The sequence below is a fragment of the Desmodus rotundus genome, chromosome 4, assembly GCF_022682495.2.
Source record: "Desmodus rotundus isolate HL8 chromosome 4, HLdesRot8A.1, whole genome shotgun sequence".
In the NCBI taxonomy this organism is placed as follows: domain Eukaryota; kingdom Metazoa; phylum Chordata; class Mammalia; order Chiroptera; family Phyllostomidae; genus Desmodus; species Desmodus rotundus.
The window spans coordinates 108,858,116-108,923,332 of NC_071390.1; the positions used below are offsets into that span (position 1 = coordinate 108,858,116).

The following is a 65,217-nucleotide window of genomic DNA, read 5'->3' on the forward strand; positions in this document are numbered from 1 at the left end:
GGAAACAAGGAACATGGTGGCATTATAACAGAGCTATTGGGTTGAGTACATTCTCATGTTAGACCTTGTTAGAAAGAGGGAGCTTTCAGAGCTCAGCTGGTGTCAGCCACTCCTGTTTAGCCAACTCAAGTCTGCTAAGCAGCCACTTCCTGTGCTCCTGAGGGCAGGGCTCTCCAGGCACACACAATTACATCACACAATTACATACGGTGTTGCCATTGTGGGAAATGCAGTGTGTGCGTAGGAACGTAAAAGCGGAAGAGCACACATCAAATCCCAGCTGGGCTCCCCTCTGGGTTGAACTGAAGAAGCACAGAGAAGGGCTCCCCTTCTGTGTAAGGGATTTCTATGTTGCTTAAATTTGCTACTCTGAGCACTTATTGTAACAATGACAACAACGAAAGGATTGGGTAAAGGTGAATAAAAGTGTAGAGAATATTTTAAGTGGTGAAATGCAGGTTTCAGTTATTTTGTGCACGGTTTTTGAAGCCTGAGGAAACTTTTCATTACTCTCACTTCCCTTGGAAGTATTCTTTTTTGTTAATTTTTAAATTATTAAAAAATTTTGCATCACAATTTATTCCCCCATACCTTCTTCCACCTGCACCCACCTCCCTCCCCCCAACAATCATCACATTGTTGTTTGTATCCGTGAATTCTTTCTCTTTCTTGTTTTCTTTAATTCTAACCTGAGGATGAGTTCATGGAGAGAGAGAGAAAGAGAGACATCGATTTCAAAGAGAAACATTGTTCGGTTGTCTCCTGTACACGCCCCAACCAGGCATTGAACCTGCAACCTAGGCATGTGCCCTGACTGGGGATGGAACCTGCGACCCTTTGGTGTATGGGACGATACTCCAACCAACTGAGCCACCCAGCCAGAACTTGATCCAATTTATACACACACAGATGCCTAAAATATGTGTTAGCAACATAATTTTAGAGCAAATACCTCATTGATCCCCAAAAGAATATAATTGAAATATTCAGGGGTCTTGGCTCCTGCTCTTGTCACTTAGGGCACATTTAACACAAGTGTGTCATATCACTGGGAAATTGGTCATTGCTTTGACTTGTGACAAGACTTGACTTGTGCCCAAGCCTGAGTCTCCAGATTATGAATCCCAGTCTGCTGGGAGAAGAACGGCCCCTCTGTCCTACCTACCCTGGGAACAATGGTGGGGTTAACCCCACACCCTTCCTACCTTCCCAGGGCCAGTTCAGCTCCTGCTTGGAGTTTGTGTTAGAAAATACAGTGCTGACTATAGATGAGGTGATTTGGAAAATGCTTAATCCCTTCATCACTAGAATGTTTTTAAACTTTCTATCAGTCTTTAAAAAATTACTTTAAAAAAAACCTTGTGTTTATTGCAAAGTATCCTGATCTAACAAATAGCACACCTCTGGTGCAGTATTCACCACGGTTAAGCAGCTTTGCCTCTAAGGGAAGCAGCCTATAATGCCCTGGAAACCAACTTTGAAAGCAGGCTAGACTAGCAGGCCAGGGACCCAGGTCATGGAGGAAGCAGAGGGTCCAGGGACGGGACAGGGAGGTGGCCCAGACTGAATGCTAATTTTTCATCTAGAGTCCTCTATCCCCCAGAGTGCTGTGACCCCACAGAGGTGCCTGTGTAGGCTGTTCTTAGTCTTCTGCATTCGTAGTGTGGAATTCCTGAAGGCTATTGATAGCAAGGATGGAAGGAGGAGAGATAGCGAGTCTGGGGTAGGAAGGCAGAGTGGTAGGGAGAGAAGAAAGGGGCACCGCTAGCATTGAATTGTGTCCCCTCAAAGGAGAGGCTGAAGTCCTAACCTCTGGTACCTGTGAATGTGACCTTGTTTGGAAATAGGGGCCTTGAAGATATAATCTGGTGAAGATGAAGTTAGTGGGGTGAACTCTTAATTCAATATGACTGGTGTCCATATAAGCAGAAGAGAAGAAACACAGAAAGACAGAGAGACAATGATGTAAAGACATGGACAGAGAAGGCCACGTGACAATGGAGTGATGCTGCCACAAGCCAAGGAAGCCCAGGCCACCAGAAGCTGGAAGAGGCCAGGAAGGATCCTCTCCTAGAATGGAGTGTGGCTCTGACAACACGTTAATTTCAGACTTGTAGCCTCCAGAACTGTGAGAGAATGAATTTTTATTGTTTTAAGCCACCAGTTACAAAATAATACAGGCACTATGAACAAAAAGGAGATGATATCAAAACTCAATTTTATCTGTTTTTTACTTTGGATTACAACTGGCCTTGCTGTAACCCTGCCTCCTGATTGATGCAATTAAAAAACCTCAGTTGAAAATGAAAATGATCTCACAACAACCCAAAACTTATGTGACACAGTGAAGGCAGCCCTGATAGGGAAGTTCATAGCAATACAGGCCTACCTAAAAAAGGTAGAAACATTTCAAATAAACAACCTAACCCTACACCTGCAAGAGCTCGAAGAACAACAAAGACAGCCCAGAGCAAGTAAAAGGAAGGAAATAACCAAAATAAGAATAGAATTAAATGATATAGAGACTAAAAGCACAATTCTAAGGATTAATGAATCCAGGAGCTGGTTCTTTGAAAATATAAACACAATTGACAAGCCTTTAAACAAACTCATCAAGAAAAAAAGAGGACCCAAATAAGCACAATCAGAAATGAAAGAGGAGCGATTACAACTAATACCACAGAAATACAAAGGATTGTAAGAAATTCCTATGAAGAAGTATATGCCAAGAAATTTGAAAACCTGTGTGAAAGGGACAAATTTCTAGAAAAATCTAACCTTCCAAAACTGAATGAAGAAGAAGCAGAAAACCTGAACAGACCAATAACAGCTGACGAAATTGAAGCAGTAATCAAAAAACTCCCAACACACAAAAGCCCTGGACCAGACAATTTCACAGGAGAATTCTACAAAGCATTTAAGGAAGAGCTAACCCCATCCTTCACAAAATATTCCAAACAATCCAAGAAGAGGGAAGACTCCCAAACTCTTTTTATGAGGCCATCATCATCCTAATCCCAAAACCAGATAAAGACGCAAGAAAGAAAGAAAACTTCAGGCCAATATTGCTGATGAACATAGACACTAAAATCCTCAAAATATTGGCAAACCACATCCAGCAATACATTAAAAAGATCATACACCACGATCAAGAGGGATTCACCCCAGGGATGCAAGGATGGTACAATATTCGCAAATCAATGAAAGTAATACATCACATAAATGAAAGCAAAGATAAAAATCACATGATCATATCAATAGATGCGGAAAAAACATTTGATAAGGTACAGCACCCATTTATGATAAAAACATTCAGCAAAGTGGGAATAGAGGGAACATTCCTCAACATAATAAAGGCATATATGAGAGACCTACAGCCAACATCATACTCAATGGGCAAAAACTAAAAACTTTCCCATTAAGATCAGGAACAAGACAAGGATGTCTGCTTTCACCTCTTCTATTTGGCATAGTATTGGAAGTCCTAGCCACAGCAATCAGACAAGGAAATAAAAGGCATCCAAATTGGAAAAGAGGAAACAAAACTGTCATTGTTTGCAGACGACATGATAATGTACATAGAAAATCCTATAGACTCCACCAAAAAACTGCTTGACCTAATAAATGAATTTGGCAAAATAGTGGGATACAAAGTCAATATTCAGAAATTGAAGGCATTTTTGTATACCAACAATGAAATATCAGAAATGGAAATCAGGAAAAAGTCCCATTTAACATAGCAACAAGAAAAATAAAATACCTAGGAGTAAACCTAACCAAAGATGTAAAAGACCTGTACTCGGAAAACTACACAACACTGAAGAAAGAAATTAAGGAAGGCACAAACAAATGCAAACATATACCATGTTCATGGACTGGAAAAGTTAACATCATCAAAATGTCCATACTACCCAAAGCGATTTATAGATTCAATGCAATACCTATTAAAGTACCAATAGCATATTTCACAGATATAGAACAAACACTTCAAAAATTTATATGGAACCATAAATGACCCCAAATAGCTTCAGCAATTTTGAGAAAGAAGAGCAAAGTAGGAGGGATCACAATACCTGATATCAAACTGTACTGCAAAGTCACTGTAATCAAAACAGCCTGGCACTGACATAAGAACATGGACCAATGAAACAGAACAAAGAATCCAGAAATAAACCCAAGTCTCTCTGATCAATTAATATTCAACAAAGGGGGAAGCAGCATAAAATGGAGCAAAAATAGCCTCTTCAACAAATGGTATTGGGAGAGCTGGACAGCTACATGCAAAAAAATGAAGCTTGATCACCAACTTACACCATAAACAAAAATACATTCAAGGTGTATAAAAGAGTTAAATATAAGTCGTGACACCATAAAAGTCCTAGAGGAGGACATAGGCAGGAAAATCTCAGATATTCCACGTAGCAATATTTTCACTGATATGTCCCCTAGAGCAAGGGGCATAAAGAAAAGAATAAGCAAATGGGACCTCATCAAAATAAAAAGCTTCTGCATGGCTAAAGAAAACAGCATTAAAATGAAAAGAGAACCACCCATACGAGAAAATGTATTTGGCAATGATACCTTGGACAAGGGTTTGATCTCCAAAATACATAAAGAACTCACATTACTCCACTCTAAGAAGACAAGCAACCCAATTTAAAAATGGGCAAAGGACTTGAACAGACACTTCTCCAAGGAGGACATACAGAGGGCCCAGAGACATATGAAAAGATGCTCAGTATCACTAGCCATCAGAGAGATGCTAATTAAAACCACAATGAGATACCACCTCACACTGGTCAGAATGGCCATCATAAACAAAGCAACAAGCAACAAGTGTTGGAGAGGATGTGGAAAAAAGGGAACCCTAGTGTACTGTTGGTGGGAATGCAGAGTGGTGCAGTCACTGTGGAGAACAATATGGAATTTCCTCAAAAACTAAAAACAGAACTGCCTTTTGAACCAGCAATTCCACTGCTGGGATTATATCCTAAGAATCCTGAAACACCAATCCAAAAGAACCTATGCACCCCAATGTTCATAGCAGCACAATTTGCAATAGCCAAGCACTGGAAGCAACCCTAGTGTCCATCAGTAAATGAATGGATCAAAAAACTATGGGTACATTTACCCAATGGAATACTATGCAGCAGAAAGAAAGAAGGAGCTCCTACATTTTGTGACAGCATGGATGGAACTGGAGAGCATTATGCTAAGTGAAATAAGCCGGGCAGTGAGGGACAAATACCACATGATCTCACCTTTAACTGGAACATAATCAACAAAATGAACAAACAAGCAAAATATAACCAGAGACATTGAAATTGAGAACAGGCTGACAGTGACCAGAGGGGAGAGGGGAGGGGATAATGGGGGGAAAGGGTGAAGGGTTTACAGGAACAATTATAAAGGACACATGGACAATAACAAGTGGGGGTGGAAACAGGGGAGGGAGGTGGGGACGGCTGGGGTGGTGGGAAGGGGTGGGGGGAAAAGGCAGAAAATTATACTTGAACAACAATAAAAAAATAAGAATCTTTTAAAAAATAACATCTGCAACAAATAAAAAAGTGACTTCACATAAAAAAAATACAACAAAACACAGTTGAACCTTAACACTCTTCAGAGAAACACCTGGGCTCTGTAACCACCTCAGAGAATGCTTTTGCCAAAACAATTGTTTTAGCGTTGTTCTTTCATGTGACCACTAGGACATACCGAGGAAATAGTGAACAGTACTCCTGAGTTCAAGGTTTCAAATGACAAAGTCAGTGTGGGGGACATTGTACCTCAGGGGAGGTAGGTTGGCACCCTTTAGTTTGGGATTCAAGAAGATAATGCATTGTTGACTCAGCATTTTTATTTGTAAGCTATAAGCAAACATGGAATCTTTCCTCTTTACTGTGATTCTTTTCATTGTTCTATCAAATAGGACTCTTACTTTGGAAACAATGATTAAGCAAGGAGAAACCACTGTAGGTTTGCTGCTAGGTGGCCCCAGGGCATTTGGTCACCTCAGAATTCATCTGCAAAGAAGCGAGGGCAAGGGCTTTTAATCCATCAGAAAGACCTTACGTGTTTACCACTGCACACCCCAAGTTGAGACCCTTTGAAGGGACTTGTTTGTGTGGAAGAGAGTTGCTCAAACACCTGGGACGGAACACCTGGGGTGAGTACATGCATTTCAAGCTCTGTCTTCTGGGTTTGCGATGATGAGGTCAGATGTGGTGGCGGTTATAGAGGTATGGCGGGTACAGGCCATCATAATGCCACTGGCGCCATTGCTCAATAGCCTCGCGGCTTCTCTCTTCCTGTTCTGGGGAAGAGAGAGAAAATTGTGTTAGTATGAAAAGGACTCTAACCTGAAGAGAGTCGCCAAGCTGTCTTGACAGCTGTCAACCCAGCCGTGGTGCTATGAACCAACTGCTGGTGTGTCAGTGACGGACATCAAATGTTGGAGCTGGCAGGACCTGCGAGAACCCAGAATCCAAAGGTCATACTGTAAAAATCAGGCCCAGACAGGGGACAGTCATAGTGCCGGCTGCCAAGTTCGCGGAGAGCAGGCTCTGGCATCCCAGGTCAGGGCTCTTTCCTTATACAACCAGCACAGGGGGAAGAGCCTCGTACAGAAACTGGCCCAGAGTTATAATACCTAAGACATAAAATACCCAGGTAACAAAATAGTAATAAAAGTAGAAGGGAAGCCATACCATTGAGAAAAAGTCATGAAAGGAAACAATTGTCAAGTTCGAATGATGGGATTACGAGTAATTATTTTCTCTACTTTGTTCTGTTTTCTAAGTTTTAAAAATGTTTTTAAAACTGCTCGAATAAAGGCATGGATGAAGAAAGTGTGGGGAAATCTTGACAATTTTTGATTCTGGGTGCTTTTCGATGGAGGTTTATTACGCTGTTTATACTTTTACACATATTTGACATTTTTCATTGAAAAAGGTTAAAAAGATCATAAGGGAGTTTTTAATGAGTAAGAAAGTCCTGATTTTATTGTATTTGATAAGGCCTATTTCTGAAGAACACTTATATTCAATGGTAGAAATAGGATCCTGAAGCCAATTCAAGCCTGTCTGCTCTTGTTAGGTACAATTAAAGCTCAATAACACGAGGCCTCCCATGTTTAACAATCATCTGTGCAGCTCCTCAAAAAGTTGAACAGAATTACCGTGTGAGCCAACAGTTCCACTCCTAAGAATATACCTAAAAGAACTAGGCATATACCTAGGAATATACCCAAAAGAAAACAGAACCCAATGAGTGGATAAACAAAACATAAGATATGCCCTGGCTGGTGTGGCTCAGTGGACTGAGTGCCATCTTGAGAACCAAAGGGTCGCTGGTTTGATTCCCAGTCAGGGCACATGCCTGGGTTGTGGGCCAGATCCCCAGTAGGGGGTGCAGGAGAGACAACCACACACTAATGTTTCCCTCTCTTTCTCCCTCCCATCCCCTCTCTAAAAAATAAATATTTTTTTAAAGTGAGATATAGGTATACATATGTGTATGCAAGTATTATTCAGCAATAAAAAGGGATTACCTTCTGATACATGCTACAACAGGAATGAACCTTGAAACATGCTAAGTGAAATATGCCAGACACTAAAAGACATATTGTGTGAGTTCCCTTCTATAAAATATCTAGATTAGACAGATTCATAGAGACAGAAAATATATTAGAGGTTACCTGGGACTGTGTAGAATGGAGAGTTATTGCATAATTGGGTACATTGGGTACAGAGTTTCTGTCTGAGGTGATGAAAGGGTTTTGGAAACAGTGATAGTTGTACAACATTGTGAATGGACTAAATGCCATTGAATTATACATGTAAAATTAGTTAAGGTGGCAAATGTTATGTTATATGTATTTTGTCACAATTTTTTCAAGTATCTTTGAAAAATATTGTTGGGAGGATGGGAAATTCTAACCAAAGAAGGTAAGATCAAGGGTCAAAAAGGCTGTGAGGCTGACTTCAGAGCCAGTGAAATGCGTCCTCTGTGCACTGAGCTAACAGCACAGCCTGGTGGCTTCAGTGTGCGGAGAAAATTTACCTGAGCGCCTGTGAGAGCCAGAGGACCCCCACAGAAAGGGCCCCTTGCTACCACTGGGCGTTCAGGCAATGTGGGAATCTTTCTTTCCTATGGGAGCTTTGCACTGGTGCTACTCCTGGTGCTGAAAATCCTCTTAGGGACTTTGTACCCCAGAGATCAAGCTCACAGAGTCGGGCCCAGACTGGAGCTTTGGGTGTTAGCTGTTGGCCATGCCAACCTTTCTCAGGCTAGGTAGACCAGCTGCTCTTTGCCAATCTTGAGAGCGTGATTCTCCTCCCAGGCCATGCCAGACTCTTCTTAGACCATGTTAACTTAGACAAAGGGAAGGCCCTCCTGGTAAAGACCAGAGGCCTGGACCGTGTGGCTTTCCTGTAGGGGACCACTTGTGGCCAGGCATCCTTTGTTCTGCAGCCAACCTCGGATGACCTGACTTAAGCTTTTGGCTTTGCAGGTGGAAGCAGACATATGCTACCACTTAGGCCTCAGAAGTGAGACCTCAGCACACTGTGCATACCCAAACTTTCGAAGGCAGACTCAGTTATTTTTGCCCTGTGAAGCTGGTGGTTTTGAATAGAGTTGCAATAAGCAGCCATGGCAGAGCCAAGCGAGGCTCTAACCTTTCCCATCCATCTTCCCCAAACCAGAACCAATGTGCCGGGTAGGTTGCTAGAGAGGCCTTTGGGGGGATTTTCAGGTGCTCAGGAAGGCCGCTCTTGTCCAGAAATCTCCCTCCAGACCACCTGCCTACAATTCCTCCCTTGGAAAGCTAAGTCCTTCTGGTGACCAGTGCTAATCCCTCAGCATTTGTTTTTTTGAAGCAAGAATCTCTAGGACAGGACAAATATCCAACGGCTCCCAATTCTGAGAATTGGTTACATTGTCAGATGAAGATAGCTAACTGAAACCAGAGCCCGATGGTGGGTGTGGGCAGCTGGGGCGTGGGGGCCCCAGGAAAGAGCACTGTGTACTGCCCCCGGGCGGACGCAGGTGTCTGCAAACTGGCAGAGGCCGGGAAAGAGGAGAAAAATCAGATATAGGTTCCCGTTTGTCAACATTTACCCTCAGGTTGCTGCCTGCTCTACCTCTCTGCCTCCTTCATGAAGGTGTGGGAAGACTCCCCTCTGGGGACCTCAGCTTTACCCATCTTACTTTATCCTCACGGGCCAGTTTCTGCATCAAAGGTCCTCAGGACCTCTATGCATTTGATCATTCTTCATTTACAAGAACATGAGCCTTGCTGGCTTAGTTCAGATCCCTTACTAGCCATGTCACCTTGGGTACTCACGTTCCCTGTCTAAGGATGGGTTTTGAAACTGTCAAGTGGAAATTGTAAGATCTCAGGGGCTGGTTGTAAGGATTGGGTGGTTCATTCCGCTGCCTGACAAGCAAGTGCTCACTGATGACAACTGCTGCCATCACTACAGTCCCCGAAGGCCTGTGCCCTGCCCTGCCCTGCCCTGCAGTGTCTTCATCTTTGTGGGCAAGGCCTGAGGTCCCTGATCTTAGTCTCGTCTGGCTTTGTTGCAGGGCCTGTCATCCCTGAGGTGCCTAACCTCTCATCCTAATTTCATCATGAAACGAAAAACAATAACTGTTTTCCACCCAGATGCTAGGGGTTTGGATTTGAAATACTTAAAAAGGCACAAAATAAAATGCTGTTATTAATATTATGAGTTAAAAATAAGATACTGAAGGAATTTTGGAGGTTGCATTCTCATTTTTAAAATACCTCTCCCCAAGCTGTCCACCAAGGTAAACAAATCTCCAACAGAAGGGTTTGCCTCTGAGCTACAACAGCCTGAGTTGTTCCCAGAAGAGTTTGCTTCGCCAGGATCCAAGCCCAACACCTGTTGCAGGGCTCAGCCAGGTGCCACTGCAGGACAATGGGATGGCCCACAGCCCTCAGGTATCTGATGATCACGTCCTTTCATTACAAGAGGCCCTGAGAGGGTGTTACCTCCCAAATCCATCATAGCAAACAAGCCAAGAAGTGACAACTTCAGCACTGAAATTGCTGACCTTCTCTAACAAAAGTTAGCTAAACTAGGGCCTGTGTCTAAGCTCATGTGCGTCCAGGAGCTTGCCCAGGAGCACTGCAGTCTTGAAAGACCAAGAAAAGGCCCAGGCTGGTGTGGCTCAGTGGACTGGGCACTGGCCTATAAACCTAAAGGTTGAGAGTTTGATTACCAGTCAGAACACATGCCCGGGTTGTGGGCCAGTCTGATTACCAGTCAGAACACTGGGGACCTGGGTTGTGGGCCGGGTCCCCAGTGTGGGGGGGCTGGAGGGGCGGTGCAAGAAGCAACTGATCAATGTTTCTCTCACACGTCAATGTTCCTTTCCATCTCTTTCTCCCTCCCTTCACCTCTCTAAAAATAAGTAAGTAAACTCTGTTTTTAAAAAAGAAAAGGACCAAGAGAAGGAAAACACATGTGCACACATGCACGCATACACACAGGCTTTCTGGCCTGACCCCTATTAAATGTTCCCATGGATTTTTGCTGTGGGTGACACTTGAGGGTACCTAGTAGATCTAAAGTCAAATTCAATCTGATGGAAGGCTATGTGGTTCAAAGATGGAGCCTTCCTTTCCACCCACCCACACCCACACCCCACTGCCTCCACTGAGGCCTTCATGAAATCAGCACTCCTGGGAGAGGCAGGAGCCCTGTTTGCCCTAGGGTTGAGGGCAGGAATGAGATGTGCCGATTGCCTGGTGAGACACACTGAGGCAAAGGAGACACTTAGCAGGGAAGACACTAACAGCAGGGGGTAAGGGCACAAGCAAGCCAGGTAGAAACATGTAGATGCCCGATGCTGCAGGTGCGTTGGAGCCCTTGTATCACCTCTAGACCTTGGTGTTGGAGGTGGGGAGGGTACCAGTGACCGGTGCTTTCTGAGTTTTCCTGGTGTGCTTCTACCAGCCAGATAAGATGCTGATTATAGTGAATAGGTAAACAAAGGCCTTGGTTTTCCAGGATGAGTAGTTCCTAGTGCCATTACACTGATATGAATCCAAGACACTTGAAACTGAGTTTGAAATCCTCCCAACCCCACTCTACCAGTGCTAAGCCAGAGAACATGGGCCAGCACAGTGATACCCCAGTAGGGGGAAATGCAGTCAGCCCCCAATTCCCCCAGCCCCACAGTCCCTGAGTTCATGGTAACCAAGGGGTTACCATTCTCTTCCATCCCTTTTCCAGTTCTATGGCCATTTTATGACTTTCTCCCTTATTTTCAAGATTCCTATAGACATGAAAGTAGAGATTCTCTTTCTAGTCTAATTAAAATGTTGGCAGAAGAAGCAGAGGCACCTCATGATTTTCCCACAAAGCCCCACTCCCCAGAGATGCTGGCTGAAGAGCTCTTACCATCATTTTGCTCCTCCACGAAGTTTTCAAACTCGTTTCGTTGTTCCTCGTGATATTCTCTTCGTAGCTCATCAGCCCGCAGCTTCTGCCTGTCCTCCGCTGTGAAAGGGCAAGAAGTGAGAATTGCCCCCAAGAACAGGGGCATCTGCAGATATTTAGGGGAACACCAGTCATTTTGCCTAAGAAACTTAATCTGGTTGGGAAGGGGTTGTTTGAGAGGGCTAAGGAGAGGGGCTTCACTGAAATGGTTTATTCCTTACATAGACTTTCAAACTTGAAGGACCGAGGAGGTCTTCTCAGCCAACACCACTTTGTGCAAATGCAAGGACTGAGACCCCAGAAGGTGAAGCAATTTAGCTTCACTCATAAGATTAGTGGTGCGTCCAGGTATACCAGGCCACTTAGAAACTAGAAGTCCAATGATCAGGAATGAATTATAAGAGGGAGTCATCCAACTTAAAGTTCATTTCACATTAATTAATACCTTCAAGACCATTCAACATCCTTGAGCACCCATCATGGCCAGAATGTATGGCACGCACTGGGATTAAAGAAGCAAGGAAGAGAGATTCTGTCTCACTGCTAAGAGGCATTATGGTGGTTGTGACAGGAATCCATACAGCGGTGGCCTGTGGTATGGGATCTAAGATGACCCCTGATACTCATACCCCTAGGTATGGTAATTCCCTCCCCTCATGTGGCGCCAGCCTAGTGACTTGCTGCTAATGAACAGAATATGGAAAAAGTGATGGAATGTGACTTCCCAGATAGCTTACAAACAAGACTGTGGTTTCTGTCTTGGGTTGGTGGGCCTCTCTCTGAGTTTTGCTCTCACTAAGAGATGCCAGCTGCCATGTTATACACTGTCTGATGAAGAGGTCCACTCATGGCAAGGGACTGGTGTCCTTTGACCAATAGCAAGGACCTGAGGTTTGCCAACAGCCGTGCGAATGAACTTGAAAGCCAATCTTCTCGCAATCAGGCTTTGAGATGACTGCAGCCTGTTGAAAAACCCTGAGCCACAGGCTACCGGTTAATCCACCTAGATTTCTGACTCTAGCAAATGTGAAACAATTAATGTTTGTTGTTTAAGCTGCTAAATTTGGGGGGTAATTTGTTTAAGCTGGTAGATTGGGGGTCAGTTGTTATATAGCAACAGATAACTAGTGCAGGATATGGGGTGGTCAGGCAAACTTCCTGATGAAAATACTAACCACATGGATGCCTTATTCTGTAAGGTGATTTTTCCAGTAAAGTTGGTTGTCAACCTTTTTATGAGAAATCTGAGTTCCACATTATAAAATCGGAGATACACCTCTATGGTTGGAAGAAATAACGCCAGTGAAAACTGAAACTGTCCCTGAGAACACATAAATATGGTGACTGTTCCTTGGTGGTTGAGCAATGAAGCTCACCAACAATACCTTGAACCCCAAAGGGAACCTCACCTGAACAACCACATCCCACCTCGTCACAGGTGCAGCTGTTTCTCCCCTGCTCTAATTTAGCCTGGGGGAAAAAATCTCTCCACATTTTAGACTTTTACATGTAAAAATAAATTCATTTCTAAGTTCATCCATTTTTGTCCTCAAATCTTCACCTTGACCTCTTTGGTGTGAGAGCTATGGTTGTCCAGTGGAAATCATTTAAAGAACACTCAGATATTTCAAAATATTTCTTTTGTCTGGGCTTCCGCTGGAAAAATCCATGGCAGCAGGAAGGGCATGTCTGGTGCAGTGGGAACCGGTTCCTCGGAACGCCTCAACCCACCCCCCCCACCCGCCATGATCTGAGGTATGATTCCCATCACCTCAAAGGGGGCAGACTGAGGTCCTGCTGCCCCCACCAGCTTGGAAGTGCAAGAGGAAGCGGGGGTTTATGGTGTGAGCAGAAAACGGAGGAAAGCCATTGGTTTTCTGCCCCACCCCTCAGTACCAGCGTGCTGGGAGAAACAGGTGGAATGTCTTTGTGAAATGATAATACTGTAAACCATCTCAAATCCTTCTGGAAATAAATACATTGATTAAATAAGCAAAGAATAAGTAAATTGATTAAATATAAGTTATTTATATTAGGTTTGTACTGTTTAACTTAACTAAGGTGAAAATCAAGTTATTTGAATTGGTCTCAGTGCAGGTTCCTTAGGTAAACCCCATGCTTTTCCTACACTTGTCCCTTCACCTGCATAGCTGCAGCGATCCTCAGTCCAGCAGCCCTTCCCTTCCCCATGCCTTGCCTCTTGCCCCACATCTACACACTTCTTAGGAGGGGATTCAGACGCAGAGAAGTGCAATGATTTAATCAAGGTCACGCAGCTGGTCAAAGCAGAGCTGGGACTGGGGCAGCCCCAGGCACCCACACTCCAATGCTGGATAGACCACACTGTGCATGGCAGAGCGCCCTTACAACCCACCACAAGCCCCCATGATGCTCCAGGCACCAGTAAGCTGCTCGGGCAGTGGGGGTGGGGTAAGGAGAGCGGGACAGGGGGTTTAGACTTTAAGTAAGTGCTTCATGAGCCACTGCCAATTCCTAAAGAAACATTACTCCAGAAAAGCAACCATCTTCCCCAGATGCCTTTTTGGAGGTGCCACAAATCAAACCTTTGACTTAGCAATGAATAAAGACAATTTAAATTCTCGGGACCAGATGCTATTCTTCCACCGTGCACGTGCACAACTCTTCTCAGAAACATGTGTTTCATTGAATTAGCTCCTCCTTTCACCCTAAAGTGGCCTGCATCTTCACCCAGAAGCTTAGAGATGTCAGATGCCTGTTTTCTGGTTCCAAATTCAAGTTTATCACTTGCCTTTTACTCAACCTGAGACAGAAGTGGGCATTGATCTCCTGCTCATCCATAGAAATTGACCAGGTGACAAGAGATGCACTTAGGTGCACCTGAGGTATTCTCCAGGCTGTCCTGGCCCCTCCACAACTCACTCACTGAGGTTCTATTTAAGGTGAGGAATCTCTGGCTTAGTCATGAACCTCTTTGATCGGCTCAGCTTCCGAGGATGGAAACTATTCGCCTCTAAAATTCATGCCTCTTCCCCACTGAAAGTCTGCCAAAAAGTTGCTTCTCAGATTTCTATCAAGAACTGCCTCACCCCCATCAGTCTTTTTGGTTTTGTGGCAGTTGCTAACTTTTAAATCCCAAATTGTGTGAGACCTGGAAATTTCCCCAGTGTGGTTATTTATCCATTTTTAAAAGGAATTTTATCTCCCAATATTTTCTCCTCTCTTCTTCCCCATCATTCGAAAAGAGTCCTATTATTTTTATGGAACAAGTTACCTTACTGAGTGTGCAGAGTGATACAAAGGGTTTATTCAGACACACACACAAGTACTGAATCAAGCCATAGACTCGGAGACAGTCAGCACTCAGAGTCCTTGGAAAAATCTAGTTCAAGGGCAGAAAACTCAAAAGCCTTTGAGAATTGGCAGGTCATGGAAATGAAGGTCCCTGCTAGGCAGGTGACACCAGGAATCCTTCAGGCAGAGAAGGAGACAGGTCTCTGAGCCCAAGGCCTTGCAAATGCATCGAAAACAAAAACTTTAAAAAAACACTGCTGACTGAACATCGTGCTTTCTTGGGTTTGTAAATAAGGAAACTCGGGCCCCAGGAGAGGAAGTGGCCAAGGCCACTTAGCAGCAAAGCTGTCACCAAACCCATAATCCCAGCTCCAAGTCCCATTGTGCCCCCATCCCTGCTCACGATGCTCTTGCTCTTGCATACACAGGCTCCCTTTGCAATACTCTGAAAAGCACACGCTGGCACTGTGCTCCTAGAACATAGATTCTCCCTTTTGTGTTTTTAACTTTATGAAACCTGGACTTATCTCATCACTGTGAAGTGCATATGACATTGTCCCTTTTTGTTCCTTACCCTGACAGTGTAGTCAGCCAAAATAAAGTGTGACCTGCCATCAAGGAAATGTGGAATTTCTAATTAAGAGCTGTAGCCACTTTGGTTCCCAGGGACCTAGGTTGAGTCCTTAGTCCCTTGCGGTGGCCCCCACAGTCCAGTTGACTGGGAGAGAGAAGGAACTGGAGGGACCAGCAGAAGGCGGGTCCCCTGCATGCTTACCGTTGATCTCGTCTCGGGATTTGGAGGACCGCTTGCCACGCTTCTTGAGGAAATTCAAAGCATCTGATTCCTGCATGAATATCTTCTGTTCCACACCTGTAACCCGAAAGAGGCCAGTCATAAGCAGCATGGGCCCACCAGGGCTACTGCAGGGGCTGACCCACCCACCCTGCACCACGGGGTGGCCCCTGCACTGACCTTCCTGGGCTTCTTGTCCAGCCACCTGCCTGGTGCCCACGGATGCACCTGTCCCCTCCTGCAACACTGTGGACAAGAGCACAGAGTGAGGGCTGCAGCACACCCAAGGGACCCTCACCCCAGCCAGGCCAGGACAGTCCCTCCCAGGCTCTGTGACTTGCCAGGCCCCAGTGTTGCATCCTGGGTCCCACACACTCCAGCCCAGAGCTGATCTCCCCAGGAAACCACCAGGCAAGCTGTTTTCTCTGCGTTGTATTATGTTACACACACAACCCAAGCACAGCCATGTTATAAACACCCGCCTTTGTCCCTGGGGCAGCCACCTGAGCAGCCTCACCTAACACCTGTCCCTCCTGGAGCCTCCCCATACTCACTGGACAGGAGGAGCACAGCGGCCGAGAAACAGGAGACAAGAAACAGCTGTTTCCAGGTCATCCTTAGAGAGGATGAGGCTCTGTCTGGGAACCACAGGGCAGGCAGAGAGGGTTCTGCAGACCCTGAGGCCTCTGGGTCCTCACTTCAGTGTCAGACAGGCCAGGAGACAGGGAGAAGAGATTCAGGAGGCTGGGATGCCATTGAGGGGGGGAGTGGGAGGGGTCCCAGTCGTGGCTTCCATTGGCTGCTCCTGCCGGAGCACCGGAGATGTTTTTGGCACCTTGCAACCCTCACAGAAGCAGAGCCTGTCCTTGGGGCCTGGGCCGAGACAGTTCCGAAGTGACCTTTCCAAGATCCGCACCCAAGGAGTTGCTGTCGCCCAGTCTCAGAGTCAGGATTCCAGAGACCAAGGGCAAGTTTCAAAGAGCTCCTGGCATCTACTGCAGAAGAGGTGGCGACTCTTGTCCTGGAGGCTGCAGCCTGCAGAAGGGAGGGAGAGGGGCTCAAGGGGGACTTCGACTCAGAAGTGAAGCAAGGAGGGACCAGAAAAGCGGGAAGACCCCCATCAGGGTGATGCTTACATAGACAGGTGGGACATTCCGAAGGTAACCAAAGTACCCCTTGCCTCGACACTTTGTCCCCAGCTGACACCCACTGTCAAGCAAAGCACGGATCCCTTGGCCTGTGGTCCCAGAGACCCTTCACGACGTTGAGGAAGAGAGCAGAGTCAGCCTTCCTATGTGGGGGGCAGAGTGCAGTGTGGGCAGAGCGCCCAGCCAGGCATACTCTTCTAGAGGCACAGCCTGCGTAGGGGAGAAAACGGGTTCCCAGAAATGGGGATGCTGATGGCATCGGAGCTGTACAGGGTCATCGGAGCACAGTGTCTTGGAGGTGCCTTGGTACCTTCACCTATTACGAACCATCCTCAGTGCTTTGCTACCGGCTGCAGAGTTGACTTTGGGCATTGCTCAGAATTTCCGTAATGGTGATCATGGCCAGACCTGGGGCACAGCCCACACACCCTCCTGGAGCTCCCCTTTCCTGAGGCTTACACAGCATCAACCTCGTGTACTTAGACCCCTGGCCAGGAAAGGAATGTTAATGGCAGGAACATAACTGAGGCCGAGTAAACAAAATAAATAAGCTGGTTTCCAGTGGAGAAAAGTGCCACTGACACCTGTCCAGGCTCCTGGTGGCTGGGCGCACACGCAGGGCTCCCCTTCCACACTGGCTGACCCCACTTAACAGGGGCGGGCTCTGCATGATCGACCCAGGAGGAGCAGCATGCAGGAGGACACAAGAAGGATGTATCTGTCAGATTAACTAGATGTCACGTGGGAGAGGGCGGGGCCACAGGACAGGGTGGTTTGGATGGGAACCTTGGGTGAGAAAGCAGGTATGTGAAACACCCGTGACATCCTTGCTACACTAATTCTTCTTGCTGCCCTTTTCAGTTCCATTTATTTCAATCCCATGTATTTACTGAACACCTATTTTAAGGCAGGTACCTGTGCTTATCCCTGGCTAACCAGCTTTGGGTAAACCTATCCAACATCTCCAAAGACAATTCTTGAAGGACAAGGGTTTCCAGAGCCCAGGTAGAAGGGAAGGCACTATCCAAAGGCCCAGAGAATCGAGGCCTGCTTGAGGAACTGAAAGTAGTTTTGTAATACCAGAGCCTAAGAGATGTGCAGAAGCTGAGATAGGCAGGGTCTAGGTCACAGAAAAGAGTTCAGCCTCCATCTTTGTGACGACTATGAGCACAGCCCTCGGGCCAGGCTCCGGGGTTTAATCCCAGCTCTAGACTAAAGCAGCTGCACAGCCTTGGGTGAGTCATTTTACCTCTGTGCCCAATTCCTTCCTCTGTCACTTGGACTGATGTGAGGATTAGAGTTAATGCATCCGAAGTCCATGAAATGGTGTGTATCAGGCACAGAGCATTGTGTGTGTGTTTGCTATCATGACAAAGCAATGAACCATTGAATGCTTTGGAGCAAGGAAGTGATATGAGGTTTCTCTTACAAACACCACCCTCCCAGCGAGATAGACGGGGAGAGGGATTAGACTCAAGTGGTGAGACTGAGAGAAGGCTGTTGCAACAGCTCAGATGAGAGATGATGGCGGCAAAAGGCAGGAGGAACAGGAATAGAGAGGACAGAGCATTTAAAAAGATTGAAGAAACAGAATAAATAGGACTTGATGACTGGTTAGCTAGGGTCAGTGAGGGGATGGGAGGAGTGAATTTCAAATGGCTCCTGAGTTTCTGGTTTGGTAAGTGGGTGAGATCATTCAGTGAGGTGGAGAAAACAGAGGGAAGAGAAAGCTCAAAGGGCATGTCACTGGAAAAATCAAGCACACGATACCTGTAGGATTGAAACCAGGCCTTGCGAGGTCAAATTCAGTGCCCTTTCCATTTCCTCATAACCATCATTCTGTGAATGTATCCAGGGAGGTCCAACTGTTTGGCGCCTCTGGATCACCCTAGAAGATGAAGAGTTGTCTCGGGCCATACATTAAATACACAAACACTAATGAAAACTGATGAGCAAAAGAAAAGGTTTTAGGTAAATTTATGATTTTGTGTTGGAATGCAGTCATAGCCATCCTGGGCCGCATGTGGCCCACGGGCCACCGGTTGGACACTAAACCATCACAAGTCAATTTTAGAGCACTTTCATTGCCACCCAAAGAAACCCATCCCCATCGGCAGTTCCTCAAACCGCAAAGCCCTAGACAACCACTGGTCTGCTTGCTGTCTCTATGCACCTGCCTCTTCTAGACACTCCATCTAAATGGAATCATACAACATGTGACCTGCTGAAGCTGGCTTTCCCTTCAAACACTGTGTTCAGGGCTCCTGCAGGTGGCTGCATGTATCAGTACTTCATGCCTTCTTATTGCTGGATAGTATTCCATTGTAGAAACAGACCATATTTATCCATTCACCACATAATGAACATTTGGGTTGTTTTTCCTTTGGGTTGTTACAAATAATGCTGTTATGAACATTCTTGTGTAAGTGTTTGTTCTCATTTCTGTCGGGTAGATATCTAAGAGTGGAATTGTTGGGTCTTGTGGTTTGACTTTTTTGAGGAGCTCTCACATCACATTTTCAATGTTCATTTACTCGTTTATCTCCTTCATGCTGGGAGGTCTCTTTTAGGAAAAGTTTCCACCTTGTTCATATCTAAAATTGTATGTGGCACAGAACAGATGCTTCATAAATGTTTGTTGACTTAATCAATGAAAATACTCTCAGTTGAGTACATTAAAAGGAAGCACTTATGAGTTCATTTCAAGAGACTATTCATAAGAAGGTACCTGTACAGGGACCTGAGATGTCCAAGTTTATGTGTCACTGGGTTGAGAGTTCTTCTCAAGCAGCAGGAGTGAGTTTTGTAGTTCATTTGTGAATTGTCTTAGAGGGAGAACAAGACAGCCTTCACATTCCCTTCACCTCGACTACACTTTAGACAGGTTTCTTCCCTGACCTTCTTTTCTTAGAGCATTTGCTTTAAAAAACATGCTATTATAAATTCTTACTCTTCCCTTTTGCAATATGTACAAAGGTTCTCCCAGCCTCTTTCTAGTTTTACAACCCAGAACATTTCTTTCTCAAGGACCTGGGAACCATATTTTTGAAATGGAAACATTGAAGGAGATAATACCGCCACCTAGTCTCTGTAGGAGGGGGCATGCCTGACTTCGGTGCATTTTTTACTGCAACTGTGAAGGCCAAGTAGCAAACACAGGTGGCCTACTAGTCCCCACACCCCAGCTCTTGAAACTTCTCCAGCCCTTTGTGGAGTCCAGTTTAGTCTCACTACTCTATTGAAATAGTCTAGAATAAAGTCCTCCTGGCCTGTTTAATTTTGTCAGTGCAATTAACGGTGCAGTTATAACCATTACCAGGACATTGACACAACTTATCACCTGGCCCATCAGGGACTGTGGGTGCAGCTCCGGTGAGTGGAAATGCAGGTAAGTGGTGAGAGGGTCTCCATGCAAATGAGATCAGTAGGTACTGTAGCCCAACAGTAAGCATTACATCAAAATAGATATATAAATGCCCATTGTCCATACCTAATGTTAACAATACATCATGCTCTTTTATTTCACTTCATTTTCAATGGACTGATTATGTTCCTCAGCCTCTCCTCACACCCCCACTCAACTGATAGGGTGAGTTAAGGATTTTACCAAAAATGAGACTCATGACCCTTCAAACCAGAATGTCCCCAGAACCCAGCTTCCTCAGGATCCCCCATGAAGGATCTAGATGAACACCTTTCTTGACACTTCCTCAAGCCTCAGCGTCAATGCAAAGGAAATACCTTAGGTATGAATATGAAGGCTTATTTGTTGGAGGAGAGAGTGACAGCTTGCAAAAAATTTTTTAATTCATTTGAAATCCCTGTAGAACTGACTATGTTGACACAGATGGGTGTGGAAAACGAGGGCTTCATGAGTCATGACATTTCTAAAACCTTTCTGGTTCCTTATGTTCCTATAGACAACACTCATTTCTCTAAGGCCTAGCCAGTGTCATGGAGCTTCTCTATAGCTTTTTCCTTGTGTGCCATGAGAATATTATCAGTCCCTATGAAAACTGACTAGAGGTCTCCTGGTGAAACTAAGTCTGACAGGAGATGTCTCCACTCACAGAGAATCAGCATTGCTAGCTTCATATTCTATTCCCAGCATGACCTACAACTTCCTTGAGCCTATTGAGAACGTTATAGGCCCTTCTCTGTGTCTTGTTTTTCCCATATCTCATCCAAGGAAATCAAGAAACATTTGTCCTCCACCATCACCACTAGGACGTAGGATGTGTTAGCTGAGAAAAGCTTTGGAGAAGACATGGGACCTTCAGCTACATGGAGTGCGGAGTGAGATCACCAAGCAGCCTCTGGGCTGATACGCGGCATGCAAGCACTGGCATGGCTATGCAAATTACTAAAACATCAAAATACATCTCACCATTTGGTCAAGAGCCGCTTTCCAGAGCCATCTCCCTAATGCCCTCTATCGCCCCAGGTGCCCCACACTTTCCCATAAAGCCCCCACTTCCGATAATCCATTATCTAAAGTGGTGATTCTTGGCCCAGCAGGGAATGTCCAGAGCCCTGCTCTGCTCCCACAGCAAGTCTTTACTCTGATTGTTCAGTGTTTGTCCTGTGCCAGTTAGACATTTTTAATGTCACTCTGAACTCAGGGGTTTCTTATTGCTCACTGAACCGTGAATTTGCCTTATATTTTCTCACCTGTTTTTGACACCTCTGTTCTGTTTCCCGTACTGAAGTACTATCCCGAACCTCCATCAAAAACCCCATACTTATTAGCTTCGTGTACAATGACTCATGTACAAGGAGGTTTAAAGTAGATTTACTACAAAAGTGAAAAATTGGAGACAATTTAAATTAAACAGCATGGCGCACATTGGTGTGTGTGAGAGAGAAGAGTCTGTGTCTATTGGAAGTATTTTGAAATGCCTGGAACATGATGATATCCTAATAGTTGTTGACAAGAAGCTATAAGAGTGTATAGGTAGCTGGGTGCTCTACCAGGAAGGTATCTCTCTGGAACAAGTTCTGGCTTGCCGAAGAATCACTGTAGGGGAAGATAGAGTAGAGTAAGTGATACAAGGGAAGGGTAAGTTGGCCCTATTTTTTAGGATCAAGACCACCTTGAATGGCTAAATCTTCACTCTTGTGAGGGTTTTGTGGGAGGGGAAGGACAGGTAGAAAAGAAAGTGGAAGGGTGGCAAGTGGTTCAGGTCAGTGAAGGGGACCTTGGGCAGGTCCTGACCCAGCATTCCTTGGGCTTCTTGTCCATGGAACCAGAAAGAGCTAATCTTTAAGAATGATATGATTTATCAGAACTGGGCCATGAGGCCCTATCAGGTGTGTCTGACCTTTTGGCATCTCTGGGCCACACTGGAAGAAGAAGAGTTGTCCTGAGCCACAAACTAAATACAGCATGTCATCACAAAAAAAATATCTCACAATGTTTTAAGTAAATTTACAATTTTGTGTTGGGCCGCATTCGTAGCCATCCTGGGCCTCATGCAGCCCACGGGATGCAGGTTGGACACTCCTGCTATACTGACAGTCTCCTGGGGCTCATCTGTCCCCAGAGAAATGAAATGAAGGGACGTTTACTCTACTTCTTGAGACAGCAACTGGAGCAGAACAGTCCCTACCATCCGACCTCCACCTCTGGGGTGCCCTGTGCTAGCATGGTGGCCTGGGCCCCTCCACAGGAGCCTGAGCTCTGACCAAGACCCATTAGCTTCCTCTGCAGCCTCCTGCCTTTTGACCCAAGAGACAAAACTGCTGCCCATGTCCTGAGCTGCCTCAGGCTTTGGGAGTGGCAGCTTGGTGCCCCGGGTTGTTGGTGCACTGTAGCCTTAACCTCCCTGTCAGGGGTCTGAAGAGCAAGCATCCCAGTCAGGGTGGCTCAGAACCCCTCTCCTGAGGATGACACTTTGCAGGTGAGAGGCCCACACCCACAGAATCACTACTCTAGGAATGATGACAGCTTAACAATGGCAGCTGCCTTAGGAACTAAAGACTTGACCCAGGTGCCGACTTGGACACAAGTCACGGAAGCCAGGTTCCAGTGCAAAGCCCTATCTCACCAGGCCCCAGTCCCAAGACCAGCCTTCCAAGATGCAGGTTATACTGCTCTCCCTGGCATACAGCCAGAGAGAGACTGAACTTCTGGACTCTGCTATGGCCATCAGATGGGGGACTTGAATGTCCTCCCTCTAGGGATGGATGGAGGTGCATTAGCCTTGTGCTAGAGGGTGTAAAGATGTGGTTCTCAGACCTGACTACACATTCCAATCTCCCTGGTGCTTTAAAAGTACCAATGTCTGGGCCTCAACCCTTAAAATTCTGTATGTATAATTTGAAAAATTCATGTCTTTTTATTAGCAAATGCTGATTAAAAATTCCCTGAGTCAATTTTTTCAGCTTTATTAAGGAATAATGGACAAATAGAAATTGTATATATCTAAGGTGTACAACTTGATGCTTTGACATAGATGTTCATTGTGCAGTAATCACCACAATGAAGCTAGCTAAATAAACTCCCAAAACCGGACTTTATTTATAAAAAATTGTGTATTTATTCTTACATGTGTAAACTTCAGTCACCTTCGAAGTACTCTCCATTTGATGCAATGCAGCTATCAAGACTTTTTTCCACTACTCAAAACAGGTTTTGAACTCCTCAATTTTGATGCCTCTTAGTGCTTTTACCATTGTTTCATTTCTTGCACATTGGCAAAACATTTCCCTTTGAAGACTTTTTTCATCTGGGGAAACAAAAATATGTCACTTGGGGCAAGATAGAGTGAATAGGGAAGGCGGGGCATTGGGGTCATGCTGTTTTTTGGTAAAACTCTGCTGAATACTCACCACGGTGTGGGCAGGTGGGCTCGTAAATCACCCATGATGAAAGGGGCAAATGCTTGGGTCTTCCAAACAAATTCACTGAAATCAAAAGCAGCCTCTCACAAGACACCAGCTGGTGCGCTGATACAGGTGGGCTCCTAGAGCACTCACCTAGTGGGGGAAGCCTGTACTACAAAGGGCCTGCCCTCCAGAAGGTAATTATGGGTTTTTTGGGTTCCCCCTTGTATCTATCACCCCAACCCAATGTTCTTATTCAATTTGCCTCAGTCTGGGAACCAGTATTTTTTTTACAAACACTTGAGGTGATTGTGATGAACAACTAAGGTTGAGAACCACTGTGAAGAATATGTATATACTGATTATACACGAGTACATATGCATGTAAATATATACAAGTATATATATACATACACATATTCACAGACTCATCCAATTTTTATTAAAAATACATATATGTGCATTGATAAAAACTTACAACAGTAGTAATCTTTATTTTCTACCTTTAGTTTTTTGAGGGTTTTTGTATTTTTCTAGTTCTGTACAGTCATCATGCAATCATTTTAAAATCCTGAGGGAAAAAGCTGAAAATACTATTAAAAAAAAATAAAAACTTTACCAGTCTTTCTAGATGGAGCTCATCTCTCTCTCTGAGACACCCTGTAGCCATGACATCACAAGCTGCCTCTCTGCTCTGGCCTATCATCATTCCAGTGCATCGGGCAGTTCTTGGAGACTAACAGATACTGGCTCTGTGTTGCATGTTGGTATTAGGCCCCCTACCTAGCCAGGGAGCACCTGGACTGGCACATCTTTGCAGGGACAGAGGTATTATCAATAACCTGGGCCTGAACTGGTGCCTGGAGAGTTGGCCATTTCTCTGAACAAAGGGTGCTCTCTCTCTCTCTCTCAATGATAAAGAACTGCTTTCTGGTTTCAGGATGGGCTATGTATGCAAACAAAAAGGAAAGGATGCAATGGCAATGCCCATGGAAGAGCACATAAACGAGGTCTGTGGGATAAGAAGTATGGGTCCCGTTGGCTGAAGCCCATGGCCACCCAGAAATCCAGTGAATGTATGGCTTGTATTCTGAGTCCACCACAGTCCCATGCAGCTGGGCTAGCATTCAGCCAGCCAGAGAGCTGTGTCTAGGCACTGCCTGAGGCAGGCCCCAGGAGGAGAGGAACTGAGTCATCCCAGGAAGTCTGGGCAGGAGCTGAGCCATGCTAAAGAAAAAAGGTACACAGGCCCCAACTTGCTATCCTCATGGGGTTACCTTTTGAAGGCAAGCCTGTGTGGGGATTCTCCTGGGCTAACCCCTATACAACAGGCCTGAGGAACCAAAAGGACTGGAAAATGGCAGGAATGACCCCAACCCTCTTCTTCCTACTAGATGCCAAAATGTATCTTACTAGATCATCATCCTACATGACATCCCAGTTACCCTCCAGCACCGGGGAATATATGAGGGTGTAGGTTCCCCAAAGTTTGGACACAATAGATGCTCCAAGATTAAATGGTTCCAGGGTAAAGTATATTTGAGAAATATTACAGACTCTGTCCCCTTCCTCTTTACCAGGTTCACAATGCACAGGAGCATCTTAAAGTCTCTCACAAGTCCTAGAGCTGGAAAATGTTTTTGTTTAGCATTCCCCAAATGTAACTGACTATGCCATCTTTATTAACGGAGCACTATTAACATCCCATGGGCTATTTTGGGAACATCTGAATTAGTCATTTAGTGGCAAGAAAGTCTTTATCAAGAAGGGTATTTGTCAATAATCCAATTCTATTTTCAGAAACAATTAATAAGTATTGCATAATTGGGACCCTGTGCTCAAATAATATACAGTCAATTGGGGAGATAATACTCACTGGAAACAGTTTTTTTTTTTTTTAATGACAACATAAGTTGTGAGCACAAAAAGTGTAGCTAGAAACAAAGAATTGTCTAGGTAAGAGAGGGGCCAATGTAAGCAATAAAGCTTCTAAGAAAGCCCCAGTGTCAAGAAAGACATGAATTTGGCAAGGATGAACACAGTGTGCCTCGGGAGGGAGAGCTAGGGAGCATTCAAAACTGACCTTATTGATGGGATATGAAGATAGTGACAGAGTAGGTGGAAGTTACACTCAGCTCCTCCCAGGACCAGACTGGAATTACCACTAAAATATAGAACAATCAACCTGAATAACCAACTGAAGACTGGCTGAACAGAGATGTTATAACCAAGGATTTACAGAAGAAACCACATCAAGACTGGTAGGAAGGATGGAGATGCAAAAAGGGTCAGCCCCACTTTCACAGGTGGCAGCTGAGAATCTGGAGGGATATCTCATCTGCAAATGTTATTTCCAAGGAGCATGGGGTCTCAACCCCACACCAGAGCTGGATAAGTGCCCATATAACACCTGGCTGTGAAAATCACCAGGGATTCATTCTGTCAGGAGAGATGAGTATCAATTAGAGACACAGGTGTCCTCTTAAAGGGCCCAGAATCTTACCTAAAGCCACTCGCCCTTGGCTCTGGCAGAGGGAGGGTGGAGTGCACTATAGTCATGTGAGAGGAGAGTCATGTGGGGTTTGTAGCCCTGGGGAGAGAGCTGAAGGGACAGCAGCCAGATCCTTGTCCTGCGCCCCTCTCCCACACCACAGATGCCATCTTTCTTGGGTGGAACACTTCCCTCCTTACAGCATCAGCCTGGAGGAATGCAATAGCCCTACCTGTAGCTCACAGCCTGCAAAGAAGTCAGCTGCCTGGGCTGTGGTATAGAAGTTGGGCAGACTCAGGGTTGTCAGTAACTGAGTTGTGTGGCTCTAGGGTAGGGGCCATTCTACTTTTCTGTGAACCTGACCAGTGCCTCCTCATCATGGGGATCCTCTAGTCCACCCACCCAAACCCCCGGTGGCCCCACCTTGCTGAGCTTGGGCTCCCTAGGAGGTCTGGGCAGAATCTGGGACAGGCTGAATTGTGTGGTTCTGGGGAGGGGGCCTCTCCCCACACAGTCCTCAAGCCTGACAGGCAACTACCCCTCATGGGAGATCCATTAGCCCCACACCCTCAACTCCTGGCAGCCCTTTCCTGCTGAGCTCAGGGTCCAAGTAGAATCTAGGACAGACTAAGCTGTGTGGCTCTAGGACGGGGACATTTTCCCCTTGCATACCCAACTGCAGAATTATCCCTTCACCCAGACAAATCTTGGTCTGTTTTGGGCTGGTAAACTGTACTGGCCTTACCCTGATGACTTCCTGAGAACCCCATACCACCACAAAGGTCTGCTGTCACCCAGTGGGTGGCAGGTGGACTTGATATACTCCGGGGCCCCAGACCCACCGCTGACACCAAGTTTGAAACTGTATTAATCTGGTGAACACCATTCACCCCTACCTGGTGACTCGCTGAGAACATATCTCATGCAAATTGAGTACTGCCAGAAGCTATTTCAGTGACTGAGCCTAACAGGCAGCTGACAGGCAGAGGCAGGTAGAGGTGGATCTCAGAGTGGCTTGGGCCTTTGGCTGACTTGCTCCTGGGTTCAGTGCTGGCAGAAGTTGACCTTGGTGCACAGCTTGGTTCTTCCCCCACACACCTAGGCCCAGAAGAGGAAGCTACAAACTGTGGATCGCTTTGCTGCCCAGAGACAGACACAGGCAGCATCTGATAATAACCTGTACCAGAGTCCCTCCCAAAAGGCCCCAGAACCAACATACCAGTTGCCAGCTTCAGACAATATCAGTGCAGGATCCAATTAGCTTCACAAGCAGCATATCCAAAAAAAGATCTTGGTAGGCATCAGACACTGCAGAGACAAATTCTGCTTCATGTGGTCAGCACCTGCATAGCAACTTGTATACTGTGGTCAGGGTTGATCCTCATAGCCAGCTTCAGGGTTGCCCCCTGCCCAAACAGGCCAATAACAATCAAGACTCAATCACAACAAAAGGGCTCACATAACCCACACAAGAGACATTCCTGGAGCACCTACCTCAGGTGATCAAGGAGACTGTGCCACTGGACCCCATAGGACACCTACCAAGACTGGGAGACATAGTAGATCTACAAAATACATAGAAACAAACACAAAGAGGCAGACAAAATGGGGAGACAAAGAAACATTCCCCAAATTAAACAGGAGAAATCTCCAGAAAAAAATTGCTAAATGAAATTGAGTCAAGCAATTTAACAGATATAAAGTTTTAAAAAATGGTTATAAGTATGCGTCAGGAAATTAGTGAGAAAATCACCAGCATGAAAACAGACATAGAAACTATAAAAAAGAATAAGTCAAAAATGAAGAATACAATAGCTGAAATGAATACACTAGAGGGAATAAATGTAGGTTAGATGAAGAAGAGGATCTAAACAGTGATTTGGAAGACAAGGTAGCAGAAAACACCCAATCAGAGCAGCAAAAAGAAAAAAGAAATAAAAAAATAAGAATAATTTAAGAAAACTTTGGGAAAGCATGAAGCATAACAACATCTGTATCGTAGGGTGTTGGGAACCATTCTGCCTGGTTTCAGAAGGTGTAACCCTGCCAACAGGTGAAAAGGCCCCATGGCTAGAAGACCTTGGGACCATAAGCCACTAAGGAGACAAAGCTTATCCTCCCAGCAGAGGCACAGCCTCTGCCCCCTTTACTTCACCCTGCTTGGCCCCTGGAGGATGGCTGGATACTGAATGACAGGTAAGATTCCTCAAGGAAGGAACAGCCTAAGACAGGCACAGTCACAAAGGGGCCATCAGGGAAGGACTTAGGGGATTATGGAGGAGGGAAAAAAGACCCTCACCCCTCAGCTTTATCATAGCCTGAGTCCTCATTTTATCTGTAAAAAGTCTCCTAATCTCTTGGCTGCCTTATTTCCCCTGCCTGATTCAGGCCTGTAACAATGCGGAAGGGGGGTGCAGTCCTGTGCCAGAACCAGCAATTCCTGGGGGGTGGGGGCAATCAGGCCTGAGAAAGGATGCATTAAATCCTATGAAACCTGCTTTGCTAAGAATGTCCTCAATTTAAAGCTTAAGGGTCCAAGCACAAAATAAGTTTGTTATCTCAGGTTTTATGGCCAATTGGCATCACCCTGTCTACCAGACCCAACTCAAAAGGACGTCCGTGATCCCAGAAATGTTATCTGCAAACCATACCTCCTTTCTTTGATTCCCTATGCAAGCTAAACTCAATAAAAGCCCATTGAGAGAGAAGCTCGAGACCTTTCTCCTCTGAGAGTTTGGTCAGCCTTTTCTCCCCAAGCAGATCATGTCTTGGTAGACTTATTCTCATCTTCGGCAGCCAGGAGAGGTCTGCTGGATGAGGCTCCCCCACAATAGGGGGACCAGAAAGAAAAGAAAGAAAGCAAGGGCTTGAAAACTTACTTGGGGAAATAATGACTGAAAACTTCCCTAACCTGGTGAAGAAAAAAGGCACACAAGTCCAGGAAGCATGGAGAGTCCCAAACAAGGTGAATTCAAAGAGGCCCATACTGAGACACATCATAATTAAAATGCCAAAGGTTAAAGACAAGGAGAGAATCTTAAAAGCAGCAGGAGAAAAAAAGTTAGTTAACTACAGGGGAGTTCCCATAAGACTGTCAGCTGATTTCTCAAAAGAAACTTTGAAGGCTAGAGGGGATTGGCAAGAAATAGTCAAAGGCATGAGAAGCAGGGACCTACAGCCAAGATTGCTCTACACAGCAAAGCTATCATTTAGAATGGAAGGGCAGATGAAGAGCTTCCCAGACAAGGAAAAACAAAAGGAATTCATCATCGCCAAACTATTATTATATGAAATATTAAAGGGACTTATATAAGAAAAAGTAGATCAAAACTATAAACAATAAAATGGTATTAAATACATATCTATCAACAATTGAATCTGTAAAACAAACTAAACAAACAAGAAGAATAGAAAGAATCATGGATACAGAGAACGTTTGGATGGCTGCCGGATGGGAGTGGGTGTGGGAGAATTCATGAAGAGGTGAGGGGATTAAGAAGTACAAATAGGTAGTTACAGAATAGCCATGGAGATGTAAAGTACAGCATAGGAAATGGAATAGCCGAAGAACTTATGCCCATGACTCCTGGACATGAACAATGGTGTGGGGATTGCCTGAGGGAGTGGGTGGTGCTGGGTGGAAGGGAGCAAAGGGGGAAAATTGGGACAGTTGTAATGGTATAATCAATAAAGTACAATAAAAAAATTTAAAAAGAGAATATACCTAGTATGATTTCAATCCTTCAAAATTTATTGAGACTTGTTTTATGATCAGTATGTGTTTTATCTTGATGAAAGTTCTGATTCACTTGTAAAAAAATAATTTCTACAGCTGATAGTTCCTTACAATCTGTGTTGAGTACAATGTTCCATAAATGTAAATGAGCCTCTGAAAGAATTTGAAAAACTACGATTCTCCTCACATATTTTAAGTTGATAATTACAGCTTTGTTATAAGTTTAAATAATTACAGGTAATTTTAGGCATGTTTGAAGCACTAACGTTTTTAAGTTGCTATATTGTTCTTTTAAGTGTCTCCATGGAATCCAAATGTAGTAGTGATTTTTATAGTGACCTTTATTCATTTTTTTTTTAAATACACAAACAGGCTCTTCTTTAATGGTTAGAGATTTGACATTTTTTCTCTCTCATTTCACTTTTATCTCTAATCAACTGAAATGAAATACCAAGTGCCAAGGCTCTGGGGCCTTTCCATTCCACTTCCTCACAAGGTATTTTTCTAATGCAATGCATCCTTAAACTTGCAAGTCTTTCATTCACCACCCTGTCATAATTTTTCTGCCAGTTTATATTTTTTCTGAAACCATAATCCCAAATGTAAAATTTTTTTCTTCTACATTGATTTGTCACTACAATTAATATCAGTGCATAACTGGGCACACAACATAATTATCTATTAAGGGACAAACAACAAATCATTACAGATGTTAAATAGTCATTAAACATCTCTTCACAAAATGAGCATTTTTTGCAAATTAGTTTGTATATGTGAATAACTATTACTATTGCAAGAGATAAGATTCAGCAACAATATTTTTCCTGCTTTTCATTTCTATAAGTAGAAGAGCTGATGATGCTTTTTCTCATAAATAAATGAGAAGTAAAAGTTTTATTACAGCAGGGCCACACAATTCTTTGAAAGTTTTCTGAGTTATGTAACAAAAATCATATAACAATCTATCATCAGATATTATTTGTAAGGACCTATCGGCTGGCAGGTCTACTAGAGTTCCTTCCAATTTTGATGAAAGCTAAGAACTGAAAACCACCAGAGTTGGAAAAGGATTTGTTACCTACCATAAAAGTTATTTGCTTTCCCAGCTTCTGGAAAATAGAATAAGATGGATTTTATCAAGAGTTCTAAAATTATTTATTAATGTACATTTGGTAATAAAATATTTTAACAAACAATTTCATCATAAGATGCCTTACATGCGTTTTTATCAAACGCTGGGGCTGCATGTTTGCTCATTGCTTTAGGAGTAAGCCACCATCGAACCAGATTGAGAGGCACGTCTTATCGTCCCATCCTGCCGCCAAAGCAGTCCGCCAGGCTCTCTGTCGTCAGAAGTCTGACTTTATTTTTCAGATGAAATAACCTGCTAATACATTCCTGGGACAACTCTCTCAGTTGCGAACTCTGATTCTAAGATAAATATGATTCTTAGTCTAAGATAAAAATGAGTTTGTCTCAGAATAAAAATATAATTTTATTTTCTTTATCACTTATCACAATCATAATAGTAGAAAATAGTTTCTATAGCTGATTGACTTGTCTAAACACCGATTTCTTAAATGACATTTATTAATCTCAATATTATGCTATTAAATATGTAGTTCAGAGAATACCTTCCTACATTCTTATTTTTGCCTTTGGTGGAAATTCTTGCTCAGAATAACTTTTTTTTGAATTACTGACTTTTTTTAAAAATGAGTTTGTCTGTGTGATGAAATCAAACCCGCTGTCTACAGCTTTTCTCTTTGGTATTCTCTTTGCTTTATTCTCACCAGATTTTCCTCAGAAGCACATACCGCTGGAGTTTTTCATTCCATGGGTCACTGAATCTCAATAAGGTTCAGAAAGGTTGTGGAAGGAGGTGCTGGGGTTTTTTTGTTAAAAAGTAGAAAGAGGAGAGGAGAACACACACCTTCATCCAGGAACATTCTCGAGCAGAACAGTCTGGAAAGAGGGCATGTGGGAGTTGAGGAATCAGGTCTTGGTCACTTTAAAACTCCCTGTGCCCCCCACACTGAGAAGGACCCGAGGCTAGCCCATCTGGAATTCTCTGATCTCAAGGTAGAAGAGAGATTTGAGGCAGACAGATTTAGAGATAAGGGGTATGAAGAGAAACCAGCAAAGGAGATTGAGGAGGAGCTGCTGGTGGGTTAGAACATTCAAAAGAAGATGAGCCCTGACAGATATGGCTCAATTCAGCATCCAATTGTAAAGGGTCACAGGTTCGATTCCTGGTCAGGCATGTGTCAGGTTGCGGGTTTGGTCCCTGGTCGGAGCACCTAGGACAAGGCAACGAATGGGCGTTACTCTCACACAGATAGATGTTTGTCTCACACATCGATGTTTCTTTCTCTCTCTCTCTCCCCTCCCTCCCTTCTCTCTATAAATAAATTAAAAAATATTTTTTAAAAAAGGAGATGAGTTGATGGCAGAAGGAGGCACATACATACGGGCCCTCGTTCTTAGTGGAATCTCTCAGGGTTTGGAAAGTCCTGCTTTTGTAGAATTCTAAAGTGGCTTTGCTGAGGCTTTGCACTGTGATGGCAGCTGCCACCCCCTTCTTTGCCAACAGGGACAAGATTTGTCCAGTTCTCTGTCAGCTGTGGGCTTCACAGAGTCCTGGACTCCATGTGCACAATTTCAATTAGTCCACCAATCAAGTACAGTCAAACCTCAGTACTCGTTGGCTTCAGAACTCATCAAACCCTGTACTCACTGAATTTTGATGAGAAAAAAAAAAGATTCAGCACTCAGCACTTTCTCGGGACTCATTGCACTTGCTAGAACTTGTATGAGTCACAATGTCCACAAAAAAATGCTTCATCACTTGTTCAGTACTCATCAGTTTTGGCACTCATCATGAGTTCTGGAATGAATTAAGGATGAGTATCCAAGTACATTGTAAATCCCCTTGCTAAAAGTTGACTTACAAACTTTAGGGATGAGAGGAAGCCTGCTGGAGTGGAGGAGATCCTAGGAAATGATTCTTAGTTTTTAAAGAGACATAAGGAAAGAATTCTGAGTCCTCAAAAAGATGCAAACACACACATGCAAAAGAATTATTTTCTGCTTCTGGATGTTGCTGTGTGAGGATGTAATGCTTGAGGCCACTGCAGCCATTTTGTGGTCAGGAGGAGAGCGAGTAACATGATGACGATGGAATTGGAAACAGGTGAAAACAGCCCAGGTCTTTGATGACACTGATCATAGTGTGCCTCTCTTGTGGGTTTCCAGTTATACCAGGTAATCCATTTTGTTTATTAGTTAAATCTCCAAATTGATTTTTTTCTGTTACTTGCCATCAAAAAAGCATCCTGAATGAATTGCCCCCGAATATTGAATAAATTCCAAATTACTTTGCATAGCATAAAAAGATTTTCATTATCTGTCCCTGTTTGCCTCTCCAGCCTCATCGCCTTCTGTCTTCCCCCTGTATTCTGTCATATCACACCCTGTCATGCCATGCGGATTCTCCCTTTCTTCACATTCTCTCTCTGGTGAACAGCCTTGTCCTTCTTGCCCACCTGGCAATGCCTTTATAGTTCTTCAAGATTATTCTCAAGTGCTTCCCTCTCTTCACCACCTGTTTCTTATCTCTCCTCATAGGAGAGACCTTCTCTTCCTTGTGTCCCCCTCCCCCTTTTCTCCCATTTACCTTCAATTTCCTTGTGTTTTTCTTCAATTTTAGGACCTTCTTCACCCCATGCATTTAGATTTTCACATGATTTCCCTCCCTCCACACTCCTTTCTCGAGTAGACTCTGAGCTCCTTGAGAGCAAAGACCACTTCTTATTCAGTTCTGTTGCTCCCAGAGGTCACGAGAGTGCCTGGTCATGGTCACTCAATAAATATTGTATTTGTTGAAGGAATTTATGTGGAGAACTTGAATGAAAGGTGGAGAAGCAGGAACAGTGAGCAGGTGAGTCTGAGGGGATGAGACCCAGAGTGCCGGTGTATGTTGTGAACGTGTGTGGACATGCACGCGTGTTGACTAGTGTCTGGGTTTCTCTAGTGAGGGAATTTATGAAAGGGTGTCTGTGTGAACAAGATGGGTGTTACAAGTGGTGACTGTGGGCATGGCGGGGGTGGGGGGGTGGTGAAGTCTTCTGCGTAGAGATGTAGGAAAGGGATTTTGTGTGATGGGGGGAGCCTGTGAGACTGGAGCGAAATTCGGAAACCTGGATGAAAAGTATGAAAGAAACATATTTAAAAATTTTTCAGATTACACAAAATTTTGGTCAGCCTAAGATTTTTTCCTAAAACTGTCTTTGCCATTGATTAAGTTCTACTTTCTGTCCTTCTAATTATTTTCATTCCCACTTACCCTGTCCAAGTTTTTCTGCATCCCTTTTAAGTAACCTGAAGTTAATGAGACAAGTGTCTTAATAATGAGCAGACATCACCTACCTATTATATGTATAACCCTGGTGTTGGTTTATTTTTAATTATGATGAATGAATGGGAACAATCTGAGGGCCTCCAGACCACTGGATAATGGAAGAAATGTGGGTGTTTTTGCTTTTGTCATTTTTGTTTTGGAGGAAGATGCCTGATTCCATCAGAGCAACAAGGGACAAATACAAAATTGTAGGCCCATGGGTCACCCTAACTGAAGCTGGTCTGAGGCACCCCTCTGCCTTGCAAGGTTCTAGCAATATCTTAGGCATAGTTGTTACTAGTCTGGGAGTGTTTTTCTTTCTTTTTATTGGTAACATAGGCCTCATTTTTAAGATCTTTACCAAGTGAAGTCTGAATAGGCTTCTCAACAACGATAAGAACAGAAAAGAAAGAAACCCATCACTCTTATTTAATCTTTAAGGCCTCCCCCATGAAACTCCATCTTGTAAATGAAGAAACTGAGGTCTAGAGATGTTAAGTGACTTGCACAATGAGCAAATAATGGAGCTGGGATTTCACCTCCAGCCTGTATTCTTAAGGGACTCCCTGAGGACAGCTGGGGACAGTTTTGTTTTTGTTTTTCTTTGGCTCTGTCATTGGTCTTGGAAATGCCCCCAGAACAGGCAAAGGCAGGTTTAAAACCAAGAGGAGATTGTTCAAGGAATGGGGTAAGGAGAAGGCGGCTTCTCCAGGGCCGAGTTCCAAAGCCCCTGGAGTCAGTGCCGCACTGGGTGTAGGAAGGGGGGCTGCCTTGAGCAGCTGTGGAGTTAATGCGGGGGCCCACCCAAAGGTGGGCGGGCCCTTCTGGGTGCTCCTTTATAATTCTTTCCAAGTGGGGAGTAGCCTTTTTCATCAGATTGCCAAAGTTGAGTGTATATTTCCTAGCCTCTTAGAAAATTTGGATGTGTTTCCTTTATCGAAGAATTTCTTAAAAATTTGTTTCATTTCTTTTAATTTTGGTAAAATATGCATAACATAAAAGTTACCATCTTAACCATTTTTAAGTGTACAGTTCAGTGGCATGAAGCACCTTCACATTATGCAATCATTACCCACAATCCAACTCCAGAACCCTTCATCTTCCCGAACACTGTACCCATTACACACTAACCCCCTCCCCCTGCTCCCTGCAGCCCTTGGCACCCACCAAGGTTTTCTGTCCCTGCTTTCTGTCCCTATAAATGTGAATACTTTGGGGACCTCATATAGGTGGAATCATACAATATATGTCCTTTTATGACTGGCGTATTAGCATTGTATCCTCACAGTTCATCCGTACTGTCGCAAGAGTTGGTATTTTCTTCCTTGTTAAGGCTAAGTAATATTCCATTGTATGTAGAGACCACATTTTGTCTGTGTATTCTTTCCTCGATGAACTCTGGGGTTGCGCTGGCCTTTCAGCCACTGTAAGAAAGGCTGCTGTGAACGTAGTGTACAGACATCTCTTCGAGGTTCTGTTTTCAGTTCTTGTAGGTAACTACCTAGAAGTGGAATTGCTGATTGGATCAGGGCATTTTTAGTAGAGATGTGCTGCCTAATGTAGACTGTGCTGTACTGTATTTGATCAGCTCTCCTCCCTGCCCTTGCCTCACCTAATGCACACCCGTTGTCCTCTGACCTTCACCCCCCACACCCTGAAACGCACACTTGATTGGGACCAGTTGCTACTGCTAGCATTATTTAAAGGGAAAACTTCTAACATTAATAAATAATAATCAGATCAGCCCTGGCTGGGTAGCGCAGTGGGTTAGTGTCATCCCAATATGCCAAGGTTGCGGGTTCAATCCCTGGTCAGGGCACATACAGTAGCCAACCAATGAACGCATAAATAAGTGGGATAATAAATCAGTGTCTCTCTCTCCCTCTCTCTCTCTTCCCCCTCCCTTGTTCTCTCTCTCAAAAAAAATCAATAAAGAAAAAACGGGAATGGTAGGGGATGGAGGGATTGAGCAAAAAGGAAAAAGAACCCATGGACATGGACAACAGTGTGGTGATTGTGGAGGGGAGGTGGGTATAAGGGGACTAAATGGTAATATGAAAAAAAAAATTAATAAACCAAGGAAATTTCATTTTGGTCTTACCTCGTTTTTTTTTTCAGGATTAGTATTCAGTTTTATGAGATGGACTTTTTTTATCCATTGAGATATTATTTTTTCTTTTAATGTTAATAAAGTAAAATATTAAAAATAAAGAAAAAAGTGTAAGCACTTTGAGCTTCAATAATATAATCAGATCAGGGCAGGGCACCCAATCTAAAATGACCCGCTGAGCCTTCCCTAGGAATCTAGAATTTAAACTAAGAGGTTCCAAGTCTGACTGCTCTGTGGGAAAGGGGGATATAAATTCAGAATCATTGGCAGAAGCCAGTTCCCACCATTATTTGGGAGTCAGGGGAAGCTGATCTGTGGGGAGAGAGAATGGAGCAGCCACACAGAGAGGAGAAGGCTTCAGAGCTGGAGGCCTGGCTTACAGCCCTGTGTCCCGGGCTAGCCGGCCTGCAGTTCAGCTCTCTTACATGTCATGGACTGGCCAGCATCCTTGTGGCAAAAGTCCCATGGTGCTCAAGCTGGTTCCTATACCCAGGGCCCTAGCCCGTGCATAGGTGCACTCAGCTCAAACAGGCATGCCCACCTTAAACCGATGGTTTAAACCGATGGTTTTCACTTAATGACTTGTCACTGTAATACTACCTACTATTTTCATTAGGGCCAAAACAAACATACGAAGGAACAAACAAAATTTTTAAACTCTTTGCTTAGCCTAATGAGCTACATTGTGTTTTTGCTAACAAGGGTGATTTGCAAGAACTTTTCAAAATCGATTTTTAAATACAGTAATACATATGTAATACATTCTCTTTATGGGAATGAAAAGAATCATAGACATTTTAAGGTAAAGTCTTGTTGGGGCGGGTGTTGTTCTCCTTTCCTGATTAGAAATCAGTTAATCGGTGATGCATGTTTCAGCCCAGAGGTTTCTTTGAGCTCAGGGCTCTCAGGTCCCGGGTCTGAGTTGCTTGTGGTCAGAAAGAGTGCTCTAGGCATCTGTATGTGCTTCACACCCAGCACACGCCTGGCAGATGAAAAGTGCTCGGAGTGTTGATAATTCAGTGAATGAACGAACGAAATCAGAGGACTGGACTACATGATCCATAGGACCCTCTCCAGCTCTTACGTTCTGTGTATCCTATGATTCTGTAACCTGTCCATTTGCTGACAATTGTTCATCAGGAGACTGCTAGACACAGTTTCTGTACATACAGTAGAATCCCTTTATAACACTGGTTTCCATAAAAAATACCAATGTCTCTGTTAGAGATTACTCTTAAAGTCTGCCACTGTCACATTTCAAGAAATGTAAGGTGAATTGTAGTAGAGCAGTCTGGGGTCTCGAGCCCATGGTCTGACGAATTGCAGCATTCTTAAAAACCGTCTCTCTCTGGTTCCATGGGAAGAAGCCCAAGGAATGCTGAACAGTGTTCTATGCATGCTGCCCACACTGGCGTTCCTTACACACATTTTGTTCTCCATTATTCCGTCATCCAATTCCCTTAGACCCTGTCAGTGACAATCCTGTCCTCCCCAGTTTCCAGCTGGAACGGAGCTTAAGCTGGGTGTCCTAATAGGAGAAACCAACAAGAAGTCAGTGAAACTAGGCTAGAAATACTTGTGCTTGGCAGAATGACAAGAAAGGAACTCTATTTCTTTCTTAATAAACTATAACTTAAAAAAAGACTGTCTCCTTGCTTCCCTCAGCTGGTATAGAAAGACAATGCTCTGTTACAATAAATGCCTCCAGCTCTTGCTCATTCAAGATCCAAACAAAAAGTATCAAAAATTTCTGTGTACCTTGAAAGAGGTTAGGTTTCATTCATATGTACTGAAGGTTTTCAGCTGCCCTACCCAATAAGAAATAGCAGATGTTACTCTTGTCTTCATTCTTTAGGAAGACTTGGAAAGTTCAGTCTATTTTTACAGTGAGCGTTGTGATGTGGAGGAGTCATGGAAAAAATCCCGCATCAGGGTATGAGTATCCACCCTCATTGTTACTCCATGACACACTTCTTATGCCCTTCAGTAAATGTGCCCTGTTATACCTTGTGCTGTATTTGAAAAGAAGTCTCTCATGACATGAAATAAGTAGGTTGTGTATTTTCCAGAAGAGGGATACAAAACTCAACATAGACTGAGTTTCAAAACCTTCATTTCTGCTTGGGTAAAGAGCTAATTGAATGAAAGAAACAGATCTAACACACTTAAATTATACAGCAATCACATTTATTTGGTTGTAAACCTAACTTTATTTTCCTTAAGATGGTAATATTTCACTTTTACTGATTTCATATTCATCAAAGCAACACCGCTGCGCTGCAAAATTACCCACATGCAATTAAGTACCCGACACGTGCATTTTGATTTTGTTAACAAATGATAGAAAAGATTATGTCATCTCATTAAGAAAATATTTTCCTTAGACACCTTGTTTTATTTTGATTTCCTTTAAAAGAGTTATAGCAAAGGGCTGTTTCAAAGATTGATTCTTTCTCCTTTCACAAGCCGTGCTCGGAATCTCCAAATATCCTGGAAATAATGCCAAACAAAATGAGTTTATGGAACTCTTCAACTTGTCTCTTCACTATAAAAGAAAGAATGTAAATTTCTAGCATCTACAAATAGTTAAATAAAGGGAAAAAGCCTCCACAGTAAAGTTGTATCAGTAAGAAAATAAACCATATTCTGAGACTCTGACTAATTCATTGGCCAGCACCTAATATCATGTTAAACTACCTAAGAGAGGGGGCCCCAGACGGTCAGCCCTGCCGTATTCGGTACTCTTGGTGACTGCGGGTACCCTAACGGGCTGAGTGTTATGCTTGGTCACAGCACAGTTCCCCTCCATCTTCCTGTCTTCCTTTCGGTTATCTGCCTGACTCATTCTGAGTGATCTACTCCTGATTAGATCATAATCATGAAGATGATGCTATAGGTTAATGGTTTATTTGTTCTTTTCTTTGTTCTTAATTAAACAATTCAGACTTTCTAATTTATTTCTTATTTCTTGCTTGTTTTTTTTTTTTAAGCAACCAGCAAGATATGGTTGGAAGAACGATTTGGGAATTGGACCTGACTCTGAAGTCTAGCTCTGTCACATAACAGCCCAACCTCGTGGACTCTATTTTCTCATTAAGAGGGTGGAGCTACAGCCCTGGCCGGGGGGCTCAGTGGGTTGGAGCATCGTGCCGTATACCAGTCAGGTCGTAGATGGAAGACAACCAATCAATGTTTCTCTCTCACATCAATGTCTCTCTCTCTCTCCCTTCCTCTCTCTCTAAAATCAATAAACATATCCTCAGGTGCAGACTGAAAAAAAAAATAAGCATGTAGCTATAATGACTACTCCATTGGATTTTGGTGAAGAAATAGGAAGGGGAATATGAAAGTGCTTTTGTTTGTACCTTACAAAGAGCTATAGAGCAGAAGTTTGTATTGTTATTCTAAGTAAAGCTGATAAACTATAACTAAGAGAGTAATTAAAATAGATACAGGAGGTAATTCACTTAGTACAGTATTGACAAACCTCAAACTAATGTATAGTTTTTTTTCTGTCACGGTGTTGGATTGAAGCCCCCCCAGTTGCCAAACTATGTTGCCTTTGTAAGGCATTTAAGTACTGGACAAAGGGAGAGGACAGTACTTCCTAGGATCTGCAAATGTGAAGTCAGAGCATCTTCAGATATGGGGTGCATTCACAGCTTCTAAGGGGAGAAGGGGGAAAGAGTGGAGTAAGATTCTAGAGCTGGGAAGGTATTCAGAAAATGATCCCCAACATCGGTAGCCTGTCCCTGGTGTGCAACACTCTTCACAGTACTGGAGGGTCCAGTTATCACTGCGTGCAGTCTGTGTGGGGCTCATGTCTCCCGCACAGGAAATGCATGCACTTATGATTATCAAATGTAAATTTTAAAAATAGGATCAGCTCCTTGTTCAGGTGTTAAAATGTGCATAGTTTACAAAGCAAATATGTTTATGTGTTTGCCTTGGCTGATAATTTTTTTATTGATCCTCAACAGCATTGCATGTTCACTAATTAAAAAATAATTTACAAGTGATGCATATGAATTAGGAAAGCATATAAAATATTGTCTCATACCTCTTATTGATAAGCATTAGTGATCTTTAATCTCCACTACATGCAAGATATGCCTCTCATTAAATTCAGGTGCAAAGTGACTCACAGTTGCCCAAGAAGTTGCTTCCTGGGAGCCTAGTTGGATTCCCAAGGTATAAATATTCTATTTTGTACAAATAAAGGAGGAGTACAATTAACAGTCCAAACCTTTAAATATTTTCATGTGCTTTCAGAAGATAGCCTTTTGTCCTTCATTTCGTGTCCTCTAAATCTGTTTTCTATTTTCTTCCCTACCTGTCCGTCCTACAACAAGGTAGGCTGTGTATCCTGGGACAGCCCCAAAACAAGGAAGACAGCACGTTCTCAGCCCCCCATGTTAGGGAAGCAGGTAGAAACTGAAATCCATGGTCATTTCTAGTGGGTCTCAGCCATGTTTCTTCAATGAGCTCTCAACCCAAGCTTTCAAATTAAATCATGTATGAGAATTATTAAGCATCTGAAGAAAAAAAACTGAGATCTTTACCTTGTCATTTCATACACGTACCTTCAGAGAGGCATCTTCAAATCCATGCAATTTTTTTGCTAACGCCGCAACTTCCTTCTCAATGTTTTCTTGACTAGTGCCCTTCACATCGATGTAGTGGCCGTCACCACTGGCAAAATGGCAGGAAATTGCCTGGGCAAAGTGAACCAATTAATATTAGGGGGGAAAAATACCATCAGTACCAGCAACCAAGCAAGGTTTCATTTAGAAAGTCAGTTATTTTACTCAGCCGCTGATTTCTAGATTGAAAGCTGTTCCGTTGAGTCTTAAATCAGTCTCTTTGTGGCTCAGTGGCTTCCCCTCCCTTTGCCCGACTCCCAACTAAAAGCTACTTGAAAAATTACAAGAGGTTTTTAACTAGCTGTGATATTTATTTTCAAAAAAGGTATATATGGGGCAGAGAACATAATTAGTAAGAGGTCTTTAATTTTTTAACATTTTATTTTTCTAAGGAATGGAGAGCCCCAAGTGCTAAAAAGGAATGTATTCCGGGGTTTTTTCATCATCTCCTTAGTCACAGAAATTACTCAATCAAGTTTGTTATTTCAATGGCCAAAGATTATGAAAAAAAAAGGAGACATTTTGAAGGAAAATAATACACACACACACCCCCCTCTTGAATCAAAAGGACATTTAAAGTCTGATAGCATTCCCGTAAGATACCCATCTTGTTTCCTTATGAAGGCAAGGCAGGAGTTACTTGGCTCTTCCCATTACTGAAAAAGTGATAAATAAATCTGCTGCAAGGCAGTAGTTAAAACTACCTTCCCAGTCACAGGTGAGTTATTGAAGGTGAGCACTCCTGTCAGAAGGACATCTTACTTTGCCCAAACCATCACATTTTTACACAGTGGGGCCACAGACTCCATTTCCCACGTGAGCCCCAGTGCCATGCTGAGCTCCATGGAGCATGAGGCAAAAGGGGAAATGTGAATCCTTCCTATATGCACTGATATGTTTTCTTAATGATTAATGTTTTTCCAAACATTAAAGTGGTTCAAAAAATATTGAAAAATTGGAAAGTCAGTATATTAAAATTCTCCTTATTTGTATTGTGGTGCCTATTCCCTCCTTTGCACAATGCTGAGGGTTGTGCTAGCAAAGAGCTTAATCTTGTTTTTATTTAAAATGTTGGCATTGTGCTCATCACAAATTGTTTTGTAGTAATTTGTATTTTTAAAAGTATTATTGTAAAGAATAATATTTAAGTGGATTTTTGCGTTTTTTTAGTCATCGCTCCCAAACCTTAAATTTTGCCCCTGAAGAGAGCGCCTTCTCACCTCACCCCCATCCTGGCCCTGTTGAGCCTGGTGGAAATGTGAATGAAGGAGAGATGCAATCTGATAACTCAACCTTGGCCCCAGGGACACAGAAGGCGTTGCTGTACCAAATGATCGGCCTCACTCAGCCCCATAGAAACTCCCACTATTTAGTGTTGACAGTCATGTTATCATGGGAAAAATTTAAGTCCACAGCACCACCAGATGTGCTGAATTTTAGACAAACAAGAAATCTGGGAATTTATGAGAAATTTGTCAGTTTTTAGTGTGAGCAATAAAATCATATCATTTAAAATATTCTAAGACTGAGGAGTGAAAAACATGGCTGTCTGCTCTACGTGATTTCTAGGCAGCCAATTCAGAATGTTTCTTTTAGATCAATAATATTTTTCTTAATAGTGATGATATAAACTGTCCTCTTACATGGTTCCTATGAGCTACAGGCATTCCAAGTTTTATTATTTTAGTTTGTCACCCATGGTTTTTGCCTCTGAAGCACAGGCTGTCAGCTACCAAGGAAACTCTCACTCTGAAAGCAATTATGAATGATCAGGACTCAATATCAACAGGGTTGGGATCCTGAGGTCACCTGGCTTCTTACTGATATGAGAAAAAAGGCACGAGGTAGGCAAGTATATTTCCTAGTAAGTAAACTGGACTAACGTCTAGTTTAAAGTGACAATCTTTTAAATTTCAATATATCTTGACATTTTTGTGTTTAACCATTCATCTTTGGAAAGTGTGGTGATGTTAATGCATACCTTCCGGAATCCTTGAGTTTTGTTCTGACCAGATCCATGGATGAGCAAAGGGTGAAAGAAAACAGTGTCTCCCTTCTCCATCACAAGGTGCATGCGGGCATTGTTTTTGTCATAGTCCTGGATCCCATGGTACATGCTGTTAACTTTCCCCTGGAACACATAAGAGAAGTAGTCTGTCCTGGAGGAGGCCAGTAATTACAAACTTTATGGCTTACCCGGAAAAGCAAAGGTTCTCTAAGTTCTTGCAAGAGGAGATAAATAAAGTCAATTCTTTAAAAGATGTAAGTATACAAAATCTTCTCATACATCTGGTTTTAAAAAAAGTCATGTGTTGATATTAAAATCACAGTTTTTTTTTCTCCAAATGAAAACTGAATAATAAATGAAGCTCTAGATCAGCTTTGCATTTTTTGGTTAACACAGAACTCCTTTCCAGCCCAGATCTATGATCATTCTTTCCCAGCATGATACTCTCTTCACCTGGAATTTTGCATAAACCACTCTTCTATTACTCGGGAGTATCTCTGAGAAGCTATTGTCCCACACTAAGGGGGAGAAAATGCTTACTTTTTCTGAGCTCAGAAACCACTCATGTCACATTCAGAGTAAATGAAGAAAGGAGGATAGTAAATTAAAACATTGTTTATAACTTTCCAAAGTTAGTTATTGTTTTAGGTAATGTTTATGTGTTTATTAAAAACTACAGTGAAAAGTGATTTAAAGTTTACAAGCTTTTATGAGGGGGTGGGGGGGGTGGTTCTAGGGTAGAGGGAGGGCAGCATCCCATTTGCCTTTCTAAGACTATCCCAAACTCCTTTTGAGGTTGACTGCTTCCCTACTGGCCTGTGTTAGGACTTCGACCCAGTGCGCTTCTCTCCTGGCCATGGTGGATATGTAACCCAAGCTGAGCCAATCTGACTTCTCATTGCAGCCACTCAGATTCAAATCTGAGCAGAGGATGGAAGAGACCAGACAAAGTCAGGGTACAACTGCCCATGCCAGATGTCCCACCCCAACTCTCCACCGAGCAGAAACGTCCAGAGCTAGTCAGCCTCCCACAGATGCAGCATGACCCTGCTGCTTTCCCAAACACTCCCTTTTGCTTGCACCAAACCTTTCCTAAACCTTACCTTCATTGACACATCTCATACTTTCAGACTTTATATCAGAATCCACTCAAATTTTCTCCTTAGCACTCATGATCAGAGCATGAATTCTGAGATAGAAGTCCTTAAAACCATATTCTCGCTACTTCCTACAGAAGCAGTCACTCTTACTGCCTTAAAAACAGGTGCTTTTTCCATTCTGACCATCATTATGGAGTTTCAAGACATTATTGCCTTGAAGTTATAACTTTGGAAAGTTATAAACAACCTAAAACTTGGTTTCCCGGCCCCTGGATTCCTACACCTCCAATGCATACTGTGACACACACCTAGATTATCATTCTTGAAGAGCCAGTTTAATCTCCTCACTCTGGAGCTCAAAAGTGTTTAACAGTCCTCCAGCGTCAACAGTTGATATCAACAAACTGTTATGATATCAATATCATAACAGCATCAATCAATAAACTGTGGAACGGCCATGCGATAGAACACTGCTCTGTCTCTCCAGAGCCTCTGCTGGTCTCTGCATCTGGGAGGCAATGACCTCTCCCTCTTTGTTACTCCAAGAGCCATCAATCAGTGTGTAAGACCTATTTGGCACTTGTCATATGCATCTGGTTTTGCAGTGTTTATGTCTTACCTTTGCCTTAGGCTCTATAATCTTGGATCTTAAAGCACCTGCCCAAGTTCCCCATGTTGACTGGCTTTCAAACCCTTGTTGAAAGTGCAAGAATGAGTATTTTATCTGACATCCTTGAATTTTCCCTGATCCTAATTCCAAATCCTAGACCAATGTTTTACTATGAACAGAAATGCTGTATCATTGGTAAAACTCTTTATGTATACTGATGGGAAATTGAAACAATAAAAGATTCCAATGAAGACTCAGCTGCTACACAAACCTACCTCCCACTGGGGATAATCGTGTGGCTTCAGGGTGCTTTTGTGTGTGCCTGGGAGCACCACAAGGCAGCCGTTGTTCCGGTCAATGTGCTCCATGGCTGTCCAAGCACAAACGATCTTATTGCTGGGCCGGAAGGGGAAATAGTGCAGATCCTGGTGCAGGGGGTGGCGGGATGTCTTCTCGCCTGAAATGCAACCTGCTGTTAAAAGACGCTCAAGTCTCAGACTTCTTCTCCTTTGCCTGAAAAAACAGAAAAATGACCTAATCCTGCAAAAACCAAACGAATGAAATAATATTCTAGAAAATCAACCTTGAGAGATAAGCACCAAACTGGAATATCAAATCAACACAGGGACTCCGGATGCTATAGTTTTTTCTGGGTTTCCGGTAGCCAAGCACGTACACACACTATTTTCTAGCAAGTCGTACATATGCCATCATCTCTATTGTGCTTTATTCCTTCCTAACTCTGGTTTAGGCATAGAGCCTAGTATTCCACAAATAAAAATAAAAAGTTTGAATAATTACACTGAAGAGAGTGGTCAACTTTGAGGTCCCCTGATAGTCTGCTAAGTGGCTAGTGTAAAAAATTTAACTAATTAATGAACTAAATGAATGAATAAAAGGCCTCTGAGAGGTCTCCCCACCAAACTAAATAGAAGCATTCGGTGTATAATCACTGCGTAGAATCAGAGGTACCATGATCCTCTGATCCTCAGAGGTACACATTTACATATTTGTCCGGTTTTGCTCCCTGAGTTTGATTCCCCAGGCCACCTGATCTCTCCAGGCAAGACATCCAGAGAGAGAGATACTTGGTGATGTGAAGCTACAGGCCTGTCACATAAACCTCTCCCAGCCATTGGGAGGAAGAAAAAGTAGGAAAGATTAAAGGATCGCTAATGGCCAATTCACTACTGCTGGTATAGCAGAATTCTCAGCGTGGCCTTCTGCGTGAGTCTCTGGGGATGGTTAATAAAATGGAGATTCCTCGGTTCTATCTTTCAAATCAGTTTCTTGGGAAGTGAGGTTTTAGGAGCTATATATCAGCAAAGCACAAGAAATTTTACAAACAACTATAGTATGTGATTTATAAAAGTAGTTTTTTGTTTGTAATAATAATGTCTTCAGATCAGGAAGGCAGAACCACACTATTACGGGTGAGAATGGTCAACAAAGCATAGAGGTGTTGAATGACAGGAGCTTATGTCATATGAACTGTTGTTTATTACCCTGCATTTTAAAGAATCCAGTCATCTGAAAGTCCAGCAATAACCCTAAAGTTAATAATCTGAAATCACTATTATACTTCAATGTTGTTATGATGTAAGCTATTTTGAGTTAAAGCACTATAAAAAAACAAAATTCAGATGAGTAAAATTAAAGATCTAATTGGCTTTGTTATACGATTTATGAATCAGGCAGCATCCAGTCTAGCAGATGGAAAGGAGTTTGGAGGAGCTGTACAAAATGAAAGCCTTTGGTAGGCAGAAGGTGGAGGGACAAGGAAGCTACCAGCGAAGAATGGACTGTTTCAGGCAAGGTCACCTTCCTTTAGGAGCTGGCAGGGGTCTATCAGGCAGATTACCTCACTAGTCCTGAGTGGGAAATTCCAGATTGACTGGTTAAGATTTTGTTCTGTGGGAAATGAAAACTGCAATTAGATTAGGCATTAAGGCTGGTTTGCTGATGTGGGCTTAGCACAAGTGACTCCACTTTGGGCCCGTTGCCTCTTTTTTAATGATACACATATTCCTTTGTGAAAAGTTTAGCACTTATACACATGGCTCTAGTTAGAACATCAACCTTATATATTTTAAGTAAACATTTTTTTCCTCCTCCTCAACAAATGAAAGCCCTTTACCAGAATCTGGAGGTTTGTTTATCAGCATGGTATGCATGGCCATAATATTGGGTCCAGTGAAGCACTCCACATATTTCAGAATCTAAGGAAAGGGGGAAAAAAGCTTGTGAGAATTCCGATGCACAGGCACGTGGCACAAAGTACAACTGTCTTTATGAGAACCAAGATGACAATAGTTTGAAAAGAACAATTGGTATTTCACAGCATCGCACACAAAGCATGACAAAGTCAGCACTTGGAAATCGCTGGGAATTTATAACACTCTGAATTGACAGGCTCTTTGGAGCCTGTTGGAAACCTAACCACTTTTTATAGAAGAGAGATAGAAGTTCCTAGGAGGGATCAACTGGGAAGGACAGGTATACTCTTCTCTCAGTCAAAGCTGACGACAGTTGCCCAGCTAGAGGCCAGCTTCCTCTTCCTTCAGGGAGACTCTTCCCAGGAAGGGACTATGAAAAGGATGCAGTGCACTTGTAGCTGTCATGAGGGGCCCAGAGGAAAGAACAGCAGCCCATGGAGTTTATATTATGGTCTGGTGGGAAGAATGATCTTAAACAAATAATGACATGGGCATTTGGGATTCTGATACATGCTATAAAGAATAAGCTGCAATGAGAGCATGAGACAGGGAGGGCTGAATTAGTCACGGGCTCCAGCAGCCAGGGTGCTGCCCCCATCACCTAACCCTCCTTGGGTGGGGTGAAAAGCAGAAAAGACTCAACACGGAATTCCTACTATCTGCCATGAACTTTATACAGAGCCCAATTAAGCCTCACAGTAATCCCTGGAAATTAGTGTCCCCATTAATTAATAATCCTTTAAAATGAACATCCCACACAAATAAGACTGGAGCTAATAAGTTGCTCAAGTTAGCAAAGCTGGTTACATGAAAAAGTTGATATTCAAACTCCAATTCTGTCTGACTCCAAAAAATGAAGCCCATTTTACTGCTTTCTCACTATTTGATCTCTTGTGTATAAGGGATATTGGTAATACATGTATGAAACACTTGAAATGTTACAAAAATCCTAGGAGTCATTCCTGATATTTGTTCTTTTAATAAAGGCTGCCGTTTTTTGTTTGCTTTTGACTTAGGCCAGTATTTTCTAACCTCAGTCGTTACAAGCCGTCCTCATCATTTCTGCCGTGTTTTGCAGACTCTCCCACTATAGTTGGCTAGTAATTTCTTTAACTCCTTTTACTTGGTCTTATTCCAATTAATAAATTCTTGAAATCATGGGTTAGATGTGCTGGTTATTTTTCAACACACATTGAAATAGATAGCTATTAAAATATTGCATACGTCCTAAAAATTATTACATGAACCACCAGATACATGGTTCACACTTCAGAGACACAGAAAATCTAAAAATCCTGGTAACACTTCATTTGCCACAAGTTGTCTCTTATCTTGAGCTTTTCATCCTTGACCTGTCACACAGTTTCCATGTCCATTACACAATTTAAGGTTGAGGTAAATGGATGGTCCAGAAGGGCCACTTCCCCTCAGGTCACCAAAGCAAGGGACTAAGCATCACAGACCTGTACAGTCTTTCTTCATGAGACAAACAGTGCTTTGGTTATAATTTCTAATAAGTACTATATGGAATGTCTCCTTTAAAACCATTCTAAGTGAATGGTTCATGAACGGTGGCACAACGAATGTGTGCAATGGAATAATGTACAGTAGTTTTAAAAGTACGACTATATCCATAGGTACCTAAAGAATAATAATTTTTTAAAAACTACTTCAAATTTAAAAACACACTCACAGCTCTGCTGACCAGGTTCATAAAACAAAATAAACAAACAAGTAAATGGATTTGCAGTGAATAGCCTCAGCATTTTCACCCCTTCGTTACGCCTATACTGAGCATAAGAAAGACTCGCTCTTTAACACAGAATGCCTGCCCTTTCCAATCAGAGATAATTAACAAACTCGGAGTGGGGTTTATCGAACTGGACACTACTGACAATTGAGGCTGAATAATCATTTGTTTAGGGGAGGGGGCTATTCTGTGCATTATAGGATCCCTAGGCCCCATTAGCAACATCCCTGGCTTGAGCGCCTTAGAAACCAGTAACACACAATCCCTCCTTGTCCATGTATGCCAACCAAGCGTATCATGAGACACTGCAAATACCATCTCCCATTGAGAACCACTGCTCTAGGCCACAGCAGACACATGCTAAGGAAAAAAAAACCCCGACTTCAGAGGCAAGTGTGCAAATGGGCTATTAACTTAGAGAAAAAAAAAATGCAAGAAGGTCTTGAACCTCAGGGAGAGTGCAGTATCTGAAGAGCTCCTCATCTTCTTGGAACTCTTGGATCTTGGTAACCACTTTTTCACTTACAGCACATCCTGATTTTACAATGGTCACATCTTTCATTATCTGTAATCCAAATGGTTTTACCTCCTGTTTGCAGATTCTTTCAAACTCATTCCTAGAAAATTAAATTGGCAAATGATGTCATTACTGCTGTCTCCAAGCACCTGTTTGGCCCCATTCTGGGAAAGATTTACAGATTTGGGGAATGGGGATCTCTGCACTAAGTTGGTCTCCAGCCTCAGGTTGAATAATTCTGATGGAAAGGAGGAGAACATGGCCAACTCAGAAGTCCCTGCCTTCTAACTGTGAGGCTGGAATTCACAATCAGAATTCTAATATTCCTTAGCTTAGCAGACCATTTGGGGAAATACATGTGGTTTGGTTATATCTGAAGAATAATAGCAAACATTCCTGTAGCACTTACTCTGTGCCAGGCCTTGTTCAAAATCTTCTCTCAATGTTTACCTTATTTAGCCCTAACGACGACTCTAGGACATAAGTACCATTATTACCCCCATTTAACAGGTGTGGGAGCAGACACATGGAAAGGTTAAGTAAATTGTCCTGGGACACACAGGGTTGAGTGGCGGGGCTAAGATTAAAGCCAGCCAATTGGGCTCAAGAGCCCACGTTCCTGACCACTTTCTAAGGAACCAGATCACTAAACAATGTCTGAATGTGCACAAGCTAATCTTACTATATTCCCATCACATACATAACATGTATTTCTGTAAAATAGCAAATAGTTACCATACCTAAAGCGTTCAATATCAGCATCAGATACCAAATTTTTAATGACAAGAAACCCATTTTCTTCGTAAAACTTTCTCTGTTCTAGGCTAAGAACATTATTATCCAGAGTATACCTAAAGGAAAAAATAAATCTCAGATAAGTCCAATTTAAAAATCACATCCTAACAACATGTATCAAGAACCCAAGAAATGGTGATATTCCTCCACTCGGCATTTCTATTTCGAAAACTTCAAGGAAACAGTCTGAAAGAAAAATTTAAAGCTTTAAATCCAAATCATTGACTACTGTCTCCAAGAAATGGAAAAATAATTAACTATATCATCTCCACTCAATGGAATATGACTCAGGCATTAAAAATGAACAGCATATAATAAAAGGACAATGCTTATTATAAAATATGACAATTTATAAAACTCAGAAACTATTTGTAAAAAAGAAAAGGTGCAAAGTGCAAAAAAAATTAAGTGATTGCTTTTATGTAATGAAATTATGTATGAATTTTTAAAGTCCTTCTATTTCTCCAATTTTTTAAGAAAGATTTTATTATTTTATTTTATTTTTAGAGAGTGGGGATGGAAGGGAGAAAGAGAGGGAGGGAAACATCTATGTGCAAGAGATACATCTATCAGTTGCCTCTCACACGCCCCCAACTGGGGACCTGGCCTGTAGCCCAGGCATGTGCCCTGACTGGGGATCCAACCAATGACCTTTGGATTCACAGGCTGCCACTCAATCCACCGAGCCACACCAGCCAAGGCTATTTCTCTGATTTGAATTTTTTGTGTGTAATGAATAGGTATGGTTTTGCAGATCAGCAACAAATTCAGTAGATTTTATAGTTTTAATGTCTAGTTCACGCATTCTCCAAAGAAATCAAAGTAACAAAATCCAAGTAAGTGTACAGCACACACACAAAATCAAATCACCCAGTCTGCTCCTCTAGCTGGAATTGTGGCTGTGTATGAATATTCCATGGAGCTCAAATGTCTTCCTCTTCAAAGGTCATTTAAGATAAACCAAAGATGCTAGCTAATATAACCTATGACCATATGACAGGTGAATTTAAATGAGATATATTGTGCCTGAATTTTAAAAACCAGATTGCACCCTTTCTGATATTTTTCCTCCCTTCTGAATTTTAAAATACAAATAGAAAATTAAAATCAGAATCTTCCAAATTTTCCACAATTGTTCTAATTACAACTGTTATTAGAACAGTTGTAATTGTTCTAATACAATTGTTCTAATTACAATTGTTCTAATTGTTCTAATTTCCTCCTGGAAGTGGAGGCCTTGCATAATAAATTTTTACCAGACAATGTGATATATTGTGTTTTATATCCTACTTACCACTAAAAAAACCTTTATATACATTGTATGGTAAAACATTAAAATTAGATCTACTTACTGGAATTGTTGAGGATGGAAACTGGCAGGAGAAAGAGCCCCTGAAGTGGAGTGAGCTATCTAGGATGTGAGTTAAGGCAAATAAAAATTTAGAAATCAACCTTTTCTAGAAACAACAGTCTGCCCAGGACTGGCTGTCACAGGGAAGACTGGTCCTAATGGATATCAAGCAAGCTGGTTACACACATAACCTATGACAGTCACACACTGCTGCTTACATCACTTCATTTCATTCCCACAGTCACCTAAGGAGGTGGCTGGAAGCCCAAGAACTTTGTTATGCGCCCTACCACTCAGAGCAGGAAACCAGGTTTGGAGGGCTCAGGAACTGGTCCAAGGTCACCCCACAGAAGATGACTGAGCCAAGACTTGACCCACACTCTTTACTTCATAGCTTCCATCTATTTTATTCCACATGACTATTCCTTCCACTAAGCTGCTGAACAAATAAAAATTGAAAGTTTCAATTCTAGAAGTAAGGAGAAACATGTGCTATTCAAAAGAGGTATTTAACTTAGTTGGAATCCAGTCCAAAATATTAGAAACAGTTTGGCTGGTCGTTTAAAAATATTCTATAAAATAAACAATGATGCCAAGAAAAGTATGATCGACACAGCTGAATATAAGTGTAAACATCTTAAAGAACCAGCAGTTCTATTTTTTTTGTCCAGTAAGATAAATACATGATTTAGCATGTATTTTTCTTCCTTTTAATTTTTCATCTTTAGTTATTTTCAGAATGTCACTACTCATACACATGTTATTTTTAAACGACGTCTTTATTCAACGGGGAACAATGTTATAGTCCAAAAGAAAGGAGGGCCAGGAGTCAGAATTACTAACTCCTGTCTGTTTTCCATGTGGCAAAGAAGTTAATGACCTTTGTCAACTTCTCAGAAATATGTGGTTGCCAAGACAGTTCAAATGTCAGCATTCCAGTGAAGAAGACGAAGGAGAGGAGGAGGAGAAGAGGAAGAGGGAGGAGAAGGAAAAGGAGAAAAAGAAAAGAAATACAGATGAAAACACTAAATTCTGACCTTGACACTATTATAACAAGAACCAGCAGGATCAGAATATCAAATTTTAAAAGTAGTTAACAGATTGGACGAGGAACCTTAATTCTAGTTCCAGTTATATCTATCCCAATATAGTGGTGATTCTCTCAATTGAGCCTGTGTCAGAAACAGCAGGTGGACCCATTCCCACATACATTGATTCCCTAGGTCGGACGTGAGCTTGAAAATCTGCATTTCTAACAAGCTTCCACGTGATGCTGATGGTCCAGAGAACACACTTAAGACAACCACTGCTTTAATTAAATGACCTTGGCCCAGAGTGTTAATCTCTCCTAGCCTCAATTTTCTCACCTGTAAAATGCGATTATGTAATCCCCTGGATTCCCTTCATCAGTCTGTGGATGGGATTTTAAATGTACAGTGGTTCTGAATACATTGCTTCTTGGAACTCGGCTGGGAGAGCAATAGTGAAAGTAAAAGAAACTGCTAGTATAATCAAACATCTTATGAGGTGGTAGGATCCTATATATAGGCAGACAGAGGCTAGTCAGGTCGTTTAATGAGCAATTTCAATTTTGTAGGGAGCTTCCAAAAGTGCACCCTGAAAGAGAACAGAGCAGCAAAAACAACTCCATACAGCAATTTGATTGACAACGTGTCTTGTGCTGTAGTGACATCTTTCTGGACCCAACACCACAGCGCACTCATTGCCTCCCGATTAACTCGTGATGCTGAATGAGGAGGTGGACCCAGGGTACAAAGGCCTTTCCGGAACACAGTGTAAACTTGTAGGGGTCGTAGCCCTGGGCTCCTCAGACAAGAGCTAACGGAGGAGGCCAGAGGGCGAGCTCCCTGCAGAGGACGAGCGGGGCTCCCCGCTGAGGCCTTACTACCTGCCGGTCTGCCTTGGCTCCTCCTGCGACCACCTCGCTGCGCTCCTGCTCACCGGGCGACTTCGCTGTGACGTTTCTAGATTTTCTGGCAGGCGTGGAGGTCACGCGCGGCCCAGTTCAAGAAATGACCAGGCCTCTGAGAGCAGGCCCCCTTGGTGACAAGCAGGGAAACCGGGGCCTTAAGAGGGCCGGGTGCTGGAATGACGCCACGTAGCCCAAAGCGGCCAGCTTCGGCGACTGGGGCTGCGCCCTCCCGCCCCGTCCGCTCGTGCCGGCGGCCGAAAAGGGCTGTGACTATCCCGGGGACCCGGGGGTGGAGGAAGGTGAAGAACCGGCGCGGTGGTGGCCGCGCGATCCTCCAGGAGACCAGCCCGAGCCCCGCGCAGTCCAAAGGATACTACAGCTCCGACCGAGGGGCGGCGGAGGTGGCCCAGAACTACGCGCAGGCGAGAGGCAGCGCGCGACCCATCCATGATGACCGCAGGGAGGATGGGTAGCAGGCCCAGGGCTCCCCTGGACTTCCGCGGGTGGCCCCGCCCCCGGCCGGCCCCGCCCCCGGCCTGCGAGTGGGCGTAGCCAAGAGCCTTGCGCGGAGACGCCCCTTCTCTTGGAGTGCGCGCGCCGCCCCGTTGAGATGGCGACGGATTTCCCAGCCTTGGAGGGCTCAGTGACTGGGTTAAAGTCGCCCAGTTAGAAGTTGAGCCAGAACGTGACCCACAGTCTTAACAGCATAGTGTCGGATTTTTTATTCCACATGACCGTTTCTTCCACAAAGCTGCTGAAAGAATAAAATTTAAATGTTCAGCTCTACAAGTAACATATATTCTTAAAGAATCATTTAATTTAGGGAGCCCAGTCCGAAATATTAAAAGCAGTTTGGCTGGTCCTTAAAAAAGAAGCATATGAAAAAAATGTCTCACTGAAATGTCTGATCCACACAATCTAGTATAATTTTAAATTTCCTAAAGAACTAGATTTTTTTTTAATTCCATGATTTGGAGATAAGTACTTATACACCAGTGGAACCTCGATCACTAGCAGCGAGGCCATGAACATCTGCGTGAGAGGAAACCTCTCCAAGTTTCCTCTCACAGGCTTTATCATTATTTTTGTGTGTTTATGGTAAGAACACACAAAATCTCCTCGCTTATCAAGTTTTCTGTATACAGTGCAGCATTGTTAGCTATAAGCATTAGGCTGTATTGTTCATCTCCCGAACTATTTATCTTGCATAACTGAAACTTTGCACCCTTGGACAAACACCTCCATTACCCACTCTCACAGCCCCTGGCCACCCCCATGCCACTCTCCACTTCAGTGAGTTTGACTTTTAGATTCCACATATGTAAGTATTACCAGTGCCATATGTATCCTTTGGTGATAAGCTTTTCTCATTTAGCATAATGTCCTCAAGATCCATTCATGTTGTCACAATTGCAGGATTTCCCTTTTTTATTAAAGCTGAATAATATTCCATTGTGTCTGTATACCATATCTTCTTTACCCATTCATCTGTCGACAGACATTTAGGTTATTTGCGTATCTTGGCTATTGTAATAACGTAATGGATGTGGGAGTGCAGATGTCTCTTTGAGATCTTGATTTCAATTTCTTTGGATAAATACCCAGAAGTGGGATCTTGGATCATATGGTAGTTCTATTTTTAATTTTTTGAGGAATCTTCATACTGTTTTCCAAAGTAGCTGTAAGACTCGAAATTCTTTCTGTAAGATGTTTTCCTCCAGTATCTACAGATGAAGGAGTCAGTATCTCACTGCTTCCTTTTTTCTCTAATTTTTTTCATTGCTTCTTTAACTTAAAGAGTTACTTCCAGAATGTCCCTCCTCACAAACATGTAATCATTTCTTAAATAATGACTTTATACAATGTGATGAAACTGCCATAGTCAAGGAGAGAAACCACCCAGGAGTCTGAACTATTAACTACTGCCTGTTTTCTCCAAGGCAGAAAGGAGAGAGTCAGCATCAAGTAAGACCTGCCCTTCAGCCTTCACCTCTGGGTTCTTTATTCTTTTTCCCATGATTCCTCCTTACCCAGACTGCCAGATTCCTTTAGGTTAACAGAAATGCCCTGGGCCTTCTCTCATTAGTTCGTAACATCATCTCCTCAAACTGATCATCCTATGGCTGAACCTGACCCTTAACTTGCTGACTGGATAAGGAAAAGCACTAAGGTTTATCATAGTTTAAAATGAACTATCTGGCCTTTGGCAGGTACAGGAAATAGAACCTGCATCTTTCTGCTTCTGAAAAAAACCCTGAAGGTACTGGGAATAAACGAATAGGTGTCTCTTTACTGCCCTCACCTGATGAAAAGAGGGGACTGCTAGGAGGAGAAAAATAAAGCTAAAAATGTAAAATCAGTTCACACCTACATGAATTATTTAAAGATCTGGACTTTTACTCTCATGGCCCTGAAAGTTTTCACCTTCTGGACCAATGAGAAATATGGGTGAGATGAAGCTATCTATGTTTGTAATTTTAATGCTCCTTTAAAATAGCCTTATTTTACAAGTGTATGAAAAATCCCTGCCCTCCCTACCATTAGGCATTAATACGAAGGATATGTTTCAGTTTACCATTATTAAAAGAGATGAAGGAAATCCTTGAATACTTCTAATTGTTATCTGCCTTTTTTAAATTAGAGGGATGTTGAGTCTAAGAGTTTTTATTTAAAATCCCATAGGAATTAAAATGGTAATTTCTCTTTAGGTAAAGAGGTAATCTGATGGATTTTGCTATTTTTTTTTAAATAGCAATTTGGATTATTTGGAATTCCTCTAGTAGGCATCCTTAGTAATTGTGTTAAAAGGAATATATTTTTAGAACCATTGGAAACAGAACATTAATGTAACATTATCACAAGAATGATCATTTCTTTCTCCTTCCGAGTTTGATATTTATTCATTTCTCATTAAAGTTGTAATTTTGAGTATTATTTTAAATTTACCTCCTGCCTTTAAGTAATTTGGTTAATTTACCTAAATATTGAAAGTGACCATGAAGACAAATGTTCAAATACAATTTTCAAAGTCATTTAAGAAATAGTTTCCCTCAAATGTATAAGAAGAAAAAAATAATAACTTTTTAAGTAATAGCCATATTTGAGCAGCTAAGAAGGAGTATGACCTAAGGAAGCCTTGGATGAAATTGTTCAAATCTTGTTCACACTTGAGAAAATGTCATCATATAAATGAGAAGTTGTAATCAATTCCAGATTCAAAAATGCCATTCCTCACTCTCCTCCATTCCTCCTCCCCCAAATGCCATTCATTCCCGCTTGAGGAGGAGATATGACTGTAGGCCAGGTAATTTGGTAGCAGGATTTAAAGTTCATTTAACTCACCCACGCACCAAAAGGAAGCAAGCCATCGTGCCATCTTTCTGCAACTCTGCCCTTTCTTGGCTGTCTCTTCAGCTCTAGGACTGTTCATTCAGCCCTTCTTGGAAAGCCAGCCCTCCCCTTGTGCATTAACTCCCACCCCCTTCCTGGACTGCTCTAGAAACTTGTTCCAGCGAGTATTCGCTCTGTGTCTGTTGGTTGTTCTTGTACCGCCTCCTCCCCCCAACAGCTACAAGCATGCTGTTATTTCTCCTATCTTATAAAAACCACCTATTGATTCCACATCTTCTAGCTATCACTCACACATTGCTCCTTCCTTTTGCAATAAAACTTGAATAAAATTGTATAAATCCACTGTCTCCATTTTTCTCCTCTCATTTTCTTGGTGAGTCAGTATTTATCCTCATCATTTCACTGAAATTTCTATCATCAAGTTCACCAGCGATCACTATGTTGAGCATCCAGTGGCTGATTCTCATTTTAAAACTTACTGGACTCAGTGAAACACTGAAGCAACTTCACCCCCTGCTTCGTATCAGCCTTGTTTGATGGTTCTGCCTCATTCACCAGGCCCCTAATTCAGTCCACTGACATCTCTTTCTATAAACGCTATTAATATTTTCCTCAGTAATTTTCTCCAGTCTCATGACTGTAAATTCCTTCTGTAAACTAATGATCCCCAAATCTATATCTGCCCTGTACTATCCAATAAATTCCAGACTGTGGGCATCCAGCAGTCTCCTACACAACATCACTAACAGACATCTCCAAACAGAATTTCTGATCTTCTCCCCCTAAGATCATGCTCTCCCCTAAAAAAAGATAAGTCCACTTCCTAACCACTGGAAGAGGGGAATGTGACCTTGTTTGGAAAAAGGGTCTTGGCAGAAATAATTAAATTAAGGATCTCTAGAGGAGCTCATCCTGGATTACCTGGGTGAGACCTAACCCCAGTAAAAAGTCTTCCCCTGTGACTTTGACACATCACTAACCCTACTCCCGTCCTGCTGAGAACCACCCCTCTGGCACTCCGCGGTAAAGGAACAAGAAAAAATCACCGTGCGCACACGCATGCTGCCATTTCTTTAGATCTGAATTAGAATGTCAGAATCTGTCCCATAAAGATCATGGTCTCGAATGAAAGTAATTTAAGGAAAACAGTATATAAGGACACAGATATAATTAAGCTGTATGTTGTAGCTATAAGACAAACTTCCTATAAGTCATTTCCAAACAAAGAAATATAAGCTTATTTTCTTCAAGCCTATATCCGATGTCAGCCATAATTAAAACAAGTGTGAAGAATTGAGATGATGTATGGTACAAAGAGATTTTTAATCTCTCAGCCTGAACTAGAAACTGAAAGATAGATATGAATACGAGAGAGGACGGAAGGATAACATTATCATTTATGGACTTGTCTGGATTGAGAAATGTCAAGAGGACTCGGGTAATTATCTGGCATGACATGGAGTTAACCAATAAACCTTAGACACTTCGTGAGGACCTAATTTGTGCAGGGCTCTGCATAAAGAACAAGGAAAACTAAAAAGGGGTGCAGGCAGCCGTTCATGGCAGCAGAGGGTTCACATCTAGTTGGAGAGAAAGGCAGTAAGTACCTGGCAAGGGCTTAACAATCTGTACAAGGAATTTCTCCACAGGCAGTGTCTGTGGCCAGAGGAGAGTGAGAGAGGAGCAACCAGGGGCTCCGTTGGGGGAAGAGGCGTTTCTGTTCCAAAGTGATACATGCCTGAGAATGAAGGAAGATAGGGGCCTACCCAACTCCCAGGAACAATCTGTGCTTCTGTGGCCCTTCATGTATATTTTATTTTGCCATCAATCATATTAATATATATTTAAATATATATAACAAATAAATTTAAATAATTTGATGTTTTGTGATGGAATATAATACAAATTTACTTATACTCCTGCTCCCCAGGAAAATACCATTGTTAAATTTTCATGTGTTTTCTCTATTCATACATAGTTGAAATACACACACACACACATATTGTTTACAAAATTGATACCTTTTTTTCAGCCTTGTATTGCAGCATAAGCATTTTACCATCAATATATATTCTCCAAAAATGTTATTTCCTGGGGTGTAGAGTTACAGATTATTGTCTTTTTGCCCCCAGCTTTATTGAGGTATAATTGACAAAATTATTTTTATATATATATTTTTAAATTGTTGTTCAAGTACAGTTGCCTCCATTTTCCCACCTCCACTTTCCCCTACCCCCCCACCCCCACCTCCCACCCTCAATCCCTCCCCCCTTTGGCTTTGTCCATGGGTCCTTTATACATGTCCATTGATGACCCTTCCCCTCCTTTCCCCTATTATCCCCTCTCCCGCCCCTCCCCCCCTCTGGTTACTGTCAGTTTGCTCTTTATTTCAATGTCTTGGGTTATATTTTGCTTGCTTGTTTTGTTGATTGGTTCCACTTATAGGTGAGGTCATATGGTATTTGTATTTCATCACCTGGATTATTTCACTTAGCATAATGTTCTCCAGACCCATCCATGCTGTCATGAAGGGCAGGAGCTCCTTTCTTTCTGCTGCGTAGTGTTCCATTATGTAAATGTACCACAGTTTTTTGAAAGTATTGAACTTCCAATACTATGTTGAATAGAAGTGGTGAAAGCAGACACCCTTGTCTTGTTCCTGATATTAGTGGGAAAGCTTTTAGTTTTGCCCATTGAGTATGATGTTGGCTCTAGGTTTTCCACATATGGTCTTTATTATGTTGAGGAATGTTCCCTCTATTCCCACTTTGCTGAGTGTTTTAACCATAAATGGGTGCTGTACTGTATCAAATGCTTTTTCTGCATCTATTGATATGATCATGTGATTTTTGTCTTTTCTTTTGTTTATATGATGTATTGTTTATTTATTTCTGAATATTGTACCATCCTTGCATCCCTGGGATGAATCCCACTTGATCGTGGTGTATGATCTTTTTAATGTATTGCTGGATGCGGTTTGCTAATATTTTGTTGAGGATTTTGGCGTCTATGTTCATCAGCGATATTGGCCTGTAGTTTTCTTTCTTTGTTGTGTCTTTGTCTAGTTTTGGGATTAGGATGATGATGGCCTCATAAAAAGAGTTTGGGAGTCTTCCCTCTTCTTGGATTTTTTGGAATAGTCTGAGAAACATAGGGGTTAGCTCTTCCTTAAATGTTTTGTAAAATTTTCCTGTGAAACTGTCCAGTCCAGGGCTTTTGTGTGAGGGGAGTTTTTTTGATTACTGCTTCAATTTCACTAGCTGTTACCGATCTGTTTAGGCGTTCTGCTTCTACTTGATTCAGTTTTGGAAGATTCTATTTTTTCTAGAAATTTGTCCATTTCGCCCAGGTTTTCAAATTTCTTGGCATGTAATTGTTTGTAGTAATGTCTTACAATCCTTTGTATTTCTGTGGTATTAGCTGTAAATTCTCCTCTTTCATTTCTGACTTTATTTGGGTCCTCTCCCTTTAATTCTTGATGAGTCTGCTTAAAGGCTTGCTGATTTTCTTTATCTTTTCAAAGAACCAGCTCCTGGATTTACTGATCCTTTGAATTGTTCTGTGAGTCTCTATGTCATTTAATTTTGCTCTGATCTTTTTTTAAAATTACTTTATTGTTGTTCAATTACAGTTGTCTGCATTTTCTCCCCACCCCTCCCATAATTTTGCTCTGATCTTGATTACCTCCTTCCTTCAACTCGCTCTGGGCTTTTTTTGTTGTTGTCGCCTCCAGTTCTTGTAGATGTAGGGTTAGGTTGTTTATTTGAAATGTTTCTATCTTCTTTAGGTAGGCCTTTATCACTATGAACTTCCCTCTCAGGACTGCCTCTGCTGTGTCCCATACGTTATGGACTGTTGTGTGTGCATTTTCATTTGTTTCCAGAAACTTTCTGATTTCTTCCTTGATCTCATTATTAACCCATTCATTGTTTAATAGCATGTTATTCAGTCTCTGTGAGTTTATTTTTGAATTTTTTCCTTGAGATTAGTTTCTAGTTTCAAGTCCTTGTGGTGTGAGAAAACGCTTGATATGATTTCAATTTTCTTAAATTTGTTGAGGCTTGTTTTGTGTCCTATCATGTGGTCTATCTTTGAAAATGTTCCATGTGCATTTGAAAAGAATGTGCATTTTGCTTCTTTGGGATGACAGGTTCTATATGTATCAGTTAAGTCCATTTGATCTAATGTGTCGTTCAGTTCCACAATATCCTTGTTGATATTTTGTTTGGAAGATCTGCCCATTGTTGACAGTGGGGTGTGAAAATGCCCTATTATAATTGTGTTGCTGTCTGTATCTTTCATGAAGTCCTCCAAGATTTTCCTTATATATTTGGGTGCTCCTATGTTGGGTGCACACAAATTATATATTGAAAGTATACAAGGGGATAATTTGATGTACATATACATTGTGAAACGATCACAATCAAGTTAACTAAGAAACCATTGCCTCTCCTGTTACATGCGTGTAGTGAGAATACTTAAGGTCTACTCTCTCAGCAAATTTCAAGTACATATTATTAACTACAGCCACCATGCTGTACCTTAGATCTTCAGAATTTGCTTTTACATGAAAGTTTATACACTTTGACCAACATCTCTGCCCATTTCCCCCAGCTCTGGTCAACTACTCTACTCTCTAGTTGTAATTTTTAAAAACTGTATTGTTTTTTCAACCATTTAACAGTAATCATGAGCATTGATAAGAAATTGCTAGGCTATCCATTTTAAAGTCCTTGTCAATTAAGCAGGTTTAAAGGAAAACACTCCATATTGGTGTTTTAACTTGCCTGTCTACTGAGGTTGAACAAATCTTTATATACATGTATGTATTGGTATTTCTGGGAATTGTCCATTGAGTCCTGTATAAGGGTAGGTTAAGCTATACTGTGGTTAACGTGTAAATCCTAAAATCTTAATAGCTCAACAAAAGTTTATTTAATCATGGCACAGTTAACGTGAGTTGGGTGACTCTCCTTCATGCAGTGATTCAGGGGTTCCCATGTTAGTTCTGTGATGTTGCCACCCTGAATCTGTGACCCTCAAAGACACCAGTGAAAGGGAAGCAACAGTAATGGTGGTCCCAGACAGCATTCAAGAGGCTGGCAGGAGAGCCTGGCCTGTGAGAATTGGGATCTAGTTAAAGGGTAAAACAGTGAGACTCCGGAAGCTGGTGGCTCAGAGAAAAATACTATAAATCAGGAGAGGGAAAGATCCTTAGTGTGTCATGGCCGGAATTCCCCTGCTGTCTTATGCTTCAAACATTTGGGGATTGGATGTCTCTGTACCACATTGCTCACAATCTGCAAGCGGATCCCTGCATAACAAGAAAAGCAAATTACACCAAAGTCCACCTGGAGGCCCAGGGTTACTGTGTGCACAGGGCTTGGCAGCAGGTGGTGAACAGCTCTTCCTCTCTACTGGGCTGACTTGCCAGGGCCACATAGGCAATTCTTGTTCATAGATTCACAGTGTTTGAGCCTGCACTGGTTGCCTAGAACAGAAATGGACTCTGGCAGACTGCCTTGGAGGGCTGTGTAAATAGCTACTTTAAAAAGTCCCCAAATCTCACAGCTAGGATATGGAAGCACAACATCCAGGTTTTCAGCATTTCAAGGATTAGAGTTCAACAAACCAGAGAGTGAACTGGAGACAATTGAAGTCCCTTCAGTGTCTATCTAAATTTCAGTGACTACAGCCATATACTACTACATTGGAGTTAAAATGAATGGGGGTATTTCTATCATAAAACGTGATGGGAAATTATATCCAGGACATACTAAGCAAAAAGAAACAAGTTCCATAACAGTATATATAACAAGTGCCAACTTTTTAAAAAGCCCCATTTCTCATTTGGTATTTCTCTTAGTTTTGCTCACTTCAATTATTTTATGCTCTGGAAATTCTCTTCCATCCTTTCCCTAGAACTATAAACACTGCCATGAAAACACTGTGGCTACATGCAAGGCAATCTGATACTCTGAGAAAAGCACAGAGTGGATTCCACCACCTGCCATTTGATAGTGTCCCGATGTCTGCAGTTCACTCAGGCCCGGCTCTGCTTGAACAACAACACAGAACGTGTTATGCGCGCACACACATTATTTATGGAGGGAAAGCAAGTGTGGTATACTGTCAACAGCTGACAATTCTGGGAATGTCCATTTTTCTCAATTTGTCTGTCTGGAAAATTTTTTGAAATGAAAAGTTAAAAGAAATAAATGCACCCGGACTTTAAGCACCCCAAAACCTAATGTAGCGGATGTGCTAGCCCAATTTGACTGGTCACGTGGGTGATGACTGCTTAACTTTAAGATTGAGCAGTTTAACTGTTATATTCTAATATTTGAGAAATTATTTATAGGTATGTCTGTCTACTTCCTTTGTATTATTTAATGTGCTACAAATAAATTATAGCTTTTTACTTAAAAAATAAAAACAAGAGGGTACAACTACTATAATTTCTTAATTTTTCAAAATGAACCAAAGCAGGATTATGTTCTAGACACCAATTTTATACAACCTGATTTAAGAACGAGGCAAATGTAGGGCATGGTAATTGAGAATACCAACACAACATTGCGTAAGTCTCCATTAACTTCTAAGTGTGTATGCTATGTTCTTGAAATAGATTAGCAAATACATGGGCCTGTCTGCAATCAAATCACTAGTATAGTTGGCTTTCTATTTCTCTCCATGAAGCTTGGATGGGCTTCATTATATGCAGTCCTAAGCATAAAACTCCCTCCAAAGGCAACAGGACAGGAAGGCCAATCAGAAAACTCTAAAACCATCACCAGTGTATCGAGCTGGATAGAACTGTAAAATGGAGGAAGCCCTACAGAGACCAGGTCCAAGACCTCTTTACCCAGTGTTTACCCACTACGCAAAATAGGCACTGGCAGCAAACTTGGAATGGAACCATTCTTGAACACATCTAGACACCTATGAACAGTGGTTGTAAAGGCCTATTCAATCCACCCACTCCCATTAAGACAGTTGACCAGAGAACTTCAAGGGGAACACTGTGTATACTACTGTCCAACCACTAGGCTGTATACTCAAAACCAATGTAAAACGGTTTCAACACCACTGAGGCATACTATACGGACACTGTCCCATTGCCCTTAATAGAAATGTTATTCATATAAAATGACTTTATTACATATTGGTGTGGTCAAAATGTGTGTAATAAGTTAATTATATTAAAATAAAAGAACTGCTATAAAAAAAAGAATAGCGCTTTGAATCTGTTGGTTTTCCTTGTGGAGCCTGACACGTTCAATAATTGCACGGTTCATACGTGCACTTTTAGTAAGAGAAGTAACTTATGTTGTCTATGCAGCCATTACCTCATGTAGAGAAAAAGGGTGTGCTGGGTATGCAAATGAACTCAAGGAGACATGTACACACATATACACACATGTGACAGTTAAGTATCTGAAGCATCAACATCTATGCTTGCTTTATTCTAAAAATAGAGAACAGTTACTTTGGTCTTTTTTTACTGAATAATACTTTAAACTGTGAATTCAAATATAACTTTTAAAACCAGTGTTAAACTCAGACTGAAAACTGCTGGTTCATTCATCTAAAATCAGAACAAGATACATTTATATGTCATAAGACATGCAGAACTTGGCACCTGCAGAATACTTTTTAAAAATACTGAGTCGAAATTAAAAGTACATACTGCTTGCACAATATTTCAAGTTTATTTCCCCTGAATCACAATAAATGCTTCAACATAGTTTATGCAAATAACAAGCTTACCTTGATGTCCCTGGACAAATAACTCCTGCTGCTGAAGGAACTGACCTCATCAAGGCCCAGCCTCTTCAGGCTAATTCATTAATTCTGTGCTTTCTAACAAATTGTACTTTTGGATGAAACTGTCATAGACTTTAAAGAAAATAAATCATTATACCAAGAAGAACATACCTCAATGTAAGTTTTTAAAAAGTTCTGAGAATGGCAGTTTTACCACTTATTTTTTAAAACTTTTTATTCATTTATTTTTAGAGGGGGAAGGAGGGAGAAACAGCAATGTGCAAAACATCAATTGGCCACCACCAGCACGCCCCCCACTGAGGACCTGGCTGGCCACCCAGGCAGGTGCCTAGACTGGGAATTGAACTTGTGACCTTTTGGTTTGCAGGCCAGCACCGGATCCACTAAGCCTCACCAGCCAGGGCTCAATGTAAAGTTTTAAACTGCTTCCAGGATGCCAAATAATTGTCTATTTATTAACAGCTCACTTAATTTTGAAATATTCTACATAGATTTTTGCCAAGAAAACAAATATTCAATGACAATCACCTGGTTCTTCAAGGAACTATCAAGGGTTTTTTTGTTTTGCTGGGCCCAGATGTCAGCAGACACAATGGTCAAAATGACAAAGAAAAATTCCTAGGAAAGTATATTGTAAGAACAAGTTCACTTTCCTTCCCTGCTTTGCCTCTCCCAGCCCTCCTCACCAATCCTTTAGTCCTGTGGTTCTAACTTTAGTGCACAGAACCACTTGGGTGCTTGTTTCCCTAATCCTAGAACACCTACTCCCCCTCCCCCACTCTGATTCCGTTTGTCTGGGGTGGGGCCCAAGACTTTGCCTTTGACAAGAACACTCCTGTGATTCTAAGGCAGGTGAGCTAGACCTGGAGGCTCTCCCCTAAAGACCAGCTCTTCATCCTGGGATCA

At 42.4% G+C, this 65,217-nt stretch overlaps 2 protein-coding genes and 1 long non-coding RNA gene across 4 annotated transcripts; all 3 read right to left on the reverse strand.

Moving 5' to 3' along the window:
* Positions 1 to 5,698: 5,698 nt before the first annotated feature.
* On the reverse strand, positions 5,699 to 38,305 carry UCMA (upper zone of growth plate and cartilage matrix associated). 2 transcript variants are annotated; one of them, XM_024578453.4, is made up of 7 exons: positions 23,237 to 38,305; positions 18,459 to 18,576; positions 16,095 to 16,575; positions 15,721 to 15,786; positions 15,523 to 15,618; positions 11,436 to 11,534; positions 5,699 to 6,316 (listed from the first exon to the last, which is right to left on the reverse strand). In XM_024578453.4, the coding sequence occupies exons 3-7, from the start codon at positions 16,153 to 16,155 to the stop codon at positions 6,219 to 6,221; spliced, it is 420 nt and encodes a 139-aa protein (XP_024434221.1). In that variant the 5' UTR covers positions 16,156 to 16,575; positions 18,459 to 18,576; positions 23,237 to 38,305; the 3' UTR covers positions 5,699 to 6,218. The 2 variants fall into 2 exon arrangements, with proteins under 2 accessions (XP_024434221.1, XP_053778417.1); XM_053922442.2 differs by lacking the exons at positions 18,459 to 18,576; positions 23,237 to 38,305 and having other exon boundaries at positions 16,095 to 16,698.
* A 114-nt stretch (positions 38,306 to 38,419) lies between these two features.
* Positions 38,420 to 53,694, reverse strand: PHYH (phytanoyl-CoA 2-hydroxylase). The gene is made up of 9 exons (XM_024580534.4): positions 53,547 to 53,694; positions 51,241 to 51,299; positions 49,834 to 49,944; positions 49,025 to 49,193; positions 46,748 to 46,829; positions 44,886 to 45,067; positions 42,874 to 43,023; positions 40,833 to 40,964; positions 38,420 to 38,739 (listed from the first exon to the last, which is right to left on the reverse strand). Exons 1-9 carry the CDS (start codon positions 53,619 to 53,621, stop codon positions 38,686 to 38,688), a joined length of 1,014 nt encoding a protein of 337 aa, XP_024436302.1. The 5' UTR covers positions 53,622 to 53,694; the 3' UTR covers positions 38,420 to 38,685.
* On the reverse strand, positions 51,306 to 53,540 carry LOC123478536 (uncharacterized). Its single transcript, XR_006653749.2, has 3 exons — positions 53,149 to 53,540; positions 52,607 to 52,856; positions 51,306 to 52,128 (listed from the first exon to the last, which is right to left on the reverse strand). It is a non-coding gene; the product is annotated as an uncharacterized lncRNA (long non-coding RNA).
* Positions 53,695 to 65,217: the final 11,523 nt, after the last annotated feature.

Excerpts from the sequence above, each read along its gene's own strand:
- PHYH (XM_024580534.4), bottom strand. The coding sequence starts at position 53,621 with ATGGATGGGTCGCGCGCTGCCTCTCGCCTGCGCGTAGTTCTGGGCCAC. Across the intron at positions 40,965-42,873 it reads AAACTCAAGGATTCCGGAAG|GCAATTTCCTGCCATTTTGC; the intron begins GTATGCATTAAC and ends CACTTTGCCCAG. Across the intron at positions 38,740-40,832 it reads TTGAAGATGCCTCTCTGAAG|GATATTTGGAGATTCCGAGC; the intron begins GTACGTGTATGA and ends CATTATTTCCAG.
- UCMA (XM_024578453.4), bottom strand. The coding sequence starts at position 16,155 with ATGACCTGGAAACAGCTGTTTCTTGTCTCCTGTTTCTCGGCCGCTGTG. Across the intron at positions 15,787-16,094 it reads CGCTGTGCTCCTCCTGTCCA|TGTTGCAGGAGGGGACAGGT; the intron begins GTGAGTATGGGG and ends TCTTGTCCACAG. Across the intron at positions 11,535-15,522 it reads ATCCCGAGACGAGATCAACG|CGGAGGACAGGCAGAAGCTG; the intron begins GTAAGCATGCAG and ends GCCCTTTCACAG.